General features: G+C 41.0%; 1 protein-coding gene and 1 long non-coding RNA gene across 2 annotated transcripts; both read left to right on the forward strand.

Annotated features, from left to right (window-relative positions):
* The first annotated feature begins 15,519 nt into the window (after window positions 1–15,519).
* On the forward strand, window positions 15,520–32,626 carry LOC308307154 (serrate RNA effector molecule homolog A-like). The gene is made up of 7 exons (XM_080752321.1): window positions 15,520–15,611; window positions 18,929–19,022; window positions 20,241–20,377; window positions 21,474–21,676; window positions 30,091–31,725; window positions 31,809–31,933; window positions 32,258–32,626. Exons 3-5 carry the CDS (start codon window positions 20,333–20,335, stop codon window positions 30,143–30,145), a joined length of 303 nt encoding a protein of 100 aa, XP_080608447.1. The 5' UTR covers window positions 15,520–15,611; window positions 18,929–19,022; window positions 20,241–20,332; the 3' UTR covers window positions 30,146–31,725; window positions 31,809–31,933; window positions 32,258–32,626.
* A 4,610-nt stretch (window positions 32,627–37,236) lies between these two features.
* On the forward strand, window positions 37,237–49,928 carry LOC308306882. The gene is made up of 3 exons (XR_013963183.1): window positions 37,237–37,280; window positions 48,352–48,473; window positions 49,707–49,928. It is a non-coding gene; the product is annotated as an uncharacterized lncRNA (long non-coding RNA).
* Window positions 49,929–72,089: the final 22,161 nt, after the last annotated feature.

A 72,089-nucleotide genomic window follows, 5' to 3' on the forward strand; every position in this document is an offset into this window, starting at 1 on the left:
AATCTGTTGTTTCCAGTTTAAGTTTTCATCTATAATGACACCCAAGAATTTTGTATATGGAACCTGGCAAATTTCTGAGCCATTGATTAAGATTCTAGATTTTTCATGGGGGAATATTTTGTTTATGTTGCTAAAAATCATGAAGTTGCATTTTTTGATATTAAGAGTAAGCTTGTTCAACTGAAACCATTTGTACACATCCAACAGGCTTGCTTTACTAGCATGTGTACAATTTCAGCCTAAAATGCCAATAGTAAGACATCTTTAATGATGACGTATTAGTCATTACTTAACTGAATACCTATATGATCTTGCATGCATTGCCCAACAGTTATACAATGTTGTTTATGCCCACTTGACTTTGATATACATAGTGAAACTTTTCTAACAGTAGGTGGCGGTATACACCCTCAAGGTTGTCATCCGTCATAAAACCATGGGAAGAAGGAAGACGGAAGTAAGACCTTTCTAGTCGAGGGTTAGGGTTCAAAATCAACACTGAGAAGCACGCTGTCATGTCGGTTTTGAAAGAACACGAAGACATCCTAAAGCTAATGATTAGCAGTGGTATGTCTGACCAACAGATGTCCGACCATTTAATTTTTGAGATGGGAGTACAGAGGGGAGCTTCGGAAAGAAGCATTAGACAGTTCCGGGTGGAGAGGGGGTTGGTCAGAAATTCCATTTCTGACCAGAAACTAGAGGTGGCTGTCGCTGAGGCTATTAATCAGGTATGTGCTTTTGGTGCTAACTAGGAGTGAAATGTCACTATTCCATTACATATAATCTCATATAACACTGAATGACAGACGGATAGAACACAGTACTATGCAGTAGATATATACAGTATGTTACAGTTAGTTTGGTTAACTCAGATTGGGGTAGGAGCGCTTGCTTTTGTTCACCTGGATGGTAGAGCCAGTGGTAGAGCATGCAGTCAGCATTAGTCCCACGCTGGTGAATGCTAACCTGGTGAATGCTACTATGCCTAAACCTTACCCTAACCCCAAACCTTACCCTAAACCTAACCCTAACCCCAAACCTAAACCTTACCCTAACCCCTAACCCTTACCCTAAACCTAACCCCTAACCCTTACCCTACCCCTAACCCTAAACCCTAACCCCTAACCCTTACCCTACCCCTATCCTAACCCTATATCTAACTTCAGTAAAACTATGCCTAAACCTAACCCTAATAACCTCAGTCAAATTATTCCTAGTTCCCTGAAGGAGGCGGCACCTGCTCCACCTTGTGCACAAAAACGAGCGCTCCTGTTCTCAATCTAACTGTGACATATATACTACCTCTCCTCTGCACTGAGTGTGTTGGGAATGCCCTGGTTACAATAGAATAGTGGGACACATAGCAACTCACATCTTTGACAGCTAATACACCAGAGGTGTCTGTATTAGAGATAGCCTGCAACCTTTGGCCCTAGCCTAGAGGACATTTTCATAAAGCGGACAGGCAAAAAGGCTGGCAAAGTATTGTGATGACTCTGCTATATAATTATACCCATAGATTATGGAGCGACATGCTTGTTGTGTCATGAAGACATGCCATGGTTTTGTGAATGGAATGTAACCTTAACTGTACCTTTTTAATATTTGTGTCCTTATGCTCTCCTTTTTTGCGGAAAAAAGTGTGTGTGTGTGTGTGTGTGTGTGTGTGTGTGTGTGTGTGTGTGTGTGTGTGTGTGTGTGTGTGTGTGTGTGTGTGTGTGTGTGTGTGTGTGTGTGTGTGTGTGCGCGCGCGCGTGTGCATTCTTTCTCACATACCCAAATTGACACTGTCAGTCCTCATCCCAGTATTAACCCCCCCCCCCCCCCCCCCCCCCCACTCTTCAAATAATAGACTGGACCAAGCTATGGCCGCAAAATGATGCAAGGACACTTGGCTGCACAAGGAGTCCATGCAAGTGAGGGCAGAGTGGGGAGGACTTTGGCCAAGATGCATGCGCCCTATCAGCTCGAACGCCAACAGGTCGGCTGAAGATTCATGTAACATTCTTGTTGAAAAGAAAAAGATAAATGTGATCTCCAATTAATGTCTCATTGTGTTATTATTATTATTTATTTTACTATTTAGGGTGCAAGAAACTTGAACCCTCAGCCTTATGAAGCAGAATACTTTGGCCACAAGCTCCATATGGACCAAAACGAAAAATTGGTCATGTATGGTGCTACGCATGTGATTGCTATCGACGGATATAGCAAGAAGATTGTCGCACATTCCACAATGCCCATCAAAAATAACCTGACTATTTATGAGGAGGTGTACCGGTAAGACAAATAATGTTTTTTGTCTATTAATACTTAAAGGGATATTCCACTTTCAACAGGGAAACGGTGGAAGGGCTTCTCTCCACATACACACCCATTGTAACTTCAAAATTCATTTTAACCTTGATAGAGTCATTAAAAACACCAATTATATTTTCTGGTGACTCATACTTACCTCCTAATACGTGAGCAGGCCGTGTTTTATCCATAACTGTTTTCATTTATTTTTAATAATTATTTGGGGAAATGGAAAAAATGAAATACCAAAAATAATTATTAAAAATAAATGAAAAGCGTTATTGAAAAAAAACACGGCCTGCTCATGTATTAGGAGGGTAATATGAGTCACCAGAAAAAATAAGGGGTGTTTTTAATGCATCTATCATGGTTATAATGAAGTTTGAAGTTACAATGGGTGTGTGTGGGGAGAGGCCCTAGGCCTGGAGGGCCTGGTAACATTTACATCAAATATCTAAATATTGAATCAAGCAAATTAAAAACTGTTCAGGGTGTTCATAAAAGTATCTGTGGCAAATATCTGTGGTAGATATTCTTTTTATCTGTATCTACCATCCACTTTGAATGGAAAAATATCTGGAGAAAGAGATTTTTTTATCTGTTATCTGGCCCAGTGGGAATGGGCCTTAAGAGTTTTATTTTATTTGAAGTATTCTTGATCAGGTACTGATGTATTTTGTTAATATATATCGAACTGTATATATGTTTGGTGTTGTGTCTAAAGCTCTGCCATATATGAAATGTGCAGTATAAACATTGTCTGAGTTACTGTAATGTGGATTTATGACCACATGGGCTTATTATTGGCCAAACTCTGAGAATAGGCTCCAGCTAAGAGGGCAGTCTGATGCTTGATGTATTTATTTTCAGAATTTGCAAGGTAGAAGGAATATGTCAAATCATAAAGATCTGGCACTTTTATTTCTGGATTTTTGTCTTTTGTGTTTCTCAGGCATGCAGTCGTGAATTATGGTATTTGGGACCAGGTATGTCAGCTTTTTCTAGTTTGTAAATACTATACATTAAGACCCTCTGATAACAAGATGCTACATCTCAAGGGGTCATGATAAATAATAATAATAATAATAATAAATAATTTTGATCATCAGGTTCGAGTCGACCATGGAACCGAGTTTTTCCTCACCCTGTTCATTCAGGAACAGCTGGCTGCGCACAGAAATAACCTGCAGAGACAGCCCTACGTCCAGACAACATCGACCAGGGTGAGATGCACACATTTTAAATGCATAATGAAAGAGCTTTGACCACTCAAGCCCTGCATTGATGCTGAATTAAATTTTAATACACACATTAATCATGTCACGAAGATTGCCTTCTTTCACCTTAGAAATATTGCGCGAATTAGAGCCTATCTGTCGCTGAACGATGCAAAAACGCTGATCCACGCTTTTGTTTTCTCTCGGCTTGATTACTGCAACGCACTTCTCTCTGGTCTGCCAAAGAAAACAACTGACAGATTACAACTTGTTCAAAATGCAGCAGCCAGAGTTTTAACAAAAACTAAGATAAGAGAACATATTACTCCAGTTTTAGCGTCGCTACACTGGCTCCCGGTTGTTTTTAGGATTGATTTTAAAATTCTTTTACTTGTTTATAAAGCTCTAAATGGTCTGGCACCTTCGTACCTCTATAACTGCCTGCATAGATATGTTCCAACCCGCCCACTCAGGTCCTCTAGTGCAGACCTACTTGAGGTGCCAACAATGACATATAAAAAATATGGTGAAGCAGCTTTCTGCTTCTATGGACCGACAGCTTGGAATAAACTACCACTACACCTAAGACAGGCAGCCTCGGTGGATAGCTTTAAAGCACAGCTCAAGACCTATTTCTTTACTCTTGCTTTTAGCTAAATTTTTTAATCCCTATGCTGCTATTGACGTCCGCACGGCTCTGAAATTGTTCTTCAATGTTCTATGCTTTTATTTTTTCTTGCTTTATTGTAATCATTTTACTTATCTCTTTTTTATGTATTTTTTATTTCTATTTTACTTTTTCTCTGTTAAGCACGTGTGCTTCATTTTATGCTCTGTAAAGCACTTTGAGCTGCATTTCATGTCATGAAAGGTGCTATACAAATAAAGTTTTATTATTATTATTATTATCTGCATTTTGCTGACATGTGCAGAAAATGCAGATCTACAAGCATGCAACACTTTGCAGAAAATAGCAACAGAAAATGGCAGATCTACAAGCTTTCAATGCTTTGTGAGCTTGTAGATCAGCTATTTTCCGCAAATATATTGTTAGCAAAAAATATACTCTAGTCTTGGGCTTGTAAGGGTCGATTCACACTCTAATAGTGAGCCAAACTAATTTCGGTTCGGGAGGGCTCCCCGCCCCGAAATTATTTAAGTTCGGGGGGAGTCCATTCATACTTTCTTAACGGCTAGTGCCGAAGTCTCTAGTACATTGGAGGTCCATGGCATGACAACGTTTGTGGCCGATACATGAGCTTTGCAGGGCGGATACATATCTGACTGGCCCTCGCGCTGCATGCTGAATGACAAGCAGTGAGTAGCAGCTCCAGCAGGCAGCAGCAGCACCAGTGACTCTTCTCTCTCACTCACTCTCACAAACGCTTGAGCTCTGTCGAAAACATTTAATCTACAAGCTCACATTATAGACGTGCCGCCTCTCTTGCTGCATGCACACAGTCACAACTTGTAGTGGAAAACCTATCAACACGGAACACTAGCAAAGTTGTGTTTTAGCTCTTCTTTTCTCTTTTATTTAAAACGGTCGGCGACTAGCGCGAGACACGCAGCAAAGCTGTGTGTGTGTGTGTGTGTGTGTGTGTGTGTGTGCGTGTGCGTGTGTGTGTGAGGTATATGCACGTGAGGTACGCGGAGGTGAGATTTTGGCATAACAGAGCTTGAGTCTGCACTCCAATGAAACTACACGTTACAGGTAAGGTACACGCTTACCTGTAAAGGTTACACGTCTTGTGTAACCTTATAGACGTGTAACCTTGCAGGTAAGGGTGTACCTTCAAACGCTTACGTGTGGTTCCATTGGAGTGCTGGATCGATGGAGCGTCTGGAGCAGTGACTCTCCCGCACCCATGCATGCACGCACGTACGTACGTACGTGTGAAACTGTTTGTTTAATTTCAGGGAAGCAAATATATTCCCAAATAGGCCTTCTCGAGATCAAATGGCTCCTGGGCAATCCTTATGTTATGCATTAATGAATGACAAGCCCAAATCCAATATAGGTCTATATATATCAAATACATTCCCCCTCCTCTTTCCTTTTGCGCGTGGCCTGAGCCATGCACAGAGCTGGGCATGTTTTTTTTTCCATCATAACATTTACATATTAAAACGGCGAAATAAAGCATGCATCAACTATTGACCTTCAGTTAACTTGGCATTTGTTTAATACCTTTAATACCTACCTTCCATTAACGTCAAGTTACATTTGTTGCCCATAGTGTCCAAAGCTACAGGCTTAGTAAAAAATAAAATATTAAAATGAAATGTCGACACGCCATGAAGCGGTGCATTCACTGCTGTCTGCTTGTTGGTTGTCTTTTTTCTTTTTCTTTATTTATTACACCCATCGCTGTTCCCCATTAATGAATCAATAATATATAGTATAATATAATTATAATATATAATATACAGGGAGGTAAAGGTGTTGCAGGCCATGGCAGAACCATCTGGCACTGGACAACACACACAGCTGACCCGGGTCCCGTTACATGTGGGAAAAATAACTGATAGGAAGCTGTCACAGAAAGACTTTTTCCACAGTTTAGCAAGGAACCTGGAGAGTCTGTGTTTTCAACTGGAGGAAACTGCCAAAAAAAAAAGAAAATGCAAACAGCGCAGGGTTCAACAACCTGGTGGATTTTATTTTTTATTTTTAATGTTGGCCTATTTAAAATGTTTTATATAATGATTACATAACGAAATATATCATTTTAAATGTCAGAGCAATTCAATTATTGTTTTTTTGATTTTTGAATATTAGCATTTCATATTAAATTAATATAATTAGAATTCTGTAATCTGTAGGACTATATTTCTTCATATTTCAATTTAGGAAAGAAACTATAAAGCCAAAGTTGGCCTAATTATGCAGTATTTATAAATAAATCATTTGATAGAATAACGGAATTTTATATTAAATTCAGCTGCTGTCAATCTGTCCACTGTACACCTCTCAATAGGACAGACAGAACGCATCTACCTGTATGTTCAATTTCTTAGCCTGCTTGGTGGAAATAATATTAGTAATATTAGTCCCTAATTGAATTCCCCCTCCTCTCTGTGGCTATCCTATACGCATGCGACAGAACAGAAGTGAAGTCACTGCATGTGTGCAGAGAGAGAAGAGAGCAGAGAGAGAGAGAGAGCGCGTCTGGCCTCAGCTGTTTCTAAACTTTCTATGCGCTTGCGGCCTGTCCTTTCCTCATCTAATATAATAATGGTGATTGTTTTATTTTGCATTCTTGCGGCTGCGTTTTTATGTGACTGCTTTAATTATAACAGTGGTGTAAAGTAACTAAGTACATTTACTTCAGTATACTGTACTAACATTTTGAGGTTACTTGAGTATTTAATTTCCGATACTTTTACTTGCCCGTGCACGAGGCATCGGCCGAGCTCCGGCACCTGTTAACTTAATACAAATTAAACTTACAAGTGGTCGGGTCTGGTGTAGGACCTATGTTATGATTGCCTTTTCCCTGCAAGCCCATGTAATATATGCTCATTCTAAAGTGATTGCTCTATTTCAAAATTGTATTTATTCTGTTAACTATAACTTTTTTTCCCCCGTATAGGCCTAGGCTACACTCTAAGAAAGGATTCTGTGACCGAGTAAATAGCACTATTAGAAAAAGTTATATTTACTCAATAAAATCACTGAATATCATGTATGTGATTGTTTGAGTAGGTCACACCAAACAAAATGAGTAAAAATCCAACTGTTCTTTTTGAGTTAGATGTACATATATTATTTGAGTTAATTTCATGAGAATAAATTAGTATTTGACCAACTGATTGTATTCATGAATTATACTCAATTTGTTTTGGTAATTTTCCTTCATAATATTTGAGTATGGAGTACTTATATGGATCAATTTAAAAAGACCCTTAATTATTATTCATTCCAACTTAATAATCTTTCATCTCTCACAACAACTTAAACAATTGAGTAGATTATGACTAAGATTCAAAATTGTACACAAGGGTTCATGGGAAAAAAAGGGTTCATGGGAAAATTCTACTGGAACATTCTGTCAACAAACAGCAGCAGCACACATCTTCTTCAACAAGAAACCTGGAGAGTGTTTGCAAATATTGGTAAGTAGATTTACTGTATCTTTGTGCATATAGGCTACACAAATGTATTGGGTATAACTTATGTTATTTACAAAGGTTTGCAGCTAGTTAAGGTTACAGTGAGAGGAATGTGCAAGCCCTCTAGTCATTGTGACTTTTTGCATTTATTACAAGCTATGCACAGCTGCATACAATGGTGTGTACAATGAAGATAAAATGCACAGGTATAGGCCTACATTATTATCTACATGTCTTCTTTTTTACTCTCTTCCCCTCATCTCTGTCTTCCAGGTTAGTGCAAAGTTCAGGATGATCACCACACTGAATCTTGAGCCAAAATGTATGGCAATGTTGGACTTCTATACCCCCAAACTACTGTCCATGTTCCAGTCCAAGAAGGGCAGTTTGGGCACAAATGAGTATTGTACTTCAGGTATGAAACTTTCATTTACTCTAACTGCTTTAATTATATTTCACCTGGCTAATGACAATAATTACTATATTAATTTATGCTAAACTCATCTTTATCCCCTGCAACTCTCTCTCTCCTGATTATTCATTTCTAAATGTATGTCTTAATAGCTACTAAGGCAGAGAGGAATCCCCAATCAACGAACACGAGAGGTCATCATCCGATGTCTCATCGACCATCTGGAAGAAGATAGTGTCAAGATCAAGGACTTTCAAGTTAGTAAAATAAATGTTTTGACGTTTTAATGTCATCGTGGATGAGACCATCACATGCAAAGGAACAGCATAGTGATGTCCAGAGAATGAGGTTGTGACATTGGCTGAATGGCTGTTGCATCCGTTGCATGTCTGGTCCAACTGATTAAAGATTATGCCCAGGGCTGCATGTGTGGAGACAGCTAGGATTGCTCAATGTGTGTCTGTGTGTCTTGTAACATTTAGCCTGAAAGTGAGCTCTAAACAATTATCTTCACAATGTGTGCAGGAAGGAAGCTGCTGGTGCACCTGTCAGAGTAGAAGAGAAGTTGACAGAGGAGGTGATGATGAAGATGAAGATCTACCTGCTGCAGAACCAAGAGAACTCAATGAATGAACCTACTGATGTAGGTATTGTGATTAAGGGCATCACTGCCCTCAACAATCTTGGGGGTCTGCTGCTATCTGTTGGGACTGTTCTATGCCTTTAATCTGAGATACCCCAAGAACCTCAGATATGGTCTTGAGATGTTCCAAAAAGTACTAGTTGAGTTGGATCCTGGACACCTTTCAGCCAAAGTTCAGAGACTGAAAAAATGTCTGCTTGCCGACTACTGTTCAGCAAGATGCTCTCAGAAAGTGGGTATAACCTACTGAAAGTGGATTTATTGTCAAAACAGCATTTTTGCAATGGTATTTGTTGCTGATAGTAATTAGTTAATGTAAAGTGTTTTGTTTCTGGTGCATTCGAGTCATAATGCAAACAGGTCAGTTTAGCATATAGACATTACACGTGTGCATAGTCAATATGTTTAAATGTTGAGCTACTGTAAATGCTTATTTATTATTTCATATTCCAAGTTGTGATTTTCTTTCATGCCAAATGGCCTCTGACTGTCTTTAATGTATTTTGTGGTTATGACTTACTGTTCATTTGATGGGCTCATTGTTCTTATGGTGCATAATGTTTGACAGACTGCTTACTTACAGTATGCACAGTTCAATTAGAGGTACTTATATACAGTATTGTGAACACACACTGCTCTTTAGTAAACAGAATTTTAAAAGTGTCAGGGATACCCCTTTCCTGATCATTATCTTTAAACATATTGTTTTTGCAGGCATTGTTGCATGTCATTTACATATACTAAAGTGTGTTGAATGTTCATACTTGATGTGGTGTTACACTGGTCACAATTAGTTGATTAAAAACATAATTATCTGCATAATTATTTCATGTGTATTCATTTGACATCATGTACTCCTGGAGTAAAAGGTAAAGTAAATGAAAGGGGTAAATGGTACTATATGAATTAAATCAATAAAAGTAAATGAATAAAGTAAATGTGACATATTTGTTTTGTTAAATCATACTCTAATATTCAATTAGATCTACTTAATATTTCAATGTATTTACTTGTAGTCTTTTGTGGCATTGACTGAATAATTTAATTATATCTACTCAATTTCTTTAGGTCATTGTACTCAATTTTAGTTGTTAATAAGTACGTAAAAGTTTTGGTTACTTTTACTCAAATTAATTGAGTATCATCTACCTGATTTCATAACAGTAATATTTACTCAATATTTTTGAGTGTAAAAATGTTTCACCAATAAAATTGAGTAGAGCCTAGTTTTTGTTTTTAGAGTGTATCTATGATAATTATGTGATGCGCCCGTAAGCACCCTTCATAGAGAACTGAGCACTATATAACTAAGTATAACTATGAAAGTTTATTTTAAAAAGCTATCTAAGGGTTAACCCTAACCCTAACCCTAACCTAAAATAAACAAGTGAACTATATATTTATATTTATACAATAAATAAATAAAACATACAAAGGTGAACTATGTTTTATGTTATGCGTGTCGCTTGCTTTGATATAGGTCTATAGGCTACTGAGAAATAGCGCACCACAACACACACACTTACATAAAAAAGAACAAGCTTATAGGCTGCCTCATTTGTTAAGTGGGTCCGTGGACCTGTGGGGGTCCCCTCTCCCCAGCTAAAAGGCATGCAGTGATGCGTGAAAGCGGTGATAGAACTCGGATCATCCAGTCTTTAGTCCAACACACAACCGATCGTGCCAACACGACTCAGCGAGAACCGCTCCGCTCAGAGACAGTGTGCTGGAGCCAGGCACTCATCATCCTACACTCTGAGAGTTAGCCTACATTTTTGAACCATTGGGTTCCTAACTTGCAAACTTCCAAACTAAAATATAACAGCCCTGCGCCTCTTTAGCCCCTCGTGCGTCGTGCCAACACAACACTGAGGTAAAAAGACAGGGCTGTTATATTTTAGTTTGGACGTTTGGAGTTAGGAACCTAATGGTTCCAAAATTTAACTCACAAGTTGAGAGTGTAGGATGATGATCGCCTCGCTCAGCCCACTCTCTGAGCTCAGCGCTGAGTCTGAAATCAGGCTAGGATGATGAGGGTCCATTGGTTCATATAACGAATTGTAGCCCTATAATTATTACAGCCATCCAAGACGGGGCGGTCATCAGCCTTTGTAACGGAACACACCAGGCTTAATAGCATGACGAGTTGTGAGTTGGATAATGATTGAGAACCTCGGGTTCGACTCCCGCTTCAGCAGATCGATATAAACGATACAGAGTTCATTTTGAGAACCAATACTCTAGTCTACAATACTGTAGGCCTAGCATATAAAATAAAAAATATATATATTTAAAATGGGCAGTCAAGTCAATGTGTGCAGTCAGCCAACAAGCAACAGCGCTTTGCAGCTTTGCATGTAGTTTCAAATTAAAACAAGGGGTTTGTGCGGTCAGTTAGCCTACCAACAGCGCTAAAAGTGTGTTAATTTTCAGTATTGTAGCCTATGTTATGTTTTATTGATGGGCCGGCCCGATACAATCACACAAGCCGCTGAAATTCATTTCGGAGCGCAGCTGCTGACGTCCTATCAATCGAAGCCCAGAGCCATTCAAGGAGAGAGTTGCATCATCTCCGTTCACATGGGGCCATAGTTGGCAGAACTCTCTAATACAAGGCTCTGGCCAGCCTACTGGCGTGCGAAGGCTGTTTGCGCTTACAAGCGCGTTTGAGAAACGCCTTAATCGTAAGGACCGCAGCCGAGCGAAGGCCCTCGTACGAACTGCGCTTTGGGAAACGCAGAATATTTCTGCACATGGAGCCATATACATGCAGGAGGTCAAGGTGTTGCAGGCCATGGCAGAACCATCTGGCACTGGACAACACACACAGCTGACCCAGGCCGCTATAGAGGAAAACGTCTTCAAAGGGGTCCCGTTACATTTGGGAAAAATAACTGATAGGAAGCTGTCACAGAAAGACTTTTTCCACAGTTTAGCAAGGAACCTGGAGAGTCGGTGTTTTCAACTGGAGGAAACTGCAAAAAAAAAAAAAAAAAAAAATGCAAACAGCGCAGGGTTCAACAACCCGGTGGATTTTATTTTTTAATGTAGGCCTATTTAAAATGTTTTATATAATGATTAAATAACGAAATATATCATTTTAAATGTCAGAGCAATTAAATTATTGTTTTTTTGTTTTTTGAATTATTAAATTAATATAATTAGAATTCTGTAATCTGTAGGCCTATATTTCTTCATATTTCAATTTAGGAAAGAAACTATAAAGCCAAAGTTGGCCTAATTATGCAGTATTTATAAATAAATCATTTGATAGAATAACGGAATTTTATATTAAATCCAGCTGCTGTCAATCTGTCCACTGTACACCTCTCAATAGGACAGACAGAACGCATCTACCTGTATGTTCAATTTCTTAGCCTGCTTGGTGGAAATAATATTAGTAATATTAGTCCCTAATTGAATTCCCCCTCCTCTCTGTGGCTATCCTATACGCATGCGACAGAACAGAAGTGAAGTCACTGCATGTGTGCAGAGAGAGAAGAGAGCAGAGAGAGAGAGAGAGCGCGTCTGGCCTCAGCTGTTTCTAAACTTTCCATGCGCTTGCGGCCTGTCCTTTCCTCATCTAATATAATAATGGTGATTGTTTTATTTTGCATTCTTGCGGCTGCGTTTTTATGTGACTGCTTTAATTATAACGGTGGTGTAAAGTAACTAAGTACATTTACTTCAGTATACTGTACTAACATTTTGAGGTTACTTGAGTATTTAATTTCCGATACTTTTACTTGCCCGTGCACGAGGCATCGGCCGAGCTCCGGGCCTCCGGCACCTGTTAACTTAATACAATACCATTACAAATGGTCGGGTCTGGTGTAGGACCTATGTAATGATTGCCTTTTCCCTGCAAGCCCATATAATATATGCTCATTTCTAAAGTGATTGCTCTATTTCAAAATTGTATTAATTCTGTTAACTATAACTTTTTTTCCCCCGTATAGGCCTATCTATGATAATTATGTGATGTAACTCCCTTTATATTGTATGCTATAAAAATCAGCAGCCGTGCCCTCTTTTTTTTCGTGGTCACGACTCCTCCACTTCAGTTATTACAGTATACTATATATCATACAGTAGACATAGGCGGCGGCCTATCATTGAACTTCTTTGGCAGCGGATCGGATTGCTATGTCTGTCTTTCTGTCCGTCTGTCCATCTAGGCGTGATAGTCAGTTGAATTTCTGAAAAATGTGATTGTTAGAGGCATTTTGGGGTAAAAGTTGGGAAACAGTCTATTTTACACAATTCAAGGGTGCAGAATCTGGAAAAACCTGGTTAACAATCAAAATGTTGAGTTTTTGACCTTCTAATTTGCATAACAAAGAGGCTGCCAAATTGTACATTTTGAACTATTTATTCAAGCAATATTTCTCTTTCGTCCTTTTTTCTGGTGACTCCTGACATCCTCCTATACGTGAGCAGGTTATGTTTTGTCAATATCATTTTTCATTTATTTTTAATAATTTATTAATTGTATTTTCATTTTTCCAAATAATTATAGAAAATAAACTAAAAAGGTTATCGAAAGAACAGGGTTGAGCTTGCACCGGAAACTGCCGCACAACTTCTGCGCAATGGGACGTGGGAAAGTTGTGGATACTAGTTCAGTAATATGTATTTTTATGGATCTTTTTCTTCTACAGAACCATGTGGTGGAGAGGATGTGGGTTGAAATTAACCAGAGGGTAAACTTTCCCATCAAAAGTGCTCTGGTTAACATGGTAGACCAAGAGATACTGGACATGGATGATGGATTGACCAAGTATTGCACATCCAATCTGACTTGTCAGATGAGCAGCATTGGGATGAAGAGGACAGTGGATGCGTGGAATGCTCATCGTATTCCAGGTACATTATTTTTATCAGCACTTGGTCCCCTGTAATACTTTGTATTTATACTCAAACCCTGTTGGATTTAAGCCTTTGTGATTTCACAAAGGCTTGTGATTTCACATTATTGCTTTTTGTATATTGTAATTTTTCATTTTATTTTTTGGAAAAGGCAAAGGCATTCCCAACGTTAAGGCCCAAGGTGGTTGCGAAAAAAGAGTCTCCGAAGACCTCTTGCCTGGATCCTCTGCAGCTGCTGACCGTTACCAGCAAGAAAAGGGGAATTCGTTGACCAGACTGTCTGTTTTTGGCACTGATCCATTCCGTTCTGAAGAGGACAAGGTTAGGGCAGAAACACATTTCTGTTTGCGTCACCGTGACCTGCCAGCTGTGTTTAACAGCACAGTTAACAGGGATTACAGGCCATTCCAGGAATGTTTAGTTGACTTGGTCAACATTACTCGTAGATATGTCTAAAAAAGAAGTTATGCGGAGAGAATAAAGAGAGAGAAAAAACAACAATGTTGTGTACAGTATCTCAATTAATAATCATAAAAATGCATATTGAGTAATATGGCGTGACTCTTGACTTGTTCATTTATGTTCAGCATTTATTTTCATCAACCAAAATACATATCTGTTCATATATGTGCATCACCCAACATGATTACTTGTTAATTTTTTTTTCATGTATTTTCATCACCCAATATACGTATATGTTCATATGTGCATCATATGTTCATATATGTGCATCGCCCAAATTTATGATATTGCAGTATTATCATATAAGAATTTGAGCCCACTCAAGGTCTTGGAAATGCAGAGGCTTACAACTTGGCAGGTATGTGGGTGCAGTGTAGGTTCTGTCCACTAGAGTGTACAGGTCCACTAGGTAGGAACGGAAATGGAGAGGCCCTGGGCCTGGAGGGCCTGATAACATTTACATCAAATATCGGTGTATAATTAAAACCTGTCCAGGGTGTTCATAAAAGCCTGATTAGATTATTAAATAACCAAAAGTTTTTTGAAAGTGAGATATCCCTTTAAGTTCCACGTTTGCTTCCACTAAGCCAATTTACATTAATTAATTAGGTGGCTTTAAATTGTGGTGTGATCAATTGAATACAAATACGCAAAAACATGTTCTGCCTAAACATAATTTAGGCACACTATTATGATGCATTCATTTATAGAAGTATGGTCATAACACTATTAAGTATTATAATACTTGACCATATAAATCATTATATTCTTATAAAGCATCATGGTATGTTATGTTAACCCCAGCATCCCCATTTAAAAGGCAAATATGGGGATATGGGAGGGAGTTACCCATTATTATAATAGTTTACCCATTATAGGTTATTATAATGGTGTTTGGACGTATAATGGGTTCTTTTGTACAGCTCATACATTATTACACATTTGCTGTGTAAAAATAAACACATTGATCACGCAGAGTTGATTGTGCCGTGCGTACCAGAGTGTATATAAGAGAGTTACGTCACGCTCTGAACTCGCCGCAGACCGGAAGTGGCGTCGCATGGAGCCGTTCTCATTCTTATCGAGGCTCTGCTGCTCTCCTGCCCGTCCGCCCCCACTATAGCCGAGGTATTTTCAATCACTGGTAAGTAGACGAAATCACGTCTTTTTCACCCTTTTAACGCATTCACGGGCCTCTCGTGAATGTGTGAATGCGTGAATGCGTTAAAAGGGTGAAAAAGACGTGATTTCGTCTACTTACCAGTGATTGAAAATACCTCGGCTATTATAGTGGGGGCGGACGGGCTGAAGAGCAGCAGAGGCTAGCTAGGAATGAGAACAGGCTCCATGCGTGCGCAAGTGCGCATGCGTAAGCTTCCCACCATAGAGTAATAGGCTTTCCACGCTTACTATGGGAGTCGACGTAAGTGACGTAACTCTCTTATATACACTCTGGTGCGTACGTCCTCGGGTTCTACGTCACTTCCCTTTCCTTTGACTGGTCTCCCGACTCCTTGGAGCGCGCGCGTCTCGTCTCTGCTGCACTGCAGCAAATCACTGCAGATATCTCTGGATGATCAAAACAATAAAGGTTTGTGCTCACTTACGTTATATATCTAATTCACATTGACTGTGCTGCTTTAACTTAAGCTAACGTTACCCATTAAAGTCTTAAAGTAGGCAATTGTCGAGGCTATTAAGCTAACACAGCTAACGTTAGCCTAGCTCACGTTAGCAAACGTTAGCCTCCTAGTCCAAAGACGGTGGCTAACACTACCGATACAAAAACAATCTCAGGATAGCGTCGGTGGGGACCCCCAGGTCTACTTAAGCTTTTTTAGGGCGTCCTCAGATGATTTAGGAACCAAATGGACCCTTATGCAGCTGTAGCCCTGAATACATGACTCTCATATACATGAGAGTCATGCTCGAACTTTAACATGAGGACCAGTGGGTAATCGAGCCCTCAACGGTTTGCGCTAGGAACATCAGATTTCAAAAATAAAGTGCTTACCCAAGCCAACTCTGCTAACGATTTGACGCCGCACAACGTTCATTACACGCCGCTCCCCGGTTGTTAAGTAAAAAGCATTTTTGTCCGAAATTATTTTGTTTTCCATTGGACATCCGGGTCATTTCCTCGCTAGCCCTGAATCAGGGCTAAATGACCCGGATGTCCAATGGAAAACCAATGGAAAACAAAATAATTTCGGACAAAAATGCTTTTTACTTAACAACCGGGGAGCGGCGTGTAATGAACGTTGTGCGGCGTCAAATCGTTAGCAGAGTTGGCTTGGGTAAGCACTTTATTTTTGAAATCTGATGTTCCTAGCGCAAACCGTTGAGGGCTCGATTACCCACTGGTCCTCATGTTAAAGTTCGAGCATGACTCTCATGTATATGAGAGTCATGTATTCAGGGCTAATGCAGCTGTAACTCCTGAGTGTACAAATACACCGGGTCTATATTTGGTTCCGTTTGTATACAGAGTTAAGGCCCTCCGTGGTCTTAAGCAGTGGTTCTCAGAGTGGGGCCAGGCGACCCCCAGGGCCCGATATGAATCAGCTATTTTAAAGAAATCTTGACATTCTTTGAAAATATTTGTCATTTTTTTTAACACCACAAATCTTGTATGGGGCCAATTAGACATTAATTTAGGGGTCCTTGCCTTGGCATGAAAAAGTTTGAGAACCACTGGCAGATAGGGCCCTAGGGGTCCCCAGACCCCACTTCGAGAACCCCTGCATTAGATCACAGACCACCATAACTGTATATACAAATGAACTCCATTTATTGTACTGCCCTTTTTATCATGACTTAAGAAAAACACTCTTTGATAAAGTGCATGTAGATATATTTCTGGATAGTGATTTAGTTAAGTATTTATTTGATAACCATACATTTGCAATCTCCAATTTCATACATAAAGCCTGGAATGGAAGAAGACATGCAACTTACACATAGACAGTGGCACTGTGATGGATCATACCAACCTATTATTCAAGTCTGTTTCTTGTTCATTCTGTCTTTGTGCCTCTCTCTCTCTCTCTCTCTCTCTCTCTTGCCCTCCACTCTCGTTCAGAACAACAACTGATGTACTTGTGATCTTAATTATGCAGTATTACTTTATTTTGTTTATTTATGTGTTTTTGTGTCAGCTTGTTGGCACTGGGAAAATAAGAAAAAAGAAAATGTACGTGAAAAAGAAAATTTTATGTAATTGTGTCTGAATAATCCCGTAAGGGATGGGCTGTGAAAGGCAGCCAGACACGAAAATAAATTCATTCATTCATTCATTCATTCATTCATTCATTGTACACCGGGAGTTACAGCTGCAGGGTCCATTTGGTTCCTAACTATCCATCATTTATCTGGGAACTCCCATAGGCAGCCAATGCATCAAAAAGTTATTTTGCTATCTGATTGTATTAAACAACGTCAAACTCACCAATATTGCGGCTCTATGGAAAGCTTGGAATTTACTTTCTATCTGCTTTTAGCCCCTTTTCGACTGCAGTTTTAGCACCACACCACACCACATAAAAATATCTACATTTTCCATTACAAAAAAGTACCCCTATCGGCAAGAAACAAATTGACCCTTTTAACTGTGATTATAATACAATATAAATTTGTATTACAACTATCCTAATTATAATGCACTGCAATGGATTATAACTGTGATTATAATACATTATAAAGTATTAATGTATTACTATGATAATTAAAATACACTATAATAGATTATAATAGTGGTTATAACACAATAGAATCTATTATCCTGTATTACAACTATATCCTGGTGGTCTAAATGAAAAGTCAGTGAGTGATCAGTCATTATGAAGTGTTTGGCCCTGTTTGGCCTAGCTCAGACCTACTCTAGAGTGGATAGGATACTTTTTAGTACCCTGTTTAGTACCACTTTCACACCACTCTACCCAGGTCCTTGTAGTGGAAAACCTGGCACAAGTGGGCGGTGTGGTGTGGAGTGGTGTGGAGTTGGGCCAGTGGAAAATGGGCTAAAGTGTTTGTTTCAGAAAAATCCACCGTAAATATGTCCACCGTAAATATATGAAATCCGAGCAGACATGGTTTATTTTCTAAGTGTTGAACTTCGGAAGTGCCCGTCTTCCATAACGCAAAGTCCCCCTCCTGCACTATGCAACATTTAGAACCAGCTGGTCACAGGACCGTTGAGAGATTTTCCACAAGCGCTTCCAAACTCCAGGAAAAATTATCACCTGAACCAAAGTTTTTGATAGAAACTGGCTCATAACATTTCTATGGTGGATTTTTCTGAAACAAACATTTTGAAGATAGAAAGAGTAAATTCCAAGCTTTCCATAGAGCCGCAATATTGGTGAGTTTGAAGTCTTTAATACAATCAGATAGCAAAATAACGTTTTGATGCATCGGCTGCCTATGGGAGGTATTGCAACCCTAGATTCATCCGATCTAGATCACCTAAAATCTAGTGTTGCAATTTGCGGCCAAGCGGAGCTTAGTCATCAACGGAGCTCAAGCCTACTGTGTGTGAGACTGAGTTTGTGTGTGTCTGGGCACACACTGGAAGCCTATAGGACACAACTTTCCAGGCAGCCTCTAGATAGCCAGGGCTACTCAGTCTGTAGTACTGTATGTTAGCAGCAGCCCCCAGCTGAACACTATAGGAACAAAATTGTGTGTGTGTGTGTGTGTGTGTGTGTGTGTGTGTGTGTGTGTGTGTGTGTGTGTGTGTGTGTGTGTGTGTGTGTGTGTGTGTGTGTGTGTGTGTGTGCGTGTGTGCGTGTGCATTCTCACATACCCAAATTGACACTGTCAGTCCTCATCCCAGTATTAACTTTCACATGTGTGTGTGTATATATATATGCCCCCCCCCCCCCCACCCCCACACTCTTCAAATAATAGACTGGACCAAGCCCAGGGAGTCCATGCAAGTGAGGGCAGAGTGGGGAGGACTTTGGCCAAGATGCATGCGCCCTATCAGCTCGAACGCCAACAGGTCGGCTGAAGATTCATGTAACATTCTTTTGTGTGTGTGTGTTTATTCAGCATTTGAGCCACGGACCACCATTTGATGCCTTGCAGACCCCAAAAATAAGAGTTAAAGATCTATAATGGTCCATTTGGTTTACCAACTCCATCATTTAGCTGCATTGGTGGGAAAATTATTTATAGCCTATTTTAGTAAAAGTACCCATACTACACTGTATAAATTCTGTTACAATTAAAAGCCCAGAATTCAAAATGTACTGAGTAAAAGTATGAAAGTGTTGGCATCAAAATGTACTTAAAGTACCAAAAGTAAAAGTACAAAACGTTTGAAAATAGTAGATCTACAAGCTCACAACGCGTCTCAATGCGACGCATTGTGAGCTTGTAGATCGGCTATTTTCAAACAGCCTAGTTATAAAACATGGCTAAAGTGGTTAATGTATGTTTTAAAAATAATTACAACTTATATCTAAAAAGTAACTAGTAACTAAGTTTTCAAATAAATAGTGGAGTAAAAGTACAATATTTCGATCTAGTAAAAGTATTGGAAAATTGGAAATACTCAAGTGAAGTACAAAATACAAAATTGTACTAAGTAAATGTACTTAGTTACTTTACACCACTGTTTAGCTGGAACCCCCTCAAGGACCACTGGTTGAGAAACCACCACTGCCTTCAATTATGTAGTGCAGAGGGGTTATAATTTATAACATAATGAAATAAATAACATTGAGTTTATAATGTATTGGATACATAATAAAAGCATCGCGACGCGTTGTGAGCTTGTAGATGGGCTATCTCCACCATCAATGTTCTTTTTTAAGTATAAAGTTGTCAAATATGTCCTTAATTTCTTTGTATATTTGGGTTATGTGTCATATCTGTCATGTGCAACTTCAAACCTAAAAGCCAAACAGAAATGTAATTGTCAACGACAAAAACACAATTAAATCATTAATCGCCTTTATTTGATTGACAATTAATCGTCATGTAAAATGTCATAATCGTGACAGCTTTACTGTCTGGATGTCTGGAACCATCTATAAAAAATTCACTGCTATGTATCAAACACGACCCAACAAGTGCATGGAATCTCTGGTGTGTCATTGAGTTTATGGTCAGACACACAGGCAGAGACATGGAATTCATAGAGAGAATACGAATATGCATTAGTGAAATAGAATGTTCTGTGTGTGCGGTGTGCGCGCATGTGTTTGCGTGTCAGACGGGGCGGAGCGCCGTAAGGAACGAGAGAAGGAGAGACAGAAGGAGGGACCTCCTAAACCCAGACCTCTGCATTTCACCACCTCTCTGTTCATGAGGAACATCTATCCTGAGGTGTCCAAGGATGAGATCACTGCTGTGAGTACTGTAGTGAACATCTGTTAGTATGAGCACACATCTGTAACATCTGTTCTGAAGTGTCTTGAGTCCAGATTCCTACAGGTAGTACTCTCACGTTTAACAGTAGACCCGTTTGGAACATCATTTTTTCATCCGGGGTGTCCATTAGATTTAGATACAAGATAGATTTGAAACAAATGCCCTTTTCAAACTACTATATGGTGCATTTTCCTAGTGCCATTTATCCAAGGCTCACACACGTTTCCACAGATGGCAGAGGAAACCATGCGCAGCACCAACCTGCTCATCAGGAGCAGTTAAGGGTTCAGAGTCTTGCTCAAGGACTCTTCAACACTGACTCTGGGGGAGCCCGGGATCTAACTGGGAACCCTCTGATTGCGAAGCTGCTTCTTTACCTCCTGAGCAACTACCGCCCCAGTAATAGTTGCACACATGCATGCACATGTTTGACCATATCCCATTTGGGTTGACCATCCTGGTGTCAGCACCTTAACGTTATTTTGAGATGAAAGGGTGTTCAAAAGGTCAAACTAGCTATAGAAACATCTTCCATAAAATATAATGGTCTGGGATGTTTTTCTAAAAGCAATGGTTAAAAAATGTTAGTCCTGCACACTGTCTACACTTACAGCACAAATAGTTTAATGCATATTAGTTCCTGTCGCTGTGACCTTCATCACACATGATGTTTGATGTTCTCTAGTTCTTACTCCTGCTCACCGGCCCATTTCAGTAGGTGTTCAAAAAGGGTTAGGATCTTATAGCTTTAAATCCGGGGCCACCTCTGTGTCTCTATGCATAGAGACTTGTTGCTGTATACAGTGAATGGCAAATCGAGTTGGAAAGTTAGTTTAATGTCATTTAATGCAATCAGATAGGACTTGTTTGGATGTATGGAATGTCAAGGCCAGTTTCTTTTTGCCACTCAGTAAGTAGGCGTTTCCTGTTAGGGGGGGGGGGTCCCCAGTTAAAATCTGATTATTTTGGGGTTTGCTGCCTGAAAAGGTTGAGAACCACTGTACTAGGATGATGTGATGACGCTGTCTCTCTGCAATCTAACAAAATGTGTGTGTGTGTGCCTGCGTGTCCATAGCTGCGTGACTGTGAGCTGTCTCCGGTGGTGAACAGAGACCTGGCTCGTTGGGTTCGTAACGTCCAAGGTCTGACGCACCACAAACCGGTGGTCCGCAACGACATCAAGCTGTCTGCCAGACTCATCCACACCCGGGACACCAGAGGACTGCTGTGGGATGGAGACAAGCAGGCAGACAGACAGACAGACAGACAGACAGACAGGTAAACACTGGGAGAGAGACGGACACAGAGAGAGCTGGGACCACAGTCTTAAAGATTACCATTAGTCAGACCCGTAGAATGGAGAGACACTTACGTCGACTCCCATTGTAAGCGTGGAAAGCTAGCTTATCCTAGCTTACTGGAGCCTGTTCTCATTCTTAGCGAGCCTTTGCTGCTCTTCATCCCCGTCCGCCCCCATTATAACCGAGGCATTTTCACTCGCTGCTAAGTAGACTAAATCACGTCTTTTTCCCTCTTTTAATAATGTTGTCTACCTTGGAGAGGCCCGTGAATGCATTAAAAGTCATACAATGTGATTTCCTGGAATGTCTTTTTAGATTCAGTCTCTCATAGTTGAGGTATACATATGATAAAAATTGCAGACCTCTCCATTTCTTGGAAGTGGGAAAACCTGCTAAATCGGCAGTTTATCAAATACTTATTTCCCCCATTGTATGTAAACAATATGTGGATCTCACATTCAACAAATAAAGCCTACCTGGTATAAACATAGATGATCATGAGACACACAGTGGTCATCTGTAGCACATCAGCAGCATACAGTACACATCTGTAACACCGAGTGAAGATGATGAATATAAAACCCCACAAATGCATTTAATGTTTGCAACAGAGTTGTCATGCTCCTAATACCTCCAGCATGGATATGTGTACACAATAGGGATGCGAAGATATACCGGTACGGATCGTAATCGCGATACAAACGTCCGCGATACGGGTGAATAGGTTCATTCAGTGTGTACCGGTACAATAGACGGACGAAATCGTGATGGATCGTGAGTGTCTGGATCGGGAAATATCGCGGTTGTATCGGTTCTTCCATATAGTATTTCATTCTATCCTGTGTTTCCGAGGCGCCATGAATGCACCATCATCAACCGTTCAGCCCCCTCCCCAAAAGCCAGTCTTTAACGCGAGCTGCGACTCGGACAGACGGACAACATCTGCACTCTGCATGCAGGCAACCAGGGAGACAGACAGTGCAGCAAATGCGAGTGAATCAACACAGATGAACTAGCAGCCCCACGGGTTAAAAATATGCAAGATTAGTAGTACAGTACTTAGCTTTATAACATCCAAGTCAGCTGTGCTGATTGTTGTCACAGAGTAGCACAGGCTGATCGAGTGATATGTAATCAACAGCCGCTTCTTAGCGAATCTCCGACGGACAATTGATTGAGATCATCTTCTGCGCTATATTAACTGCACACACACAACAACAATGTTGCTGGGTGTTGTAGGACTACTGCTTGCGTTTAAAACAAAGTATTTGTCACTGTTCTACAACTTTCCTGTTGATGCAAGCAACTCTTACTTTCTCTGCTGCTAGTTCTGCTCTGGGAAAGAAGCCTAATTTATACATCGCTGTACAAGGGTGTCGCACCTAAAATAGCAGACCTACAAGCTCACAATGCGTCGTGGATGCGACACGCTGTGAGCTTGTAGGTCTGTTTTAAAACATTTTGGCTATAGAAATTGCATAATCCTGGATATAATATAATAATACAAACCAGGGAGGGACTTTATTGTTTTTCAGGTCAAGGACCCCTTGGCTCAGACAGAGATCAAGCAGGGACCCTCGCTGTAGGCTAGGCATTATAGCCTACTGTATCACACAAATATTTGGCAGGCCCCCTGTAATAACCCTGGATTGGGGTCCCTGACCCCCAGTTGAAGACATATAGGCCTACTAATAATGACATAGGCCTTCTATATGATTAGTTATCAAACAATTCTACAATAGCCATAGCTTTGCGTTCTCCCAGAATACTATATGTTGGGTTGTTAGACAGAGCCTAGTACTACAGTGAAACAATAAATTGCCTTGAATTAAAATTTCATAAATCTTTAGTCGCTATGTTTTGTACATTTTGGGATTTGGGCTTGAATCGTGGTGAATCGTATCGGGAACGGGTGGATCGTGATGTATTGTATCGGCAGGATTTCAATGTATCGCAATTATATCGTATCGCTGGCAGTGTATCGAGGTGCGTATCGTATCGCCTCAGTGGTCGAGATTCGCATCCCTAGTGCACAAACGGACACTGCATGCAGCTGTACTGTTTGTCCACCAGGTGGCTTTAGAACTATACAGCACAATACAATACATTGAAAGGCAAGCACATCGATTTGGTAGAAATTAATACAGGGATATTTCTAACTCTGTTACACACATGTTTCAATTTGTCTGATTGGCATAGAACTAGTGTTCTAATGCAGGGGTCTTCAACGTTTTCAGGCTAAGGACCCCTTAGCTGAGATGAAGCAGGGACCCCCACAACCTTTTCATAGATTCCATATAGTTTCATCGCTTGACGGCACAATCATCAGTGTATTTTGGATTCATGTCAATTTGTGTTTTCAGATATTTAACCACTTGAACCGTCAATACTTAATAAACGTGACCTTTCACTCTGTACTTAGTCTGCTCTTTTTCCCCTCTACACCAAACCTCTTTGCCGAAAATAGCTGATCTACAAGCTTGTAGATCTGCGAGGCGTTGTGAACTTGTACATTTTGCCTAAGGTTCTCTGAATACGGACGCTAAGGTTCAATGGTTTATATAAAAGGAAAAGGAAAAAAGGTTTCTTTCTATCACACAAAGATTGGAGGACCCCCTGTATTAACTTTGAGGATCCCCTGTTAAAGACCCCTGTTCTAATGTATAATAAAAGTATATTTTTGTATAACTCAGTTTCCAGACTCGAACCCGGTGCTGAAGAACATCACAGACTCCGTCTCTCTGAAATAGGCTAGCAACTCTTTGGCAGTTTAACAAAAGAATATGGTCCTTACAATGTTAGTAGAGGAAAAAATAGGCCAGAAGTTGACCATACCCCTACCCGGGGTAGAACAAAACGCGACATAGTTTTTTCATATCTTTAGGATGTCCCTTTCATGAAATGGATTGTCCCGAGTTTTACTTTTACTGCAAAAGTCATGAAATTGATCCATGAAGGGACTCACCACATAAGCAAAAAAACGCCTATCCTGAAAGATGGAGTTCCAAGTCAAACCTTTGTCATTTTCTACCTGCAGGTTGTTTTCACCTCATACTTGCACAGAAGGTCTACAGGTAGTGTCCTTACATCCCAGAACAATCAGAATGCAAAAATATGGTTCTGTTTTGAATCTGCTGCCTTTTATATAAGGACCTTCTATAGGCGGAAATGACATTCCTAAGGAAAATTCCCCTGTAATCCTTCTATAAGGGGTAGTACAAACTATGACAAAGTTTTTTCATAACTTTTACTTGTCCTCTTCATGAAATGGATGGTCAGTAGTTTTGCTTTTACTGCAAAAGTCATGAAATTGATCCATGAAGGGACTCACCACATAGGCAAAAAATACGCCTACCCTGAAAGATGGAGTTCCAAGTCAATCCTTTGTAATTTTCTATTGCTGGTTGTTTTTACCTCATTCTTGCACAGATGGTCTACAGGTAGCGTCCTTAAATCCCAAAATAATCAGAATGCAAAAAAGTGATTTACCAAGAAAGGGCAGAAATATCCCCACAAGTTAATCATACACCATTTCCACTTACTGGTAGGGAAGGAGCTGGAAACAAGGGCCTACTACAAACTTGATATCCCGGTATCAATAAGATTTGGGCTTATCAAGCTTGTTATTAAGCATAGCGGCCCATGACATCATGTTTAAATAATCAAGACAAGAGGCGATTAATACATTGTTACAGTACTATTCATAATATATAGCCATTTAACACTTACTGCACACTAATGAATGATTTTCTAAAGATATTAAATGACAATATTTTTTACTTTTGTCAATTCTCATCCTCATAGACAAACTCAGACTCACAACAACTGGCCAATGCAAAAAGATACCAGTTCTGTTCAGAATCTCACATCTTCCCACAAAATATTATAAAGCGCTCAACAGTGGGCTCGATTAAAAGCCCATGGGTCAATAAGCAGGATCGATAAGGTGCTCATTATCAATAGAAATTAACAAACTCCATTCAGATTGTCAATCGGGAATACACCAACAACCAAAATAAACCAGAAGAATATGTCATAATATGCTTGTATTGTGAATCAGGAGTTTTTCTATATATGTGTGCCATTCTTACTGCATGCCAAATAATCAAACAGCAGCTTTTTCTCATTTTAATTTATTTCGTTTATTTCTTTTTCAATATTTTCATATCAACAACTAATTTGAGTGTGAGGGGGACTGACCAATTTGCAAAGCTGGTCAATGGATACAAAGCTGTGATCTCCCAAATTCAGACATAATTTTGTCAGGAGTTTGTTCGTGACGTAATCGGCTGTGTATCTATTGGTCAATGGCTGGTCAATGGATTAATTGAATTCAGTCTTACTATTTATGTTATGGTAATAAATATGGTATGATGGTATATATTATTATAATATAAACGGTAAGAAGGAATTCAGTTCCCAGTGGATTACAACCAAGGGCCACTACAATGCTCTACAGTCAAGGCTGGTCCACAAGGCACAAGCTGGTATAAAAGGATTGTGTCATTTCTTGTTTATTTTAGTTTACAGGCAATGTATTGTAAATACAGGAGCAATATTATGTACAACACAATCCCACAGAGAGACATTGAGGCACGTACTACTTTGACTGCAACAATCCTTATCATAGCAGTAGAGTTGGGTGAGGTCTCTTACTGCTTGGTGCAGGCTATTTTTTGAACAGGACAGGCTTTAGTGATGTATCCTTTAGCATCCAACCCTTCCCAACTGGATTCCACAAAAGGGGTTTGGGGACATGATTGTGGCACCATATACTGTACCAGTTTGGTACATAGCCTGTTGAACATTCAAAAATATCCTCAGTGGGAGGCAGGTGTGAGACTGGCATGTCTGTCGTTGATGCAAGAATACAACGGAGCTCATCAAGACTAGAACACACCTGGCCCTTTGCCTTCTTTTTTAGGCCATAGAGAGTGAGGGCATATTGTCTTGAACATCCTGAAGCCTCTGGTAGACTATCTGTCAAGCCAAAGGTTCTCAGACCCTGACCTAATTTATATGTACAGTACTATGGATATACTTGTGTTGCTCACCTACTATGTCAGTCAACAACTCCTTGGAATAGCTGCCATTTTCATGCATGCTGGTCATGGGATAGACAACGATACATCCCAATGTCTGATATTACAAATACATTGGGAGTGGCTTTGTGTGAGAGTCTTCTAGCATGGCACGCATTGACTGGATGCAATGCAACAAGCAGCCTGTTCAGAATAAGCAATAATACTTTCAACAAGCTGGCGAAGCACATTCATGAACTTCAGGATCTGAGAATCTTTGGCTTACTGCATGCCAAATAATCAAACATTGGTCAGTCTCCCTTACACTGCTCAAAATAGTTGTTGATTGAAAAAGAAATAAATGAAAATGAGAAAAGGCTGCTGATTATTTGGCATTAAGAATGGCGCACAAAGTGTAGTGTATTCTACTGAATATAGGCTTACATATATAATGTACTGCATTTAAGTCTGAATACCATAGACTGCTTATAGAACAATATGTTTGCTGCTTTTGAGGTGAAGAGAATTAGGCCTTGGGATGGGTGCATCTCTCCACTCCGACATGTCTCCTTTCCGACATGTCTGCATTCCGACACTAACCCTATCTCTACCCCTAACCCTAAACCTTAGGCCCATGGGAGTGTCGCCACTCCGACAATAAGAAGTCCATTTCGGAGTGGCGACATGTCGGAATGGAGAGAGCCTCCCCCTTGGGATGTAGGGACACTACCTGTAGACCATCTGTGCAATATGAGATGAAACAACCAGCAGGTAGAAAATGACAAAGGATTGACTTGGAACTCCATCTTTCAGGGTAGGCTTTTTTATGGTGGGTACCTTTATGGATCAAATTCATGACTTCTGCAGTAAAAGTAAAACTACTGACCATCCATTTCATGAAGAGGACAAGTAAAACACTGTCAGGGTTTGTACTACCCCTTATAGAAGATTATCTCCAGGATCACAGGGGATTCTTCCTTAGGAATGTCATTTCCGCCTATAGAAAGTCCTTAGGGACCATTCGTTTTTTTTCCACTAGGGGGTGCTGGTTCACATGTGATATCATTTTTATATTTTTCCTTGGCCCCCCCACACCCTTCAAATATTTTTGGGTGACCCCCCCTGAGAGACTTGAGGAAAATGCATGACCCCCCCCCCCCCCCCCCCCCCCCACTATAAACAATGTTTTTTTGTATTCAAGACAACAGGAGAAACCCATGCAGTGATGTAAAATAACTAAGTACATTTACTTAAGTCCTGTACTTTTTAATTTTGAGGTATTTGTTCTTTACTTGAGTATTTCCAATTTCCAATACTGTAATACTTTTACTCCACTACATCTCAGAGACAAATATTGTACTTTTGCTCCTCTACAATTATTTGAAAACTTTACTTACTTTGTATATTTGGATTACCTACATCAACCACTTCAGCCCTATAGCCTATATATTTTTGGCCATTTGAAAATAGACGCAACGCATTGTGAGCTTGTAGATCTGCTATTTTCAAAAGATCAGAAAAGAACAGGACATTCTGCACGAGTACTTTTACTTTTGGTACTTTCAGTACATTTTGATGCCAATACTTCTGTACATTTACTCAAGTACATTTTGAATTCCAGACTTTTACTTGTATCTGGGTATTTCTTCATTATTGTATTGATACTTTTACTTAAATAATTGGACTACTTTTTCCACCACTGGACCCATGACAGCCTTGAGGGTCCATATTATCCCTTCTCTGGGTTACAGAAACTCACAAAGCGGCTATTAAGAGCCACCCGTTATTTTACTAGATACTAGTTTAACATAATTGCTGCTATAGCCTATAGGTTTATCAATACCTAGAGGCAAATTTTATAACACACTATTTGATGTTGGGGGTCCATTTGGTTCCATAGGTGCCCTCTTGGGGTTACAACAACACTCCAAACTAAAGAAAGATTGAGCAACTGTGATCCATTTTCCATGATATGAAAACCAAGCAAAGTAAACAAAGTATGCATGAGTCTTTTCTCTCTCCTTGACTCCTTCCCACTGCAGCTGTGTGTGTGTGAGAGAGTGAGAGTGAGAGAGAGAATTACACACCTTTTTTTCTACATGCTTTTCTTTTTGGGGGGGAAAAACTGGAGGTATGCTTATATTCCTCTCTTGGTAAGTGAACATTTCGAGTTGTGACAACAAATAAGGTGTTTGTTAGCCTATATGTATCCAGCTGCTACCAGGAAACTCCTGTGTGAGCAGCACAGCACGCAGTGAATGTCCACAACAACGCATTGAACAGTGGAGAGCAGAGGAGGGGGCGGGGCCGAGGGACGTGTAGGACTGGAATGTACCAAGTTGAGTCAACTATGTAGGGGTGAAACTTTGATATACTAACTTAATGTTGTTTAGATAAACAACAAAGCTAAGCATTTTTAATTACAAAATTCGACTAATTAAAGTTGCATGACCCCCCCTACAGACAAAATAAAAAAAACATGGCCCCCCCAACTGCTCAGATAAATATTTGATGACCCCCCCCTCTTATGGACTATACCAATTATTCATTTTAAACGGACCGTCCCTTATATTAAAGGCTGCAGATTCAAAACAGAACCATATTTTTGCATTCTGATTGTTCTGGGATGTAAGGACACTACTTGTAGACCATCTGTGCAAGTATGAGGTAAAAGCAACCTGCAGGTAGAAAATGACAAAGGATTGAATTGGAACCCCATCTTTCAGGGTAGGCGATTTTTGCCTACAGTATGTGGTGAGTCCCTTCATGGAACAATTTCATGACTTTGGCAGTAAAAGTAAAACTAGGGACAGTGCATTTCATGAAGGGGACATCCTAAAGATATGAAAAAACTATGTTGCGTTTTGTTCTACCCCTTATAGAAGATTATCACCAGACTTACAGGGGAACATTCCTTAGAAATGTAATTTCCGCCTATAGAAAGTCCTTATATAAAAGGCTGCAGATTCAAAACAGAACCATATTTTTGCATTCTGATTGTTCTGGGATGTAAGGACACTACCTGTGGACCATCTGTGCAAGTATGAGGTAAAAACAACCTGCAGGTAGAAAATGACAAAGGATTGACTTGGAACTCCATCTTTCAGGATAGGCGTTTTTTTGCCTATGTGATGAGTCCCTTCATGGATCAATTTCATGACTTTTGCAGTCAAAGTAAAACTTGGGACAATCCATTTCATGAAGGGGACATCCTAAAGATATGAAAAAACTATGTCGCGTTTTGTTCTACCCCGGGTAGGGGTACCTCAAAAACTAAGGCTCTTTTTTAGGATTTTTTCCTCCTCTATGTATACTTAATAGGCATTTGGTCCTTACTCGCCCTAATTTTTTGTTGTTGTTGTTTTTTCAGCCTGGAACTAACATGGTTGAGGCCAAGGCGTCCAAACCGGAACCCTACATCCTGACTGGGCAATGACGTTCAGCAAACATCTCAGGTCTTTGTCATTGATGGACTGGCTTTAGAATATGACACTCTGCTTCAGGCCATTGATTAAGAATTGTGAACATGTGTGGAACTATGAACGTTGAATTTTGTTCTTAATGTTTGAGAGTTTACTGTATGAGGCCAAACCTTTTTGGAAAGGAGAATTAAGAATCTCAGTTTGAACCACATGGTCTTTTTCTGTCAGAGCCATCATCCTAGGAAGTGTTCAACATGGGGTCCTGTATGAGGATGACACCACGAGCATCCAGTTCACAGACTGAGGCAAACCTGGACGACATCGTCCAAAAGGTTCAGGCTCATATAGAAAAAGATGAGCCTGTTGTTCTGTATGCCAGAAAGCAACGCCTGGTCGACTTCACCCTCAGCATTGATTGCTCCACTGTAACTACCTCCACTCACATCCGTAACCTTGGTGTCATATTTGATTCCACCCTCTCATTCCGCCCCCACATAAGCCAGATCACTAAAACTGCCTTCTTTCACCTCAAGAATATTGCCCGCCTCGGGCCCTCTGGCCCTCACTGACATTCACAGCTGCCGAAACACTCATCCATGCATTTGTCACATCCCGGTTAGACTACTGCAATAGCATCCTCAATGGTACCACTGCCAAAACTCTCAACAAACTACAATACGTCCAAAACTCCGCCGCTCGCCTTCTTACCAGTACCCGCTCCAGAGACCATATCACTCCTGTCCTCCACGACCTGCATTGGCTCCCTGTCAAACTAAGAATCCACTACAAAATCCTGCTAACCACCTACAAGGCACTCAATAACCTGGCTCCCTCCTACCTTTCTGATCTCATCGACCCCTACATCCCCTCACAATCCCTCAGGTCCAGTGAAGCCAACCTCCTGGAGGTCCGCACGGCCAAGTACCGCACCTGGGGGGACAGGGCTTTCTCTGTTTCTGCCCCCACCCTTTGGAACGCTCTCCCCAACCACCTCAGAAGCGCTCCCTCCCCTCATTCAAAGCCTCACTCAAAACTCACCTCTTCAGGATTGCTTATCCCAGCTGAGGTCTGGCAAATTATGCCTCCTTAGTCCTTGACCTACTTTTTTTTTTCTTATTGTATTTGTTGTTTTTACTGTTTTATCGTAATAAAGTTGTTGTTTCCTTTTGTTGTAAAGCGCTTTGGGTACCTAGAAAAGCGCTATATAAATCCAAGCTATTATTATTTTTAGTCCTGACTGCAATGGTAACTATGCACCAGTTTTATCGGTGTCTAGCTTTTACCCTCAAGCTATTTAAATCCAGAAGATCTGTCCTATAATCAAAAATGAAAATGTTATGAGGCAAAGCCTCCAGTCATTTACAGGAATGGACTTAACATTGTTAATCTGATAGACTGATATGTGGTAAAAGGGTTGCTTTACGGGTAAAGATCGCCATGCTCATGATTCTTGAAAACCAAATGAATTAAAATCCGTTTTTGCCAAAAGTAGTTTTCTTAGACCTTACATTCACAGCCAGAAGGTCATTGCTGTCCCACAGAGCTCCTACACAGTTACTGACACGCAAGAGGAAGCGGACAAGGTAAATGTCTCAAACACTTAAGGCATGAGCATCAACTGTTTGCATTTGAGATGGTATAAATGAAATTATTTGTATTTCCACAGTACGGTTCAGAAGGAGAGTGCCAAGGAAGTGGAGGAACTGCTCCAGGCTGTCCAGGAAGTCTCCAGTCTCCACCTACCTGAGGGAGATGAACGACTTTCTGGAGGGAAATGGTTCCCTTGACAAGGTTGGCTGATTCATGAAAGTGTACTTTTTACAGTTCCAACAAGCTAACCTGATTGACTATTGGTGTGATTCCATTCACCTACATCTTTAGTCATCACTAGACTCACAAGATTAACTCTATGGAAGCAGCCTATTTGAATGTAGCTTTTAAGTTTTGCCAGAGTTTGAGAACACATTGAAATTGAGTTGCAGTTTTGTTTTTTAAATGCAATTTCAAAAAGCTTTTTGGCATATATATATATCTGTTCTTTACCAGGAATAAGTTCCAGTCATGTAGACTCTGCTCAAATGTATCTTCTAATCAACCTTTTTATTTTCTTGGCAGATGTCATGAGCGAGCCGGTAGCTGCCCGGTGTTGTCGGGGGTTGATGTGTCCCAAATGCAGAGACGGCTCGTTCGAGGACAACTACTGGGAGCTTGAGGGGATGTCAGAGTTCGTCCACATTATGGGGGACATTCTGAGGCAGTAAATAAAATGGATATTGAGTAATATGGCATGACTAATATGGCATGACTTTTGACTTGTTCATTTATTCTAAATGATGATATTGCAGTATTATCCTTTGCCTAGTCCTTCTGTAGATCATACTCTAAGAATTTGTCTTCCTGTTGCAACATGTCAAGTATTTGGGTGCAGTGCAGGTTCTGTCCACTAGAGTGTGCACATCCACTAGGAACGGCCATAGAAATGGCACACTTAAGCATTAAGTTATAGTAGAATGGACAACACTATGATCATTGAAAAAAAAGGATCATCCACCTATAAGTATTACAATTTTTTTCTCCATATAAATCATATATGTTATGTTATATCATATTACATTATGTTATAGAGTTGTTTCTTTCTCAAACATACTACACTACTATATGAAACAAACTTTGGCAAGGGTCAGTGTTATAGTTGTAATAACACGTCACTGCTATAAATGAATGCATGATAGTCATAAGGTTTTGTCAGAACATTTTTTTCTTACCCAAGTTTATGCTTTTTATTTTACTTGTATATACAGCAAACTTTAAGGCAGGGTTCAGCAACCTTTTTGAAACGAAGTGCCATGTTTTGATTTTCTACATGGTGTGCCATGTCAACATGAATTTTAATGACGCCATCAACATTCTGACATTTAGATTGGCAGGACATTATTATAATGTTCAAATATGAACACTACTTACCAAAGAAAACCTGAGCAAATTTTCATTGTTAGGACAGATTGAAAATAAGTAATATAATAGTAATAACATTTAAACCCCAGCATCCCCATTTGGGGGTTGAACATTTCCCCAAAAATGTTTTTTCTTCCTTGGTGAAGGGATTTGTTTTACATGAATAAGATAACTTGCCAGGTACAGTGCAACTCGGGTCAGAGTTATAATGAATTTCATTGTACTTTTAAAGCATGTTAACACTTGTATCAATTTGTAACAAGGTTTATGAAGTATTAAGTGCTTGTCATAATGCATTATTAGCTCAGCAGTGTTCCCAAGTGTCCAAGTGAGTTTTCAGCATGCACACAGACCAAGGCAGGATCACATCACTGAGGTTTATTACACAGAGAATATATAATACAGTATTGCACAGTGGCCACAGAACGTGACCATGAGATATGAAACAAGAATAAGACAACAGATGGCCAAGAACAGAACATGCCTTTTGTATTATTGAGGTGTTGTCATGTCATAGGTATCAGTATGTGCCCCGTACTGGTTCAATCAGACAAGGTCATAATTCATAACAAGCAGAACTGCCGAAACTATGTCTTATGATTGCATTAGAAATGGGATTATAATGTGTGTGTGTGAGAGTGTGGCTGTGTCATAAAACCATCAATGGCAGGTAATACTAGTCTCTGGTCAGTCTGCTGATTTCTCCCTGTAGTGTGGTGAAGGTGGCCTCCCCAGCTACACACGGGGGTCTGTGACAGGACTTCAGTCTGTTAGATGTTGTCTAACAGTTGTCCATATCAGCTGGACTCTGGACCAGTTGGAAAGGTCAGTGAGGTCTGGCCAATCAGACCAGACCCTGAAGCCCTTGTCCTGCGAGTCCAGTTTCCCGTAGTCTTTCCTCCTGAAGCCAAGGAAGTTGTTCTGGTCTGCGGTGACCAGGTTAACTTTCCTCCTCCGTGGATCCAGCAGAAGAGAAGAAGCCCTGGCTGTCATCATTGTTCAGCATGTGGAGCAAGTGGACTAGTCTGGTGGCTGTGTAGGTCCATTCCACATTGGGGAACGCCATCCAGGAGGGGTGACAGGTCGGCCAGGTGGAAACGGTGGAACCTTCATGTGAACACTGTTGAACTTGAGGTTATAGACAGACACACACACACACACACACACACACACACACACACACACACACACACACACACACACACACACACACACACACACACACACACACTTTAGTGAAAACAGGCTCACATTGTCAAGACACAGTACCTTCTGAAGAAGAATGCAAAGTCGAAACCAGAAATAAAAACCTGCCGTTGTTTAGCACTTTTTTAGCATTTTGTTGTGTAATTACAGTGCTATCTGGGTGAGATCATTATGGATATAATTAATCTGGCATGATAATTAAATGGGGTTGTATCACAGTTGTAATCTCAACACAGTGTCTTTAAACTAGTTTATTTAACTGGTTTACACAATTACACACATCTCACAAGATTGTTACATGAATCAAGTGTAGCGACTAATAGAACATGATATATGGGACTATCAAAACGTTGCATTGTGAAGTTACATGGCTCAACAGATTATGCAAATAGTCCCTAGAAAAGGGTCAAATTCACATCCGATCCAACCACACCTTTTTCTCAATCCAAATGGGCAGAAAAAGTCTCATCACACTGCTGGTCATTAATCTACAACTGATTATGAGCCAGGGACCACCACCACATAAGAATCAACCTGGGGACCACTGTTGTTGTGTTGGGTTATGAGACGATATTGGTAGCATAGGAGAAATACCAGGATGAATGCAGATGTTCAACAATAAGTTAACTAAAGATCTAAGGGTCCATTTGTTTACCATCTCTCCATTTAGCTGGGGACCACCTGGCACCCTTCCAGGGACCACCAGTGGTCCACGGACCACCTGTTGAAACCCCTGATCAACTACAACATCCATGAGTCTAAACATGGCATCGGGGTGATGGAAATGTTGATTAATAAAGTACAATGTCTCAAGTCCACGCTTATTAGCATAAACGGAAGCTAACATGCTAACGGAGGCCTACACCCCTTATATAATACTCTACTATGGGCTTATTTCTTCCATCAGGTGAACTATATATACATAACTTTGCTGAAACGTGCACATTAAACACGCAAAGGTTATACGTGCTATTAGAAACGTTTATGGGCAGCTAGCTTACCTCCCCACTGTGTGCAGGCTGGGGTTCGTGCTCTTGTAGAGTACTGTTATTTTGAAGACGTGGGGCCGTTTCCATGGTTTCATGGTGACGTAAGGCGGAAGAGAAACGAAGGGGGCGGGGCTTCGGCTCTGGGTATGTGGTATGCGAAATGTGGAATGTGAAATTCACATACCACATTTCACATTGTGAAAGGCGCTGTACTGTGTGTGTCAGGTAGATACTTGGAATGTGGAACGTGGGATCGGAGAGCCTTTTGAATGTTGAAGTCCGTTAGGTTTCTGGTTTGACACAACGTACACGGACCCAGGTAACAGTAAGTCTAAAACAATCAGTATGTACAGTATATACAAGGAAGGGGCAGGGAGGGTAGGGTTGGGCTAGGTTTTTACCAGTTGTGAACGGCTGCTGCCTGTAAGTGGTTTTTTAGGGCAATTTTAAAGGATGCTAGTGATCCACACTCCTTTATGGCCTTCGGTAAGGCATTCCACATTTTTGTGGTGTAGCAGAAGAACGAGTTCGACCCTTTCTTTGAGTTGACTCTGGGTTGAACGTGATCTGTGGCACTGCCTCTGGTGTTGTAATTATGGACATCCTTAACGTTTATAAAGTATTTTGACAGGTACTTGGGTATCATAGTGGTGTAGTGTATCTTGTACACCAGGCCCATTGCAAGTTGCTGTACTCTGTCATCTACTCTGAGCCACCCCACTCTTAACTGGTGAGTAGCGGTGAGGTGAGTCTGATTGGGAAGGTTAAGCAGGACCCTAATTAGTTTATTTTGGGCTGTTTGGAGTTTAGTTTTTAGGGCTTGTGGGGCGTCACGATACCATACGTGGACTCCATAGTCAAAGAGGGGCTGGATTATTGCACCAGCTATGGTCTTCAGTGTGTTGAAGTTGACCATTGGGGCGATCCTCTGTAGGAAACGAGTTCGTTGGTTGATTTTTTGTATTACTTTTGAAGTCATCTTTTCGCTGGAAAGATTAGCATCAAGGATACATCCTAAGTAGGAGATTTCGTTTTTTCGTGTTATGACCTTGTCACCCACTTTGATTGTGAAGTTCTCTACCTTTTTGAGGTTATGATTTGATCCAAAGAGGATGGACTCGGTTTTGCCCAGGTGAATTGATAATTTGTTGTCGTTAAGCCATGTGCAGATCTTACTCAGTTCAGAGTTAAGTGTCTTTTCAACCTGCAAGTGGTCCTTGCCCGAGACTAGGAGAGCCGAGTCATCCGCGAACAGGAACAGGTTGCAGTCGCAAGCAGATGCCATGTCGTTCACGTATATTAGGAACAACAGAGGTCCCAGTATGCTACCTTGGGGAACTCCACAGCTTACTGGGAGGGGGGGGGACAGGGTACGTCCACTCCAGATATTGTTGTTTTTAAAGCCCTTCTGTTATCATAATTAGAAAATGTTTTACAGTATTGTGACTGCTTTTTGCCTTGTTATTTCTGTATAGGATTATGCACTGTTGATATTTTGTCCAAAAATCTGTTCTCAGTTCTGCCAGAAGATGGCGCCAGATAACCAGTTTTAAACATAAAATGTTTGAACCATTGAACTACCGTCTACCAGTTTCAATATCACGCGTTTAGCCTTGGTCTGAATGGTCTCCTTAGGTTTGAGAACACACTGGGCACTGGGGAAAAAACAAACGTATTTTAACTTTTATATTTGATTTTATAATTCATTTTGTTATTAAAAAATATATATAATAAAAAGTAAACGTTTACTCACGATGTCATCATGGGGGGCGTTTATATTCTCACGGGGAAACTACATCGGGGAACTACATCACCCACAATCCAGTGCTGTGCAACTCGATGGGAGAATCAGTGCACGCGCAGTATTCAGGTCACGTTACAGGATGTGCAGTAATAGTTCATGTTAGAAACATTTTGTGAAAGGCGGTTAAAAGCGGACTAGTGGTCTCCACTCGCGGCGGGTGACGCGTCTGAAGAGGAATTTCGCTGTAAGTAATTTTACGTTGGTTCAAAGTCATCTGCTTTATGTTACAGTTAACAACTATCCATGGATTAGTTGGCATTTTAAGGTTGAAATTGTACTCCATGCTAGTAAAGCAAGCCTGATAAAAGTATCAAACATGCACAAAATTCATACACAGGAAAATATATATCTGTTAAGAGGTTTTGGGGAGAGGACCACCAGACCCCTGGCCTGTTGGAGAGTTCCTCGCACCACCTAAAAACGAAATGTCCAACAAGCAACAGCAACTTGATTTGGCGAGTTGGAAGTGACCAGTATTCGTTAGCCCTCCTGGCCGAGACCGAGTGTACAAATAATGGAAGTATGGAACCTTATGGGTATGTAACTCTGAGAGGGTACTAGGACCACTGTTGTTCTTAATATACGTAAAAACGACATGTCATCTGCTTGTGACTGCAACCTGTTTTTGTTCGCGGATGACTTGGCTCTCCTAGCTCTGGTCCATCGCTGACAGACCCGTCGGGAAATGGCTAGACTCGAGATTGTCGGCCCCTCCGAGCGCTCAACATCAGTCAAAATAAACTAAACTACTTCACTACTCTTCACTCCTCCTTCCCCCGCCCCTGGGCTGTGTCAGGAATCGTTGGGTTTCTCTTTACAGAGAACAGAGAAGTGATTCTCTTAACAGAGAACAGAGAAGTGGAGCGTTCCAGACGGCTGAGGAGTTTACCGTTAGGGTGTGGGCACGAGTGTCTGCACTCACAAGCTGACTCATGCAAAACAACATTCACAGAGCATGCGATGATATGATGTGATAACATTGTAAATGCTTTTGTACCAAAACGTCTGCTAGTATCTGATCTAAGTAAATCTATATTTTTATATTATGTCTAAGTACCAAAGGCCAATGTTTTACAGTATTGTCCCACAGTCAGGTTACACTCCATGTACTAGAGTTCATCCACTCGTGCACAGTTCTGCCTCACACGTACGCCAGCATGCACCCAGAGCGTGATCAGTTCATGCTCACCTCGTGTTACAATGTTAAAGTAGTGCATGCTCTGTGAATGTTGTTTTGCATGAGTCAGCTTGTGAGTGCAGACACTCGTGCCCACACCCTAACGGTAAACTCCTCAGCCGTCTGGAACCGCTCCACTTCTCTGTTCTCTGTAAAGAGAATCACTTCTCTGTTCTCTGTAAAGAGAAACCCAACGATTCCTGACACAGCCCAGGGGCGGGGGAAGGAGGAGTGAAGACCACGTGGTGATGGGGCGGAGGCAGACAGCCTTGCCCCTCTGAGTATGTGGCCAAATCATGCCTGCTCAGTTGAAGAACAGCCTGGGGGCTCGTCCGGGATTGCGTAGAACAAAGATGAGTATAAATGTGCCAAAGAACAATTACTAAGAACAAGGAAACTTCTAGTTAAAATAGCAGTTAATTTTATTATATCAAATACCGTTTGTACAAATGGGCTATGCTAAGATCTAAAAGCAATACTTTCCGTGATAAGACAAAAGAGAAAAATACAGCAGAGTACCGGTACCAAGAGGTTCGTTCAGTAAAGAACACCACATCCAGCTATGATGTTCTCGTAGAGACGGACCATGAACAGAAAGTAACAAGAGTCTTTATACGGGTTTTCAGCAGGGGAGGAGAGACTTCTGATTGGTTCGTGGGAGGAGTCCCGGGCTGGACTCCATTGGCTGTTCTTCAACTGAGCAGGCATGAATGGTACTTTCCGTGATAAGACAAAAGAGAAAAATACAGCAGAGTACCGGTACCAAGAGGTTCGTTCAGTAAAGAACACCACAGCCAGCTATGATGTTCTCGTAGAGACGGACCATGAACAGAAAGTAACACTACTCACCAAACCAAAGGTAGTTTTGCGTTGTTGAAAGTCTATTCTCCGCGGTGGTAAACCTCTCAGCACCCCACCTACTCTGTAAAATACATTATTTTTGTCATGAAATAAAACGCACACACCTCGAGCCACCTAGCGGCCACCGCAGATACAATGGTTCACAACCCGGAAATAAGCGCCGGTCGAGTTGGATGCACTTTATTTCATGACAAAAATAATGTATTTTACAGAGTAGGTGGTGTGCTGAGGGGTTCACCACCGCGGAGAATAGATTTTCAACAACGCAAAATTAGCTTTGGTTTGGTGAGTAGCAGGGGCGATGAAGTTTCAATATTGAGCTGGGTGCTCGTTTTTGACCCCCCCCCCCCCCCCCCTCCCGCCCGCTCGGCCAGCCGGCCTATTATTTTCTGCAATCTCGCATCATTGAAAATGAGGGTATATTCGAGAAAATAAATTAAGTTTAAATTGAAGTGATAGTTCACCTATTTTTGACATAAAGCTGTGTGAAATACTTGCCATTAAAACAGTGGTTAAAAATGTATTAATTGATTACCAGAGTCCCGTGGTCAGAGTTCTGGTCAGTTTCTAATGAATATTAAGTAGTTCGAATTGGGTGGGGGCCATTTGGCGTGGCCCAATCATTGAAAATAGATTAATCCACAAAACTAGTGTCATTTGTATTGTTGGCCTATTTCTACCATATAGAGCGAGGTTTCGTTCTGATCAGCTGACTGCAAAGCACCTTGTTTTGGGGAAATACATTGCAACGGCGTAGTGATACTGGACACAAAAAATAGTACCATGTGACAGAGGGGTCAAAGTTGAACGAAAGTTGGTCTATTTGGTAGAAATAAGTCAACAATACAAATGAAGCTAGTTTTGTGGATTCATCTATTTTTAATGATTGGGCCATGAGCCCCTGCCAAATCACCGGAACTACTTTATATTCATCTAAAACTGACCAGAACTCTGACCACGGGACTCTGGTAATCAATTAATATATTTGTAACCACTATTTTAATGTATGTAAGTATTTCACACAGCTTCATGTCAAAAATAGGTGAACTATCACTTTAAAAGTAAGGAAAATTCAAGCTTACTGTATGGTGAAAGTTAGAACTCATAAATGAACTGCTCTGCTGCTGCATCGCACTGATGAGAGTGAGCCAACCGATCTGAAAGGCCGTCAGTGATTAAAAAAATACTCACATGTTTTACTTAAGTAAAAGTAGAAATACTCAGTTAAAAGTCCATGTTCAAAATGAAGGCCTCCTGGAGTAATGACGTTTTGGGTAATCAAAATGCAGTGATGTTACTAGGTTTTCAATGTAATGGGTCCCGGGACCCACAGGTGGTCATTCAAATGGGTCCCAGAAAAGTTTTATGAGTCCTCAATACAATGTTTTCGAGCGCTGTGAGCTTGTAGATCGGCTATTTTCAAAATGTTTGCCTATTTCTTATATTTATTTTACAATTTGGCTAAAGTTTGAACTTAAAACTACTAAAACTACTAAAACATGTGCCCCTAATGAATTCGGGCGCTCAAAATGGCATTGTGAGCTTGTATCTTCAAATAGCCCAAATGTAGGGCTGAGGGCTGAAGTGGTTATGCCTTTATAATAATCGAATTTGCAAAGTAATTAACCGTTTTCAGATATTTGTAGTGGAGTAAAAGTAGCCCACAATATTTGCCTCTGAGATGTAGTGGAGTAGAAGTAAAAGTAGGCTATTGAAACTTGGAAATAAGCCTACTCCATAAAGAAAAATAAAGTAGGTCTACAGTACTAGTAGGCTACTTGAGTAGGCTACATGTAATCAGGATACAGACATTACCGGTTGAACATGTTTAGCACAGACATACTTGTGTATTAGATTAGAAGCAATTAGCATGTGTAAGGGGGTCGCGGCGACCTCCAGCAAGTCAATGGGAACGTTGGGACTATAGCGCCGTTTGGGGGAAAAAAGAGAGACAAAAATACGGTCCGGTCCAAAAAGACCCGGCTCTCATAGCTGTACGCTTGAGCTCCCAGGCGTACCCTATGTTACCGCCCCTGGTGAGTAGTGAAACAGTTTTGTTTATTTTGACTGATGTTGAGCGCTCGGAGGGGCCGACAATCTCGAGTCTAGCCATTTCCCGACGGGTCTGTCAGAGCGTCTCCGGGAGGAGACGCGACGGACCAGAGCTATGGCTCTCCTAGTCTCGACTCAGGCAGAGACACTACAAGGTAATCAATAAAGTCAACCAACAAATCAGTGTCTTGCGAAGGGTTTCCCCGGCCTCGGTGCTGATAAATATTAAATCTCGAAAGACACTTGGAGGTTCTCTTATTGGGCCCCTCATTGATTACCGAATCCTCGTTTGGTTTTGCACTCCCAGACATAACAGGCCTACTAACATAATTCAATGAACTGAAAACTATGCGCATTCTGTGTGTGTGTGTGTGTGTGTGTGTGTGTGTGTGTGTGTGTGTGTGTGTGTGTGTGTGTGTGTGTGTGTGTGTGTGTGTGTGTGGACAGGTTTTTATTACTTTATGGGGACCAAATCTCCCCACAAGTATAGTAGAATTGGAGAAATAGACATTTTGGGGACCAATAGTAGGTCCCCACAACGGTTAGGGTTTAGGGTTAGAGGTTAGGGTAAGGCCACAGGAAATGAATGGAAGTCTATGTAATGTCCCCACAACCTATGAAAACTAAGAGTGTGTGTGTGTGTGTGTGTGTGTGTGTGTGTGTGTGTGTGTGTGTGTGTGTGTGTGTGTGTGTGTGTGTGTGTGTGTGTGTGTGTGTGTGTGTGTGTGTGTGTGTGTACATTTACAAAACGTCATTGTGCTCATCCTCACTTGCCTCAGTTCATGTGTAGGTCATTTGTGTGGTGTCAGGCATATTCGCCTATAACTTATTCGCCTTAACACATTTGGTCCTTTCGCCTGGCACTTTCGCCGTGGAGGAGCACCGGCTTCAAATGCTATCAATCCATTCAAAGGGAATTTGTCATGTGTAATAAGAGCCTTGAATGGTGAGAGTAGCTGGCATACTGTCTACCCGGTAGGTGTTTGTCATTATTCTGTGTGTTGATAATGGCTTTTGCTATTTTATCCCAGCTACTGCTATTGAAAACGAAACTTAAGCTCAGTAGGTGTTTTGTCATCATTCTGTGGCCGAAAATGTCACGTTGTTTTAGCGCTGGTTCAAATCTGGGGAGGGGAGAAAAATTATAATAATGACATTATTTAAATGTACTTTTCTCCGTGGCAAATATATGATAAGGTTATATGAATATGGGCATTGTATGGCTCAACAGTTTAAAGTTTGTTACAGTTGCTATGGCAACCATAACAACGTGATTTCTTTTTGTTTATGTTTCTTTAAATTAATTCCCCTCCAATCCACAAAATGCAGCTTCTGGGTGATTCCCCCACGGGATAAATAAAGGAATCTATCAATCAATCAATCAATCAATCAATCAATCAATCAATCAATCAAGTTTATACAACACAGCTTTTTTTTTTTTGTAATCTTTTTCAAACTTGTTAGAATCTTTTTAGACACTTCTCTTAATACATGAAGGAGCATGGTAGTCTACTGGTTGAGACACTTGACCTGCAATCCTTCTACTTTTCCGCAGGGCAGAGGTTCAATTCCCAGAAGGGGTTGTGAATGGAACATAATTATTTGAGCACATGGTTTCCACATTCGCTTTTTTTTGCTCAAAGGGGCTTTTCTAAATATATGTTATAAATATTGGTCCATAATACGGTTTTATATAGGTTTTACACTAAACAACCACTCGGATATTCATGATTATTCTGTCCAAAGAAATCACAATTTACAATATTATCGCGATAATCCTATCCTAACATCCATTATCCTGGGGCGGAAAATTAAACATGCTAATTTAATTGTTTTATTGGCTATATAGACTATTCTATATCATCCCTAGCCCATTGGTTCTCAAAGTGGGGTCCGGGGACCCCCAGGGGTCCTTCAGGGAGTTCCAGGGGATCCCCAGCTAAATGATAGTTAGGAACCAAATGGACCCTTATGGGTCTGTAACTCAGAGAGTGTAACTCAGCTAGCCTACACTCTCCGAGTTCAATTAATATTGATTTTACAATAATAAATGGGGTCATAGAGATTAAATGGGGGGTCCGTAGCCTAATGGAAAAGCAAACTAGGGGTCCTTGAAATTAAAATGGTTGGGAAAATCGGCTGAAAAAATCTTCTCTTATGGGGGTCCCCGGCATTACATTGACTCAGTTCCACAGATAGGCTACATGTTGTGAAAACAGCAGATCTACAAGCTTGCTTGCAAAGGCATTGCCATTTTTGAGACGCCATTTTATTATTCTGCTCCAGGATTCTGGCTACCCCCCCCCAAATCACATGTGCGAAGTCCGAATATGCAGGTTTTATTTCGATGCACCATCGTCTGTACGACAACCAGAAGTGCCTCAAATAGCCACTTCCTGGTGTGTTTCAGGCAGTTCCCGGAAGTAACCCTGGAATTTTACCACTCCCCTAGACTAATTTTGCGACGCAGAGTTGAATGGTACCAGACTTAGGTCTGTACGACAACAGGAAGTCCCTCAAATAGCCACTTCCTGGTGTGTTTCAGGCAGTTCCCGGAAGTAACCCTGGAATTTTACCACTTCCCTAGACTAATTTTGGGACGCAGAGTTGAATGGTACCAGTCTTATGTCTTTATAACAACCGGAAGTGCCTCAAATAGCCACTTCCTGGTGTGTTTCAGGCAGTTCCAGGTCAGTAGGTGTTCCGATATATTTTTTATCCAAAACTACACGTAATTTTAGCCCTAAGGTTGAAATTAGTAAGGCGAATATCCTATTGTGATTTTATAGTAATTAAAAGAATGCTAACCCTAGCGTCGCACAGCGAATGTCGCAACGAAACGAAACACATATCAAAGCGTGCGTCTCAATGCGCTCTAAAACATACTAAAAGATGAGCCCATGAAATGCATTGGTTCGTGAATAAAAGCCAACCCTAGTTAGCCTAGGGTTAGCCTTTTAGCCTTAATAACTCAGAGACGATAAGATATCAGAACTCCGTTTTGAGATATGTTGTAGTGCTTTCCGAGACGAACATTTTGATATCTCATATGTCCCTCTATGACATTCTTATCCCTGGGATCTCCAATTTCACAAGGGTCATAGAGTGTATACCCCTTAGAGCCCTTTGGCCAGCAAACCAAAGTTACCAATCAACTCACAGGAGTGTTTGTGTGCGAGGAGAGTTATATAGGCTTGTTCGTCTCTGCGATACGAACACGCTGATGTGTCTATCATCTCTCTACGACATTCGTGTACGGAGTAAAACGTACCCCTAGTTGGAATTAGGGTTAGCCCCCTAGGGGTCGCTCAGAAATGACACACACATCAATGCGTCCGTCTCGGTGAGCAGATCAAGAATCTGTTACCCTTTTGTCTCTACGACCCCTAGAACCAGAGCTAGCCCTTCTAGAAGTGTTAGAAACGGACCGAAATATTTTCAAACAACGGCACCAGCACCAACGGACTTGGCGTCAAAAAGTAAGTCGGAATAAGTGTCCTTTATCCGAAAAAATGTGTAATCGTGTTCATGGCGTGCAAATTTCGTGTCTTTTTCGCAATAGGAAAGGGTTAAAATTGTCGAAGATTCCCGAAACCCATTCCATTGGATCGGGCATACTTCAAATATGAAAGGCATGTCCTGACTGAAACAGCCAGATTTTATTTGAATATTTTATTGATTTTAAGGCCAAAAGGCCCATTTTGGAGCCATAAGCGACCTTTTTCCTTGACCTTTAGAGTTAGGAGTGTCGTAGAGAGACAAGACCGGGTTCATTGGATTCAGCGTCAAAAAGCGTGTCAGAATAAGTGTCTTTTATCTGGGAAAATGTTTAATTCAGCTTACGCAGTTGAAATAGGGTATTTTTTTAGACCCCGAAATCGTGATTTGACCCCTTCGATCTTAAAAAAGCAAATGAAACTCTAGGTCAGGATTTGAGGGGGGGCCTTCTGCAATGAGACCCTATGTGGAAGCTGGTTCAAATCTGGTGCTGTTGCATTGTTTGAAGGAAGCCAAACCAAAATAGGTTTTAATCTTATGTACCTGTACAGTACATGAGTGGTTCTCAAACCATTTCATGTCAAGAACCCCCAAATTGACACTTATTGGCCCGTCGTCCCTCATTTGAAAAGATATGCCGGAGACACACACAAGAGAAGATTTTTCAGCCGATTTTCCCAACCATTTTAATTTCAAGGACCCCCAGTTTGCCTTTCCATTAGGGTACGGACCCCCCATTTAATCTCTATGACCCCATTTATTATTGTAAAATCAATATTAATTGAACTCGGAGAGTGTAGGCTAGCTGAGTTACACTCTCTGAGTTACAGACCCATAAGGGTCCATTTGGTTCCTAACTATCATTTAGCTGGGGATCCCCTGGAACTCCCTGAAGGACCCCTGGGGGTCCCCGGACCCCACTTTGAGAACCAATGGGCTAGGGATGATATAGAATAGTCTATATAGCCAATAAAACAATTAAATTAGCATGTTTAATGTTCCTCCCCAGGATAATGGATGTTAGGATAGGATTATCGCGATAATATTGTAAATTGTGATTTCTTTGGACAGAATAATCATGAATATCCGAGTGGTTGTTTAGTGTAAAACCTATATAAAACCGTATTATGGACCAATATTTATATAACATATATTTAGAAAAGCCCCTTTGAGCAAAAAAAAGCGAATGTGGAAACCATGTGCTCAAATAATTATGTTCCATTCACAACCCCTTCTGGGAATTGAACCTCTGCCCTGCGGAAAAGTAGAAGGATTGCAGGTCAAGCATCTCAACCAGTAGACTATCATGCTCCTTCATGCATTAAGAGAAGTGTCTAAACAGACTCTAACAAGTTCGAAAAAGATTACAAAAAAAAAAAAAGCTGTGTTGTATAAACTTGTTTGATTGATTGATTGATTGATTGATAGATTCCTTTATTTATCCCGTGGGGGAATCACCCAGAAGCTGCATTTTGTGGATTGGAGGGGAATTAATTTAAAGAAACATAAACAAAACAAAAAATCACGTTGTTATGGTTGCCATAGCAACTGTAACAAACTTTAAACTGTTGAGCCATACAATGCCCATATTCATATAACCTTATCATATATTTGCCACGGAGAAAAGTACATTTAAATAATGTCATTATTATAATTTTTCTCCCCTCCCCAGATTTGAACCAGCGCTAAAACAACGTGACATTTTCGGCCACAGAATGATGACAAAACACCTACTGAGCTTAAGTTTCGGGATAAAATAGCAAAAGCCATTATCAACCCACAGAATAATGACAAACACCTACCGGGTAGACAGTATGCCAGCTACTCTCACCATTCAAGGCTCTTATTACACATGACAAATTCCCTTTGAATGGATTGATAGCATTTGAAATGGGTGGGAGGAGAGTGTTTTCACCCACCCTGTCTGGCCAATTCGCCGCCATTGAAGAGCCATTTCTCCTATGCTATCAGACTGTCCATGTTTGCATCTCTCGCTCTCTCGCTCTCTCTCTCCCCCTCCCTCTCTCTCTCTCTCTCTCTCTCTCTCTCTCTCTCTCTCTCTCTCTCTGTGTCTTTTGTGTGAGGGACGCTGTGCACATTTACGTACACAGCTGCAGGAATGCATTTAAATTAACAAGCGCATGTCATCTCTGATCGAATCACCGCACCAATTGTCAAATATTAGAGGCAGAAATTGTGAAAATAGCTGATCTACATGCTCTCATTGCAAGGTGTTATGAGCATGTAGATCTGCTATGTTCACAATAGAACCATGTTATACACAATGTAATGCCTCAACTCTTAGTGCTTGTCAGGGTGGGGGGTCCCCAGTTAAAATATGCATTGCACTTGCATAGGGCATAACTGTTAGATAAGAGCCATGCAAATGCTTCACATTCTTCCATATGAAATGCATGATTCCCATATGGTAGGCTACGTATCAATTAATTATTTGGACACACCTGATTCCAATAACTATCTGTATTGATGTGATTACTATGGAGTGCATAGCCGTGTGTAATGGTCACCCTTTGACAGGTAAGTAACACCACTGTCACAATCACTATAATATTTAAATGACAAAGGGATAATATGCAAACATGGACAGTCTGACAGCAGAATTGAGCGTAGACATACAGATTAGCGCTTTGGAATCAGGTGCGTCCAAATAATAATTAATTAATTGATACGTGCACTGCGCAAATAGGTAATGAGTCATGACGTCCCGATATACATCATAGCATTTGATTTGGAAGATTATCAATATCATAGGCCTACTGCTTTATGGTGAAGAAGGTTTGTAAAATATATAGGAGGATATGCAGCAAAATTGTTCTGGTGGGTGGCGCGCAGATCAACCCCGCGCAAGCATAAACTTTCTGGTTCTGGTGCGCTCTCCTCTGCTCTGTGCCAAATTCTGTCTGTCTGTCTGTCTGTCTGTCTGTCTACCTGTCTGTCTGTCTGTCTGACACACAGACAGACATGTGGCAGGCAGCCCAGCCAGTGCGCTGCATCGCGTGTCGTTGCCTATTTAAAGACACTCGACTTAACATTTTAAGCCAGGCAAAATGGGTAAAAAAGACGGACCCTTGAACATTTAGGCGAAATGGCTCTTCAACGGCGGGGAAAAGACTCTCCTCCACGGCGAAAGTGCCATACGAAAGGACCAAATGTGTTGAGGCGAATAAGTTATAGGCGAATAGGCTGGTGACCGACAGGTTTATGATCACTGGTTAAATAGTTCGATTCACTTTGTTCTGCCTGAAAAGCAAACGTGTGTACACACTTATCTACTTGTTGAATAAAACCACCAGAAGACAGCTCTTGCTTCCAACTTTATTTCCATTGTGAACTGGTACATTTTAAAAGCCTCGTCAGTGTCAACATTGTTCAAGCTATTTAAAAAGTTTGTTTAAACAGTTCCTCATTTTGCATGGGGACCGCTTGCTTGACACACCCTCCCCCTCCCCCTCGAAAATAATATTGTCCTGTGTGCGTTGTATTAGCCCGTATTTGTCAATAGATGTGTTTTAATCAGGTTTAAACCTGCCAGTGGCAGGCTATGTTTTACCCATTAAGCAGGATGAACAGCTGTTCAGGAACACTAGTGTGTATGTAAGGTTGCTATATGATAACTGAAAGCTTGTTCTACTGTTGCTTTTCACAGATCACTACAGGGAGAGGTCTACTTATCAAGAGAGTGAGAGATGGCTTCCAAAAAGCTATTCAACATTGTCAGAGGAACCATTGTCTTGGTGAACAGACATACCCAAATGAAACAATGTCCAGGCAAGAGTTAAAATCAAATCATCCAATTGTTTATTACCCTATTTGCTAAGTTTATAAAAAAAAAAATAACCTACCGTAAATAACCAATTAATCGCCCGGTGGCAAACTGCCACCGGCCCTCATATATCCGCCGGGGGTCTGACCCCATTTTGTGCAATAAAAGCCTGTCTCAAATAAGCGCCAGGTTCGTTTAAGCGCCTGGGCCGTTATTTGCAATTAATATTATCCTGATTTGGTTTTATGTAACAGCCCAGGCTATTATTTGCAATTTATTTTATCTTTGTTTGGTTGTTTGGTATTATTTGCTATTTATTTAACTTAACTGGTAATTTATGTTGCATGGCAGTGGTGCGCTGAAAAAAGTAAATCTACAAGCTCACAGCACGTTGCAACGCACCGCTGTGCGTTGCTACGGTCATATGTTGCATGACGGTAGTGCGCCGAAAACAGCAAATCTACAAGCTCACAGCCCTGTGGACAGACACTTCTAAGCCAAATGTATAGGGTGCCCAGCCCAGTGCTGCGCTACCATGACGCACACGACACATTGCCAAAGGACACCAAAAAAAGAGAGGAAAAAAAGAAAAGGAGTCTGCTGCTCTCTGCGCACTGAGCATCATTCATTACTGTCTAAAACGTTGCTACAATGCAACGTTTACGTGAGTACTTTAATGGCAAAACATCATGATGGAGAAAGACTGGCCAATAAAGACCAGCTAGATCAGAATAACTCATTACCTACTGTTGCTGCCTCTGTGATGTTTATCCAGTCTGCATTTTGAAGAAGTAATCCATTATTAAGGGGAATGCAGAAGGCTTAATCATAATGCAATACCATAATGGTTTAATGTCAGGATAGTGGAGCTGTTCAGTGGTCACGTCAGCGAGTCCAGTCAGAATAGCACCAGCTGCAGGACTTGTGTGCTAATAAATAAAAGCCTGTTACCAATAGCCGCCTGGCCTCTTTTAAGCACCCGGGGTCCACATCGATTTTGCGAAATAAATGCCCGGGCTTCTAATTGGTTATTTACGGTAATCTAATGTGAATGAATGCAAGATAAAATGACACAACCTTTTATACAGCAACAACTAAAAATAAACATTTTGTGTTTGGAGCTGAATATAGGCTAATCCTTTTGCCTGTCCAGTACCTTGGACCTTCCTTTTAAAGGATGTAAACTCCTTAAAGTCCTTATTATTAATGTCCTTATTCTATACATTCCTTCATTCCAGACCAGTCTGTGGAGTCCAGTGTGAAGCTGAATATGAGTTCTCCATCACCAACCAGGACTGTTCCTATTAAACAGGAACCCGGGACCGTTTCTATTAAAGAGGAACCAGAAAACCACCCGGAGCTCAGTAAGTGTAGAGCAACATTTTCATTGATTGCTTTTCACACAGAGACATTTCTATGGTTCTAAGTTAAACCAAAACTTATATAAATGTTCAAAACACAACTCAAAGGTCTACTCCAGCTGAAAATTCATGACAATGCCCGAGGTCCTTACTCCTTAGAGCAGGGGTCTTCAACAGGGGGTCCGCGACCCCAAGGGGGTCTGCGGGGATATTGCAGGGGGTCCCCAAAATTGTTGAAAAAAAGATTGGTAGTATTGACATTGGTTCTCAGGTAATAAGGTATGTTTGTAAATGGCAGTGGTACGGTCACTTACATGCATATTTAAAATAATAGCATGAATCTATAATTTTAATAGTTAGTATTGAATGCACAATAACATTCTATGTTTATACACATGAAACACAATTTTATACATAAATATACAATATATGTTGTAGCCCCACTCTACAAGGTAGGGGGTCCCTGGCCTGAAAACGTTGGAGACCCCTGCCTTAGAGGTCTGTGACTCTGTGATTGGTCAATCGTGTCTGGAACGGTTCTGGTTCTATTATCATGGACCCGGGTCTGTCTGTATATCATTTATCTTCATTTTGTGTATCCTTTAGTTTATGTCCTAAATTATTTTGTGAAAAAAAAGTCTTTTTGGCCACTGTCGAAAAGATGAGAAAATACATTCTTCACAGACTTTTCATTTCTTAACTTAAATGAAGGAAGTTATGAAGTTATTTTAATATTAAAGGAGTCATTCAGACCAAAACACATATTAAGAGATATATAATATATATATATAAACAAACAAACACAATGGGGGAAATACGTATTTGATACACTGCTGATTTAGCAGGTTTTCCCACAATAATGGAGAGGTCTGCAATTTTTATCATATGTATTCACGTTATTCCTGGCCCCGCCCCCGGCTTCCTGTTCATATCCTGAAAGAGGCGGAAGCTGAAAAAGCTGGCCTGAAAAACATCATTTAGTTTCCTGTTGTCCTTGCATTAAAGTGTCAGTAGTTGGCGCTCTGGGCTCTGAATGTGCCTGGGTTACCATGTCTGCTTATAATAAGCAATGTGTGTCTCTAAAAAAATAGTAGGCTATAGTTGCTTATTGGGCTTACTTTCTAATATTTTTAAAACCTGTGGTTCCCAAATCTTTTCCCAAATCAATTCATATCAAGGACCCCAGATTACATTATTTGTCCAGTCGCAGACCCCCATCTGAAAATATGTCGTGCCAGGGACCTCCACACAGATTTATGTTGTTAAAATGTTTCCAAAATATTCAAATTTCTTTTTTTTCCTCAATATTTTTTAAATAGCAAATATACAAGCTCACAATGTGTCTCAATTTGACACATTGTGAGCTTGCTGATATGCTATTTTCAATTGTAAATGTAAAGTAGTATAGCCTAGTTGCTTCTGTTGGGCTTATTTCTTTGGCAAAATCTGGCAACAGACAATTCTGTGTCACTTCCTTACTTGGGAGGAAGTGAAAAGATGTTTTTGAAACAGCACACAGAGAAAAACTCTTTAGCGCCCTCTGTAAAAGAAAATGGCAGCCTCCATAGAGAGGGCCAGGAATATGGTGAATACTTCAACTATGAGAGACAGAATCTAAAAAGAAATTCCAGGAAATCACATTGTATGATTTTTAAATCATTCATTTGCATTTCATTGCAAGAAATAAGCAGTGACGTCATTACGTGCGCGTCCCGCGTCTCTGACGCATTCACGTTGCCTAGAGACGCATTCACGTCATTGTCCTGGGGTCCCACGGACGCATCGCCTCCATTGGAGTCCACGTTAAAATAATTTACCACGTCGCGAAAAAAGTCCAGACGCCACCATTGTTCATGGGTGAAGGCATGCTACTGTACCCTACGTTAACACAAATGAAATCCGCGTAGAAAGTCTTAAAACAGACGATAGAACTAACGGCAGTGTGTGTTTGGAATCCACCGACGCTATTTTGTGCGCCGCGCATGGTCACAGAATTCAATGGGTGCCTTAGTTCCGGGCCGTTCTCTGACCATAGTGGCACAGCGTGTTAAGAAGAAGGGTTCCCCCACCGAACGTGGGTTTGGCTTGTCGAGCCTGTTATCGGGTAAGCGTCACGTCATGGGCTGCTATAGCGGCCGGGGGCCGGGAGGTACAATGCGTCATCGATAGTTGTGTGCTTTGGAAGTGCATGCGTGCCGCGGAACAACGGTGGAACGCGTGAAACAATGGGCTATATGCAGCACGGTTGTTACATCATGCTCGGGAGGGAACACTTCGACAATGCAGACGGAGCCAGGCACTTGTCCATAGTGCATCACATAAGACCCAAGTGCAATCAATAACTTTGCATGTCTGGGACTAGCTCTGGTCCATAGCGTTAGTGGAGGAGAACGCGTTAGTGGAGTTCTCCTCCACTAACGCTATGGACCAGAGCTAGTCTGAGACGAGTTGAAACAACTCCAACGCGGGCTGTTGAAGCAGCGCGACAACCGTTCTCTTCCACCCAAAGTATGTGGTGCTTGAAAATATGAATGATTCCATCGATAATAATCCGTTTGGGACACTCAAAATCACTGCCATAGAGTTATAATGTATCGCTCCGTGCGAATGAATCCGTAGCGTTGCCAGCGCGACTTCTCTCAGTCTACCGAAAATAGCAGTACAAGATCACAACGCGGTGCGAGCAGACACGGTTTGAGCTTGTTGATTGGGTATTTTTTTGTTGCGTGACACCGTCGTACTATGCATTATAAATTACACTGTTAAAGAGACGGTACACATTTAGTTTCTTCAAATATTTTCCAAAAATAAAAAGGTTGACTTGCCTTCTGTCTGTTAAAGTACTGTATTTGAAGGCCCTGGTCAAATGTATTTAATGGAAAAAATAGATATGCATTTACTGTAAAAAAAAAGAAAAGAAAAAAAAGGAGAGACATGGAAATGTTAGCCTATAGTTTATAGTATAGTTTTACAGTAGGCTATTATTATTAATTCATGAATAGTACTGTAATTATATATATATATATATATTAGTGTCTCATCATGTCTTTCCACAAAATAACAGAAAAAAGCTCAATAGTGGGCTCGATAAAAGCCCGGCTCGATAAGCAACATCGATAAGGTGCTCATTATCAATAAAAATTAACGAGCTCCATCCCTAGTGCTTCTTCATCTCAAGGTACTATTATAGTTTAATTGTTTCATTCGTTTTTGTATGTATTTTGTAAGATAAACAATGTAAATAACCATATAATAACCAATTCAAGTTGAATGCTGCACTTTGTCAAAAATGACATGACGCGTTGAATTTTTGTGGGACCCATAAAATATCCCTGGGACTCATCCGAAAGACCCTTCTTGGGTCCCGGGACTCATTACATTAAAAACCTATTAACATCACTGAATAAGTATTTGATATACCTACCAATCAGCAAGAATTCTGGCTCTCACAGAACTGTCAAATATTTTTTAAGAAGTCCTCCTATTCTACACTCATTACCTGTATTAATTCCATCCTATTGACCCACGTTTTACGTTGATACCTGTATCAAAGACCCCTGTTCAGACACTCAATCAATCAGACTCCAACTTCTCCACTATGGCAAGACCAAAGAGCTGTCTAAGGACCCAGGGAAAAAATGGTAGACCTGCACAAGGCTGGGATGGGCTACAGGACAATAGGCAAGCGGCTTGAGAAGGCAACAACTGTAGGCACAATTATTGGAGCATGGAAGAAGCTCAAGAAGTCTATAAAGCTCCCTCTGTCTGGGGCTCCATGTAAGATCTCACCTCGTGGGGTATCAATGATCATGAGAAAGATGAGGGATCAGACCAGAACTACTCGGGAGGACCTGGCCAATGACCTGAAGAGAGCTGGGACCACTTAAAAATCATTCAATGTGATTTCCTGGAATTTCTTTTTAGATTCTGTCTCTCATAGTTGAAGTATACATACGATAAAAATTGCAGACCTCCATTTTTTGGAAGTGGGAAAACCTGCTAAATCGGCAGTGTATCAAATACTTATTTCCCCATTGTGTGTGTGTGTGTGTGTGTGTGTGTGTGTGTGTGTGTGTGTGTGTGTGTGTGTGTGTGTGTGTGTGTGTGTGTGTGTGTGTGGAATAGATATATAGATTTTTTTTCCTTTTTTTTTTTGAGAGTTCTTTATTTTCTCACCAATTATTTTCTGGGTAAACGGAAGGTCACCTGACACGTTGATGACGTCACCAGAAAAAAAAGCAGCTTTTACCTTTTTCTTTTTTTAAGAAAAAAATCATTCCATAATGAATGTGTTTGAGGAAAGGGATGGGCAAAGCCTATTTCCTGTTCCTGTACCGTAAGGCAGCTTGATGTACAAGCGCACAACTCCTTGCTTTATTTATGGAATTTCTTAGATGTACTGTATTTGTTTTTCTGGGAACCCAATAGCACTTGAATAAGAAATGTGAATGGCAATATCGTATATCGTATCAACATCGAAATATTTGGCGTGAATACAGCAATATGACATTTCGTCCAAATCGTGCTGGCCTCGTAAACCACCAACTTACGGATCCAGAAGGATCCCAGAAGATTGACAATGTGTTTTCCGGAAGTGGGTGGTTTACGAGGCTAGCAATTAGGTACTCCCCGAAGCACTCTTCTCTGGCCACACCCGTGGATGAAGGAAACTCAGCGTCAGTTACATGTCATTTTACAATACTTTATTTAGAATTAGCCTGCCATTTAAACACTGGTATGTGAATAAACTTGTGCAGAAGCTCAGAATACTTGGATGCATGGTGAGCTTGTAGATTGCCTTTGTTTGATGCACAACTCGATCATACCGCAAATTATTATTATTCTGCTGAAAAATCTGACTTTGATTCCTCCTCAACTACAGACCTGTTTTTGTCTAAGGTTGTTGAAAGGGTTGTTTTCACACAGATCATGATTCATGTGTCAGCTGAGTGAAAACAACTATTTCAAAAGCTTTCAGTCAACCTGGATCTAAGCACAGCAAATGTGTCAACTGATCACTATGTGACTTGAAGTAGAGGATTTGGACATTGGAAATGGAATAATAGCTCTTTATGACAGTTAACATCAGGAACAGTCCACAAACAAACATGCATATTCATGACAGCTATCTTATGGGGGCAGCAGTGGCTCAGGGGTAGAGTGTCGGGTAAAGCGGCCCGATGACCAACCGCATGGTTCAGAGTTGGTGTCAAAATGTCATTGAGCAAGACTCTGAACCCGTAATAGCTCTCGATGTGCAGGTTGGTGCTTGTATGGTTTCCTCTGCCATCGGTGAATGAATGTGTGTGAATGGGTGAATGTAATGCACAATCTATGTAAAAGTGTGTTATAAATGCACCATTTACCATTGTATGTATACCAAATCATTTCACCAGATCACTATGTCTATTGTCTTGTTTCTCCTTACAGACTTCCTGCAGCTCCCTTTGTGTAAAGAGGAGGAACCAATACCTCCACAGATGAAAGAAGAACAGGAGGATCTAGTCCAAAGACCAGAGGAGGCTGATGGGTTAACATTACTAGCAGTAAAAAGTGAAAATGATGAAAACAGAGACATAGAGCCTCAAGCCAGCACCTCAACTGAGCAAATTAAATCACAAGTTGATGTAGAGGCCTGTGGAACATCACAATCAGCTAGTGATGACCAACTCCTCTCTTCACACTGTTCTGAATCAGACACTGAATACAGTGATGAGTGGGAGGAGTCATGGGAAGGTCAGTCAGATGTAGACACACTGAAATCACATGCAACACGAAATGTAAAAGGAAAAAGGTCGTCTTTGAACAACGGGCTGTGCCAGGACCTGAAATTACCTGGGGATCACACGGGGACCAAAAGCTTTAGTTGTTCGGAATGTTGCAAAGTCTTTCGACAAAAGGGTCATCTGAAACATCACATGATGATTCATACAGGGGAAAAGCCCTTTAGTTGTTCAGTTTGTAGCAGAGGCTTTAGGCGTAAGCAAAGTCTGAAAACACACATGCAGACTCATACAGGAGAAAAACCCTTTAGTTGTGCAGTTTGTAGTAAAAGCTTTAGTCGTAAGGAACAACTGAAATTACACATGCTGAATCATACAGGAGAAAAACCCTTTAGTTGTGCGGTTTGTAGTGAAAGCTTTAGACGTAAGGAACAGCTGAAATCACACATGCTGAATCATACAGGGAATCAAAGGCCCTTTAGTTGTTCAGAGTGTGGTATTGGCTTTGGTCAGTCAGCTGCTTTGAAAAAACACATGAGGATTCATACAGGGGAAAAGCCCTATAGATGTGAAGAGTGTGGCAGAGGCTTTGGTCAGTGGTCTACTCTAAAACAACACATGAGGACTCACACAGGGGAAAAGCCCTTTAGTTGTACATTTTGTAGCAAAAGCTTTATTCATCATGGAAGTCTGAAACAACACTTGCAGTCTCATCCAGTGGAAAAGCCCTTTAATTGTGCAGAATGTGGCAAAAGCTTTGGTCTAATGGGTCGTCTGAAAAGTCACATGAGGATTCATACAGGGGAAAAGCCCTATTATTGTACAGTTTGTGGTAAAAGCTTTGCTCGTGCTGACCATGTTAAATCACACTTAATAACTCATACAGGCGAAAAGCGCTTTAGTTGCACAGTTTGTAGTAAAAGCTTTCCTCGTGCTAACAGTTTGAAATCACACATGATCACTCATACAGGTGAAATGCCCTTTAGTTGCACAATTTGTAGCAAAGGCTGTAGTCAATTGAGTGGTCTGAAAAAACACATGAGGATTCACACAGGGGAAAAGCCCTTTAGTTGTACGGTTTGTAGCAAGCGCTTTGCGCAAAGTAGTAGTCTGAAAAGCCACATGCGTATTCATATAGGAGAAAAGACCCTTTAGTTGTACAGGTTGTATCACATGTGGACTCATTCAGGAGGAAGAGCCTGTTTGTTGCAAAGATGTAATCAAACTCAACGTCTGACAAATACAAGCACTCCTACAGAATAGGGAAAATGTTGTTGAAAGTTTAGAGCAACTAAGAAGGTACTAGAACAACAATATGAGTGTCTGTCCAGAGTTCAGGATTTGAAAAGGCATATTTGCGATTATATTCATAATATTAAAATGTATATAATATTTATTATATTCATTATATTAAACCCTATACCCCCAGGGCACTAGCCTATACTTGGCCTCCTTCGATTTTCTCTCTACAATAAATATATTTGCCAAACATAGCAATCTACAAGCTCCCAACGCGTCACAGTGTGGGCTTGGTTATCTGCTATTGCTGGTGAATGTTAGAATCTAGGGTTCATGCGGCTAATATCCATGCAATAAAGTGCAGACCAAGGGGCTACCATGCTGTTTCTAAATTGAGGCCATAGGAAGTGGCAGTTCATTATGAATGGCTGCTAGTTTTGCTTTTTCCCCCCATGATTTCCCCCCTGCTGGCTGCAGAAGCAATAACTTTATTCAAGCGAATGGATTTTTGGCCGGACTTTACACCTTTATTACCTTATATTAAACATTGTCGTAAATACTTCATGCTTTCAGTCGCTAGTTTAAGGGACACCAGTGGAACAAGCCAGTTGATGGATGGCATGGTATGGCCACACTGTACCTTTCTCTTTTAATTGCATCAACACTTTGCAGTGATTCTTGTTACACACATAATAAATGGGAACCTCACCCGACAGCAGTTTCAGTTTGGACATTCAGTTATTTAACATGCCAAAAACAGGTTTCCCTGTGCCCAGCAGAGTGGATAAATATTTGTTCAAGATAGTCACTACAATGCCCTTATATAGCACTGTTTCATTTTATGGATACCTTAATTTCTGGTTTCCTACATTTTGGATCATTTTGAAACATTAAAACATTCCCCAAAAGCTACGATTTTCAAGTAATTTCATTAATAAATAAAAGAGAAATTAAGAAAAGAGAAATTAAGAAAACCCATAATTTAGAAAACAAATGTTTAAGTACAGGTAGTGAAAGTGTGTAGTGCTGCTGTTTTCACTAGTTTGGATCTCAGGCAAACCATCTAATTTCGAATACCAGTCCGTTCACCCCAAATCCCTTTCGCCTCGGGCGCATATCTGGCGGAAGGGTATATTCGGTCTCTGCCTGGTATTCCTAAACGTAACCTCTGTATAACGGTTAGACCTAACCCTTTCAGCAATTTGAGGGTTAAATGACGTTCATTTTACGTCTTAGCCGTAACCTAACGTTTGGTTTAAATGTGGTCTCCTGGGAGTCTAAATGTGAACGTTTTTTCACCGTCTAGACTTAAACCTAGACTTTAAACGGCTACAGCGGCGAAAGTAGTGAAAAATGATGGCAGCCAGCAGGGTTTAAAATCACAATTTCTTGGTTCTGAGAGCCGTACCCTACCTGGACCACCGCAACTGATCGAATTTGTAATGCATTCTTCCGCTGTTATTATTTGACACAGGGAGCCGACAGGGTTCAAACTCGAGAACTCCTGGTAATGAAGCCTGTGCGCTACGCTGGACCACTGCTTGAATTTGTGATGTGTTCCAGCACTATTAGTAGTTGACATATTGCCACCCGCTGTTCGTTTCGGGTTAGTGCAATTTATTGTTTGTTGATAGAGCAAACTAACTTCATGAATAGCTATTAAAATGATTTTATATTATATATTATTCAATATTCATTGAATAATGGTGGGGGCAGTGGTTTGGGGAGATAGCTATGTGTTTGTGTGTGTTGCTGTCAGAATGAATTATGTAACTCACAGAGAAGAAATAGTATGCTGTCATGAGCAGCACCACGGCATTATGCCGTTATTTATTACACTTTTAGAATTTTTCAAAGGACTGCCCAGGATTTTAGACGGCTAAAAGACGTGCAATGGCCAGAAAACTGCTCAGTGGATGCAAACTACAACTATTAAGGTAGAACCGGGAGATCTAATCATTTCAAGCTATACTGTTAGCATCCATAATGAACAACTTGATAAAAATGTAAAACATATGTTATGGTCTAAACATCGTTTTCATCCAAACGTTGAAATATCGTTCAACTGGAAACGTCAAATGACGGCTAAAACTAAACTAGACAATATAGTGATCTTTAGCTTTAAACATTACTTTAGTCCAATTTGAAAATCAGGTGTGCAAATTAAAGCTCTTTTTTTAATCAATAAGTATGGAATAATGGATTAAATGCAGTCGGCTAGAATCGGTCTATATAAAGACGTAATCTAGCCAGTTGAAATTAAGGCTAAGCATTTAAACCAGACGTCTAGAATGGGTTTTGTGCTCAGTGGGAACCTTATACCTACAACACAAGGCCAACACAAGGCCACTGGCCTTGATAAAATTCCAGCTAGATTTCTCAGAGATTCAGCCGCCACCATTGCTCCAATCATTACCCACATAATTAACCTTTCCATTGAACAGGGTCATGTCCCCCAGGACTTCAAACTAGCAAAAGTAACCCCCCTGCATAAAAAAGGTAGCAAGCTAGACCCTGGAAAGAACGTCAGTGCGGCGTGATTATGGATCCCACTGGGAAAGATGGATAACCACGCCCCGGACTCATTTTTGAAGCTTGTGATTGGCTGAACCGGACGTAGGGAGCGCTCCGTTGTAGTCACTTCCCATTAAACACTAGCCGTCATTTAGCCCAATGGTTATGTTTAGCCCTCATTTGAACCGTCTATCGTCAGTCTGTCTATAGACCGATTGTAGCTGATTACATTTAATCCATTATTCCATACTTGTTGATTAAAAAAACAGCTTTAATATCCACACCTGGTTTTCAAATATTGGACTAAAGTCATTTTAAGAGCCAATTTCACTATATAGTCTAGTTGAGTTGTAGCCGTCATCTGAACGCTTCCATGTAACGATAGATCACCGTTTAGGACAAACGTGTGTTAGACCATCTTTTTTTTTAAATACATTTTTATCAAGTTGTTCATTATCAGATGCTAACAGTATCTCATCCCGGTTCTACCTTAATAGTTGTAGTTTAATTGCATCCACTGAGCATTGCACATCTTTTAGGCGTCTCGACGTGCTGGGCAATACCTTTGAAAAATTCTAAAAGTGTAATAAATAATGGCATAATGCCGTGGTACTGCTCATGACAGCATACTATTCTCTGAGTTACATAATTAATTCTGACACCAACAGACAAACACACAAGACTGCAGCCACATCCCCACCCCCAGCATACGATAATGATTAAATAAAATCGTTTTATAGCTATCCATCAATATAAAGTTAGTTTGTGTTGTCAAACAAAATGCACCGACGTAAAACGAACAGCGGGAGGCGATAACTACTAATAGCTGCTGGACACATGTAAGTTACAACGTGTTGCCGTGGTGTAGCGGTAGCGCGCAGGTCTCATTGTCAGAAGGTCCCAAGTTCGAACCCCGTCGACTCCCTGTGTCAAATAATAACAGTGCAAGAATCCATTACAAATACGATCAGCTGCGATGGTTCAGGTAGCATACGGCTCTCAGAACCAAGGAATAGTGATTTTAAACCCTGCTGGCTGCCATCATTTTCACTACATTTTCACTACTTTCGGCGGCCGCTAAAGGCGTTTAAATGACAGTGATGTATAGCCGGTGAAAAAACTTTAAAATTTAAACTCGTCACAGACCGGATCTAGCTAGACGCCCGGTTACGGCGAAGACGTCATTTGAACGTGTTTTAACCCCCAAATTGCTTAGTGGGTTGGACCGCGCGAGGTGCACCAAAACCCAATTATCATTGCGTTTATCGTGCGCTTGCCCAGGCCTTACGGCCTGGGCATAAATAGAACGATTGCATTCACCACGGCTTCGTAACTCGCGCGGCGCTCCGCCGGCCGCGCGGCCCTGGCCCAAGGTCCGCTGGCCTTCGCGCCGCTTGCAATGTCGTGGACAATAACTGAAAACATAATCAGGCATCAGTGCGGTCTTATGATTGGTTGGTTTTCATGGCGGTGTCTCGAGCACTTCTCAGCTGTGAACAATGGAGGAAATGATCGCAAAATGCACCATTTGCGGCTTGTTAGGTCCTTTTGGGGTTTATTGTTACACACATCAACCTGACTGTAAACTAACAGCAGGAAAGGCCAATGTTATAAATTAAATTACCTTTCAACAGCAACGTTACGTTAGCAACTGCTGCTTTTCAGATAGTTTACCTTCAGTTCAGAGTTCAGACTGAAAAAGCACACCGCTGCCCCTTAACTGGTCGTTCGTAAATAAGTAACACTGAGTGCAGTCAGTGCACTCTACAACGTCACCGACCACTGCACTCACTACACTGACCACAAACCTGATGCACATTTTCGAACGCACCCCCCGTTTCCCGGTGGCGAGTATTCCTACCATAGGAGACGCGGTTGCATAAATCAGAAGGCGCGGCTTGTGATTGGCTGGAGCGGAGGTCTGGAGCGCTCGGCTGTGGTCACTTGGACTGCGCGGGCGGGTGTGAATGCGTTTATCGTGGGCTTGCCCAGGCCTGGGCATAAATGTAACGATTGCATTCACCACGGCTTCGTAACTCGCGCGGCGCTCCGCCGGCAATAACTGTGACATTGCACCATAAAACGAGCGCTCCTTCAAACGGCGTCTCCTACGGTAGGAATAATAGCTTCCCGGTGACCTTCATTCTGGTTACCATACTTAGAGGGGGCTTTTCTAGGAGCCTATGTGGCATTGTGTCATTTTATACAGGGTATGAAGCTTTTGGAACAATTTTTTTTTTTTTTTTCCTCATATAGTTTAAGAAAAATAAAGACTCAGATTTAAAAGCAGTCCACAAAGTGGGTATTGGTTGAAGGATGTATTAGAATGTAATAAGGTACATAAGAAAAAGTACAGTTTTGTGACACTGGTACAAGGTAATGAGATCCTAGAAAGCCTTTCGGCTTGTTTACAAATGGTTTACACATACCCTTTATGTCAGGGTCTTCAACGTTTTCAGGCCAAGGACACCTTAGTTGAGAGAGAGATGAAGCAACCCCCACAACCTTTTCATAGATTCCATAGGCCTATATAGTTTCATCATTTGACAGCACAATCATCAGTGTATTTTGGATTCATGCCAATTGGTGTTTTCAGATATTTATTTATATTAGCCTACCTGATAGCCTAAACTTGACATTTTACTATGTACTTAGTCTGCTCTTTTTCCCCTCTACACCAAACCTCTTTGCCGAAAATAGCCGATCTACAAGCTCACACCGCCTCACTAGTGAGGTATTGTGAGCTTGTAGATCTGCTCACAACAGTTGCTACAGTTATCAGAATATGGAGACTAGCACTAGGGTTCAAGTTGTTATTAAAACAAAGTTGTTATTAAAACAGGATTGGAAGATTTAATTGGAGGACCCCCTGTAGTAACTCTGAGGACCCCTTTTCAAGACCCCTGCTTTATGTATCTATAACCGTGGTGGGCGGAGCCTATATGGTCTGGAGTCAAGCTAACGGTTAACCTCAGATAAACAACAGACTTTAGTTCCAACGCGGACTCGGAGGAACCAAGCCACTGAAGCCAGTTCTACAGCTGACACGGATGATTTTTCACCAAACTGAACTGAAGAGTCCGTATAGTGTTGTTAATTTAAAAGCTGAAACGTAGTAGTATGCATAGTGGTCTAGTGCTCATTGCTTGGATTGGAAACGACGAATAAAGTTGGTTTTGGTTACGAAGGAGTTTTTTAACCGAGAACGAGAAAAAGCCGCTGCTTCATAGAACCCACACACACTGACTAAGGTATGAAATATCACGCATTGTTTTGGGATTGTTTAGTTTGTGTGAATGTGTTTTTCTTTTTCTATTTAGAACCTGGGGAACATAGGTTGGACCCCGAAGAGATGGAGTCTCCATCCGGTGGATTATTTTTCATTTCGCCCTAGAAATGTATTTTAAGCGTGTGGTGGGGGGCTCAGACCGCGTCCACTAAAGCCTCTATCACCTAAAAATACATAACAAAGCCTAGGTGATAGCTAAAGCTAGGAAACTTTAATGCGGTGAAGTGAATAGCTCTTCACCCTGGACTCTGATAGAGGCTAGTAGAGTAATCTTTCAACTGTCCACTGATACCTTTGGTTTGATGAGGGGTGAAACAGTTTTTGTTATTTTTGAACCAGGCGACGGTAACAGCGACACGCTCCCGAGGAACATAGCGTTAGGGAGAACTCCACTACCGCTATGGACCAGCTAGGCTTGACCGAGTACGCCATTTGCTTATCTCGGGTGTCTTTCACTACCCTGGCGGTGCCAGCCTCTATCACACACTTCAGTTCGTACACCACGGGGTGGTGTTGTGCGGTCTGTTTTATTAACCAGGCTAGTCTTTCACCAGCTGAATTGGTGTTTATTTTGTCATAGCGGAACATATTGTGGTGGCAGAAATGTATACGACTGTCACTATATCTATTATTTTGTATTTGTCAATCTTATTCTATGCTACAGTAGTAGCTACTATGTAGGCTACTACGTTCCACAAAGAATGTAACTAGAAGACTTGACAGCAGCTGTTCATGCTAACAGCTGCAGCTGTTCATTGTAACAGCTGCGCTGCCTGCCGCATATTCACTCCGGTAGCCAGATAAGTCGCCCTCTTTTCAAGTCGCCCTCAATCGCAGAAAAGTCACTCGGGAAGTGTCGACCCCCAGTCTAGGGGGTCGACACTCTCTTTCAAACAGAGAACGCCTAAATGTCTCTCTCCCCCTGTGTCTCTCTCCCCCTCTCTGTCCGCGGGAGGGGGGGGGGGCGCCCACGGCTTCTCTCTCCTAGCCTGGTATAACCAGCCTAGATACTAATGCACTGAATGCAGCTAGCTAACTAACTGCAGTATCTACCTATCATCCCTACCTTGTTTTAACATGGCTGGGATGTCTAGCTCAGCTAGGCTATCTCTCTCCCAGCACGCAGCAGCTGTGTCTCTCTCCCCCTCTCTGTCCGCGCTGGGGGACTGTCATTATAGAGCATCGCAGTGCGGTGTCGGAAGTAAACAACCCATTCATTTTCACCATAGCGTTTTTCATTATCAGCCACAAAGTCGTAGCAATTCAATGTACACTTACCACTAGGCTGGTGGTTGTAAAATGGTTCTATATGCTCCTGTAGAACCCCCGAGTATGTATGCAATCACTCTAGTTTTAGTAAAAACACGTTTTAATCAAGATCACACGGAGAAGAACTGCATTTCCCATACTGCTAAACATGTACATCCGGTGAAATCGACGTCTGTGATTGGTCTAGCTTCTTCTTCTTTCATGTATCTTGCGGTTACCGCGGAAGTAGCTACTGCCCCCTGTCTTCCCGGCGGATTATTGCACGTCAGCAGAACTCCGTGAGCGATCGTCTTTCTTTTACAAATATGATGCACTATGTTAAGGATGACGATAAGAGCGTCCACAGAGATTACAATCACTACATTTCAGGACATATGCTGGCCTGGATAACTAAACGGAGCGTGATTTAAGGGCTTTATTTCAGGAAACAACAACAACATTCGCAATGCATTCTGGGAGTGTAGTTTCCGCAATTTTGAAAATAATGATGTACACAGTCTTGTACCCTGACCTTTTTTTCAGCTTTCTAATTAATCTTTGCATTCAAAAAAATTTGAATATTGACATGATCCCTCTCCAGCCGAGGTGGCTTTGTCCAAGGCTTAAAAACGTTTAAATAAATACTTTATGAAATGTCTATGGAAGAAATGAATGCGGAAAACGCTTCCGACACCAGAGTGAGGACGGGGTGGGGCTTCAACTGCGATGCTCTATAGCCTATGACATAGGCTAGGGGGTCGGCAATAGGCGGCCCGCGGGCCAAAACTGGCCCCTTGGAAATTATTTCTGGCCCTTCAGATTATTTTGAGAATTGTTTTTATTTTTCTATAATCTTTTTTCTTAACAATACTGGACTGACAGTCCCAAATATACGCTATCCTATCGTAGCTATAATGTCCAAACAGAGAACGCATTCCCACCTAAACGATCAGATGCTTATTCAACGTAATCATGCAGAGAGAGAGAGTTGCTGCTGCTGCAGCTATGAGATTTTACCTGTGGTTACTCCTACCTCAACAGATATGGAAGACTTCTGTAGGCTAAGAACTAGAGGTGACTCAAAGTAAAAGTAGGCTACATTACTTTCGTGAAATTTTACTCAAAGTACTGTACAAGTAGCCTACTAGTCCATGAAGTTACTCTTAAGTAAGAGTAAAAGTAAGCCTTTTTAAAACTACTTCATGAGTAAAACCATACTCCTCCCCCCTTTTTACATTAATTACATGTCACGTTATTACCCTGTACTTAAGCTGTCCCAATACAATGTCAATCATGTCATTGACCAGGAAGAGAGGCAAGCAACCACACATATACTGTCTGCACATGTACACACAATAAAATAAAATACTCTTAGCTAGATAGACCCCTCTACATGAGTTAACTCTTGGTAATAATGGAAAATAAGTGTCAAAGGCAGGGCAAAAGAGACACTTGGGCTAGGGTAAATATGAAATATTGAAACAATGGTTGCTGAAGAAGAGGTAGAATGGTGAATTGAACGCAATACTTTTTCTTCATAAAGCTGCAGTGTCACCATGTCCTTATTATTAATGTCCTTATTCTATTAATTCCTTCATTCCAGACCAGGCTGGAGTCCAGCCTGCAGCTGAACATGAGTTATCCAGCACCAACCAGGACTGGTTTAATAAAACAGGAACCTGGAACCGTTTCTATTAAACAGGAACCAGAAAATCACCAAGAGTTTAGTAAGTTTCCTGCTCTTTTTATTTCCCTTTGTCTGTGCTGAGCTATCATTTCATTAATTACTTCACTCATTATGGTCTATGGCAGGTGTGCCCAAAAGGTAGATTGTGATCTACCAGTAGATCACAAAGGCTGTGCAGGTAGATCACATGACATGCCCCTAAACAGTATAATTCAAATCTAAAAATAAATAAATAAATAATTAAAAAAAAACAAAAACTCTTTTTGGCATTTTTCACTTGAATTATATGAAGGTGACTTGATCTCAGCTCCCGTCATGGCTTCTAAAGTAGGCAAACCCCACCAATGCTTTGTTTTCAAGAGTCAGTAGCCTAAAAAACCCCAAAACCTACCACTTCCACAGAATGGGATGAAGACCTTTCCCCCCCTCTATTTGCCATTTCAAGTGAGTTTGTCTTATATGTAACGCCAGTGTGCCGCTATTCCAAAGCCCGCCCAGGTAATCCCAGGTGGGGTAGATCCATAGAGCTAGGGTAAGTGGCGAAAATGAGAAAAACTTCTGGGAACCCAGATTAGGGTAGATCATGTTGAGCTGGTCATTTTAAAAGTAAAAAAAAAAAAAGTGTGGGCACCCCTGTTCTATGGTTATCTATCTAGATGGAAGTTCTTCCTTGCCAAAAAAAAAGCTACAAACCAACACAGTGCAATGAATGTTGCCTTATAATGCTTTGTGGTATCACAGTGTAGCGCAGCTAACAGAGCCAATCTATAAGCTCACATCTGTTGCATTGTAGGATTGCCTTATGTATATGTAAAGCCTGTTTAGGCCAGCAGCTGTCACTGTTATTATGAAGCTCATGCCCATGTATTCTCAGTAAACATGAACTTTTTGTCCCTTACTGGGCACCGTAGTTCAGTTCTGCTAGGAGCTGCAGGCGCCATCTTTGGTAATGTTTTTCTTTGTATTGAAAGGTGAGCACTGCTTTTGAGACTGTTTGATCAATTTGTATTATATTTGAAGTTAAAAACGGCCATTGATATAATTTGTTGCCTTACAGAGTGAGCTAAGATGCTTAACTGTATTTAGAAGTAATTAGAGTAATCTGCACTTACGTTTTTGTACTTTAATAATAATTGATTGGCCAGTTACAGGTGCATTAAGAATAGACCTGATTGAATGGGAATTGTAAACACACTTTACAGTACAGAATTACAGTATTCTATTCTGTTTAATATTACTGCAAAAGAACATATTATTTACTGAGGAATGTTTTTCTTTGTATTGAAAGAGCCTACAGCTATTACCTGCAGCCCAAACTTTGAACTTTGTCAGCAATCCACTCTTTGTCAAATCCCGCCCCATTTTGCTCTTGTTACTAGGTGGGACGAAAAAGCCAGGGCAGATTGTTTTTATAATGGAAGTGGATGGGGGGGGGGGGGGGAGGGATATTTTTCATAGCCTCATTATTGCTATTTAAAGTACCAAAAGAAAAACATCTACGTGATATTAATAAAAAGGGAACAAAAAAGTACAGTAGTTACATTGCAAAACGGGTTTCCCCCCGAAAATACATGTTTTAATTAGTTTAATCCTCTGAAACAGGCAGAGGACAGAGAGATAGAGAGAAAGCGCAGTGCATCTTGGGTAGGAAGTTGTGGAATTATAGGCTGGCTTTCAACATAACATGTATTTTAGTTGTAATTCTGCCCATTTAAAATATATTACCCAATCGAATATCTTAGTTACATCATTGTCGTTCATGTGAACTAGTTCTTGGAAGTTTATTCATTATAATTATCGAAATCGCTATGACCGTGCAGCGCCGTACTGCGACCCGGCCGTGCTCCGCATCACGGCACCGCGGTGAAAGACTGAAGCGACTTTCTCCCACTGCATAACTCCACCCCCGGTAGCGAAAAGTGAATGTTTTTTTTCTGGTTGGCCAGTCAGGGAGTCTCAGGGACCAATCAGAAGGCTGACAAACGGTGAATTAAATGCAACAGTCTCAACCACGATCAAGAACCACTGTGTCCAGTGTCTCTTCTCTGCGCACAACACCCCATCTCATTTACTGTAACGGGCGAGGAACACGAAGATTTCTCTGTCTTTCACTGCCTGGCTTTAACGCGGGTGCTAGAGTTTCTATCGTGCGCGATCGGACACCAACTATGCATCGTGCGTACGTGTATTCCATCAGCTTCAAAAATCCGTTGAAACTTTGAAAATCTGTCCAGCGGTTGACTTTTTGTAAGCCGTGTTGTTTACACAGAAAGCTACCGGCTTTCTAGAGGCTGGATCATCCTGCTTCCAGTTTCGGCTTCCGGTTAATAGGTCCGTCCCCTAACTAACGGCTTTCTAGAGGCTGGATCATCCTGCTTCCGGTTAATAGGTCCGTCCCCTAACTAACGGCTTTCTAGAGGCTGGATCATCCTGCTTCCGGTTAATAGGTCCGTCCCCATAATTGGTCCGTGTTGAAACAGATCGTGGAGGATTAGTTCCGGCCTATTTTAGTTCCGCTCCGATAAAATATATATATTTTCCTCGGGCCTGGCGGTGAGGCACTTCAAAGTTGTTGTTTTTTTTGTAGTTTTTTTTGGCAATAAATTAGTTAACACAATTAGTGCCTCTTAATCTGAAGGTTGCTTGGTGCCTCTGTGCCACGCAGTTTCCTCCATAGGCCGCCGCTATTATTTTGAAGGGCTGGAAGGGGGTTGTTTTTGTTTTTTTGGATTATCACTTGACGGCAACGATTACGTCATCTAGTCACATGACAGTGTGGGACAAGAAGATGAAGATGGCTGCGCCCTGCCTTGTGCCTTGTTTACATTTAGATCTGCTGCAAAATGTCTCAAAATGGCTATTTTGTTTAAATGACGTTTCTTTATGGGCCTCTCCATTGACTTAACATTGAGGAGCTTCACTTCGCGTGCACGCCCAACGTGCGTTGTAAACAAATCGCCGACATTACCGATGCGGGCGGGACCGGAGCGACATTAAGTAAGTAACAATATCTTTACTGTATATACAGTAAGATTCACAGTCCTCACCGTCAACGGCGCCATGGTATTAACCCTTTCAATGACGGTGAGCGCCGTCTACAGCAGCAGAACAGTTAATACTAAAAACACAAAGGTCCAAAGGTGTGTAGAGGCCAGCACCACTGTGGGTTACATATACCATTTCAAAAATGTTTCCAAATCTTTTCACCTGACGACTATTTCTGTCATATTTACCCCCTTCTAGACTTCCTGCTGTTCACTGTTTGTAAAGAGGAGGAACCAGAGCCTACAGAGATGAAAGAGGAACAGGAGGACCTTGTTCAAAGACCAGAGGAGGTTGATGGATCAACACTGACATTGCTAGTAGTGAAAAGTGAAAATTGTAATGAAAACCAAGAGATAGAGCCTCTAGCCAGCACCGCAACTGAATACATGAAATCACAAGCTGATGCACAGGACTGTGGAGCACCACAACCAGGTATTGATGACCAACTCCTCTCTTCACACTGTTCTTCTGAATCTGACATCACTGAAGACAGTGATGAGTGGGAGGAGACCAGGAAAGAGCAGTCAGATTTAAACACACTGAAATCTCATAAGATACAAAATGTAGCAGGACAAAGATTGACTTTGAGCAATAAGCTGTCCCAGGACCTGACATCATCAAAACAAACTCTTCTGAAAAGTCACAGGAGAATTCATACAGGTGAAAAGCCCTTTAGTTGTACTGAGTGCGGCGAAGACTTTCGCCAAAAAGGTCATCTGAAACAACACATGATGATTCATACAGGGGAAAAGCCCTTTAGGTGTGAAGTTTGTAGCAAAAGCTTTAGAAATAAGCAACATCTGAAAACTCACATGCTGAATCATACAGGAGAAAAGCTGAATCAAAGGCCCTTTAGTTGTGCAGAGTGTGGTATTGGCTTTGGTCAGTCAGCTGCTTTGAAACAACACATGAGGATTCATACAGGGGAAAAGCCCTATAGATGTGAAGAGTGTGGCAGAGGCTTTGGTCAGTCAACTACCTTAAAACAACACATGAGGTCTCACACAGGGGAAAAGCCCTTTAGTTGTACATTTTGTACCAAAAACTTTCGTCATCATGGATGTCTGAAACAACACTTGCAGACTCATACAGAGGATAATCCCTTTAGTTGTGCAGAGTGTGGCAAAGGCTTTGGTCAAATGGGTCGTCTAAAGAGTCACATGAGGATTCATACAGGGGAAAAGCCCTTTAATTGTACAGTTTGTAGTAAAAGCTTTGCTCGTGCTGATTATGCTAAATCACACTTAATGACTCATACAGGTGAAAAGCCCTTTAGTTGCACGGTTTGCAGCAAAAGCTTTGCCCGTGCTGTCCATGTTAAATCACACATGATCACTCATACAGATGAAATGCCCTTTAGTTGCACAATTTGTAGCAAAGGCTGTCGTCAGATGAGTGATCTGAAAAAACACATGAGGATTCACACAGGGGAAAAGCCCTTTAGTTGTACGGTTTGTAGCAAGAGCTTTGCGCAAAGTAGTAGTCTGAAAAGCCACATGCGTATTCATATAGGAGAAAAGACCCTTTAGTTGTACAGGTTGTATCACATGACTCATTCAGGAGGAAAAGCATGTTTGTAGCAAAGATGTAATCAAACTCAGCATCTGACCAGGTACAAGCACTCGTACCGAACATTTAGATGTACATTAACCAAGCCATCTTAGTTGACATGATATAATGCGCAGAATCCCAACTCAACCTAATGAACCACCGTTTCTATGTTGATTAACCCATTTAGGCCTAGAATTATTGACAGCTTTAACTGTTGAAAAATAGCAGATATACAAGCTCGCAGCGCGGGAGATTGTAGATCTGCTATTTTTGAAAAAGTCGTGAAAATGTGTGCAAATCTTTGAATATATGTATTTTCAAAGCGAACGTTTGTAACTCAAATCTTGCTTCTGGGTGGTCCCTGGAACTAGATATTTTGAAATTGGGTTTGTGGCCAAATAAATATCATTTTGGGGGGTCCTTCACATGAAAAGGTTTGAGAACCACTGACATAGTAGTCTCTCAAGAACAGACTAACTGAGCTCCAGTTAAGTGAAAAAGACCTTTTCTTTGACGATGGCTAAGCCAGATTGCTGACTGCAGCTGACATAGAAACATAGGTTTTTTCCAAAAATCTTAGAAGGATTCAAAAGACACTTATAGAATCGGGTCAAAATTCAAATTTTCATAATTTTTCAAAAATAGCAGATCTACAAGCTGCACTCGGTGCCTGTATATCTGCTATTTTTTTATATTTAAAGCATAAAATATTGCGTCATAATGTGTTCAAAAAACAATCTACAAGCTCCCAACGTGTCACAGTGTGGGCTTGGTTATCTGCTATTTTTGGCGAATGTTAGACTTCAGGGTTCATGTGGTTAATATATGCATGCAATAAAATGGTTGCAGCCAATAGCAGGTATTCATTTCGGGACCGGAAGTTCAAAGATGGCGCATTTCAATTTGCTAAAGAAGCCAAAGGGGCTCAGTTATTCTATTAATTTTACAGTATGGTGCAGATGAGCTGCTACATTTTTGTAACCATTCACTTTATGTTGTTGACAGATCTATTGTTTGGTCGGTCAAAGTATGACATTTATTTGATAGTTAGGTGACATTTATTTTTTGATATTGTTTAAACTAGTTGTGCATGTCTTTAGAGGTGTTTTTGCAGAAGAGCTGTTCTGTTATACCTGGAAAGAAATAATAGTCCTTCATTTGTATATCAGTTGATCTTGAAATTACCCCACAACTACAGAGAGCAATATGGCCATACGGGTATATGGAGATCTTGTTTCCAGAACAATCAACCTGACCATTATGCCCTCTCATATGTCTCATATGGGCATATTAAGTACCATGCATAGTAATACATAAGGACAGCAGGTCTACACTAGAAATGGAGGGTGAGAGAGATTTTCTTCCGTTTGGTCAGTTTGGTGTCCGTTTTTTGTCAACCGTGGGGGCAGTAGTGAGGAAAATAACTTTTCCTCTGCAAAAAGAGTGGAAGGATGTCGTTCTTCAACGTCTGTAAATATCAACCATACCTCTATGGTACAAACATGGAAAGCTCTGTGGCGTGCCGTGAACGGTGTTCTCATCAAGAGCCCATGGTGAAGTGAAACGGCAGTGAGCCTCAATGGAGTCAAACCGAATATGTTGAAAAAGACCCCATCATAGTTTCCTTTTTATGTAGACAATGTATGTCAATGTGAGACTGGTATACAAAATGAACAGCATACAAAATGAACAGCATATACTAGTGTGTCCCCTCACACAGGACATCAGAAGGAAGTATGGACTTGAGTTTGATGATCTGAGCTCACTCTTTGCGGCAACTAACAGAGAAACTTTGTGTATGCTGCATGCCTGCCTGTCACTTTAGGAGCACCAGAAAGTTTCGGTTGTTTGATTCAAGGGATTTTGTGTGTTTTTTTTTTTTATGTATTGTAATTTGTACTTTTTAAAGTTTTTTATTAATGGGTTTTCGATTATTGTTTGGACCCAATGTTTTATACAATTGT

This window comes from Nannobrachium achirus (assembly GCF_963921795.1).
Source record: "Nannobrachium achirus genome assembly, chromosome: 21".
NCBI lineage: Eukaryota > Metazoa > Chordata > Actinopteri > Myctophiformes > Myctophidae > Nannobrachium > Nannobrachium achirus.

What these genes read in the sequence shown, in the direction of transcription:
- LOC308307154 (XM_080752321.1), top strand. Translation starts at nt 20,333, where the DNA reads ATGAGGAACATCTATCCTGAGGTGTCCAAGGATGAGATCACTGCT. An exon ending in CCAAGGATGAGATCACTGCT is followed by an intron (nt 20,378 to 21,473) that starts GTGAGTACTGTA and finishes GCGTGTCCATAG; the next exon opens with CTGCGTGACTGTGAGCTGTC. An exon ending in ACAGACAGACAGACAGACAG is followed by an intron (nt 21,677 to 30,090) that starts GTAAACACTGGG and finishes TTGTTTTTTCAG; the next exon opens with CCTGGAACTAACATGGTTGA.